Source organism: Carya illinoinensis, chromosome 7, assembly GCF_018687715.1.
Source record: "Carya illinoinensis cultivar Pawnee chromosome 7, C.illinoinensisPawnee_v1, whole genome shotgun sequence".
In the NCBI taxonomy this organism is placed as follows: domain Eukaryota; kingdom Viridiplantae; phylum Streptophyta; class Magnoliopsida; order Fagales; family Juglandaceae; genus Carya; species Carya illinoinensis.
This window is the reverse complement of record NC_056758.1, coordinates 11,294,178-11,366,266: the sequence shown is the minus strand read 5'-3', so window position 1 is coordinate 11,366,266 and position 72,089 is coordinate 11,294,178. Positions and strand designations below refer to the sequence as shown.

The following is a 72,089-nucleotide window of genomic DNA, read 5'->3' as shown; positions in this document are numbered from 1 at the left end:
AGAAGAAGATGAATATGGAGGAGGTAATGGCACAATTTATGGCCAAGGTGGATGCTAAATTTCAAGAACATGACATTGCTCTAAAGAACAATGAGAATACTATGCGGAGCATTGAAATGACACTCGGTCAATTGGCAACATTTAAGTCTGAAAGGCCTCAAGGATCACTTCCAAGCACCACAAAAAACAACCCGAAAGAGCAAGTGAAGGCCATTACTTTAAGAAGTGGAATGGAGCTTAATTTAGAAGGGAAAGTGAAAAATTCTGGAAAATAGGAGATGACTGTGAGAGCCGCATTGTCCACCCTGTTCCGAGCCCAACAGTGAAAAACTCAGGAAATCCTCCCAAGTCTTCTTCCCTTACTTCTCATTATGTTCCTCCTATACCTTTTCCTCAAACACTTCAGAAAAATAAGATACATAAATAATTTTCTAAATTCCTTGATGTTTTCAAAAAATTACATATTAACATTCCTTTCGCAGATGCCTTGAAACAAATGCCTAGTTGTGTGAAGTTCATGAAGGAGATTTTATCAAACAAGAGGAAATTAGGAGAGTATGAGACCGTGATGTTGACCGAAGAGTGCACCGCCATTTTTCAAAATAAGTTGCCACCAAAGTTAAAAGATCCAAGGAGTTTTACTATTCCTTGCACCATTAGAAACTCTTATTTCAAAAAAGTTTTGTGTGATTTAGGCACTAGCATAAATTTGACAAGTTTATTTTCCCTGCAGATTTTATTGTTTTAGATATGGAGAAAGATAGAGAAACCCCACTTATTTTTGGTCAACCGTTCTTAGCCATGGGAAGAACTCTCATAGATGTGCAACAACGAAAACTAATACTACGGGTGCAAGATGAACAAGTTACATTTAATGTGTTTGAGGCAATGAAATATCCGTCAACAACCGATACATGCTTCAACATAGATGTGATTGATGAACTTGTGGTAGAATTTTTGAAGAGAGTTATACAAGGGCACCACTTGAGGCATGTCTTGTTCAATCTGGTACTTCCGATTCTGAGAATTCCAAGATAAGCAATTGTGCACACTATTTAGAAGTATCTCCAACTTACTTGCCTAAAGGGAAGTCAGAAAACATAACATTGGGCGAAAGCACTACTCCACAAAAGCCATCCATTATTGAGGCCCCTTCTTTAGAACTCAAACATTTTCCTTCTCATCTTAAATATGCTTATTTACATGATTCTTCTTTACCCGTAATAATTTCTTCATCTTTCATAGGTCTTGAAGAAGAGAAGTTACTTCGAGTTTTGAGAGCTCACAAGCAAACTTTGGGATGGACTATAGCCGACATTAAGGGAATGAGCCCTTCACTTTACATGCACAAGATTTTAATGGAAGAAAATTATAAACCTACGGTGCAGCCACAAAGGAGATCTAATCCGAACTTGCAAGAAGTTGTAAAAAATGGAGTTCTCAAATTGTTGGATGTCAGAATTATTTACCCTGTTTCTGATAGCTCATTGGTAAGTCCGGTGCAACTAGTGCTCAATAAGGGAGGAGTCACAATGGTAGAGAATGAGAATAATGAACTCATCCCAACAAGAACAGTCATAGGTTGGACAGTGTGCATAGACTACCGCAAGCTCAATGGTGCCACATGAAAAGATTACTTTCCACTTCCTTTCATTGATCAAATGTTGGAACGGCTCACCAGTCATGCTTATTATTGTTTCCTAAATGGATACTCAGGATACAATCAAATCCACATTTCACTGGAAGATCAAGAAAATACCACTTTCACTTGCTCGTATGAAACATTTGCCTACCGGAGGATGCCCTTTGGTTTGTGCAATGCTCCAGCCACATTTTAACGATGCATGATGGCCATTTTTTCAAATATGGAAGGAATTGTACTTGGGCATAAAGTTTTTTCCAAGGGCATTGAGGTAGATCGAGCCAAAGTAAAGGTCATCGAAAAATTACTTCCACTTAGCACGATCAAGGGTGTGAGAAGTTTCTTGGGACATGTGAAGTTTTATCATAGTTTTATTCAAAAATTTTCTAAGATTGTTAAACCCCTTTGTTCTCTTTTGGTCAAAGATACTTCATTTAACTTTTCCAATGATTGTTTGTAGGCATTTGAACATTTGAAGAAGGAGTTAAGTTCAACCCCAATTATATGTGCACCAGATTGGGTACTTCCATTTGAATCGATGTGTGATGTAAGTGATTAAGCAATGGGAGTAGTGCTTGGACAAAGGAAGAACAAGGTTCTCCATGTTATCTACTATGCGAGTTATACCTTCACAGATGCCCAATTAAATTATGCTACTACAGAAAAAGAATTGTTAACCGTGGTCTTTACTTTTGATAAATTTAGATCATATTTAATTGGGTCAAAAGTAATTGTTTACACTGATCATTCTACTCTTAAATACTTGTTAGATAAAAAGGAAGCTAAACCAAGGTTACTTAGGTGGGTTTTACTCCTACAAGAATTTGGTTTTGAGATCAAAGACAAAAAGGGAACCTAGAATCAAGTAGCCGATCATCTATCTAGACTTGAGCACACAACCGAAGAGAGAGCCCCACTTTCTCCAATAAATGAAGTATTCCCAGATGAACAACTCTTTGTTGTATCTCTAACACAAGTTCCTTGGTATGCAGATTATGTAAAATACTTGGTAAGTAATGTGATCAATCCGGATTTTACATACCAACAAATGAATAAATTCTTTTCAGAGCTCAAGCACTACTATTGGGAGGAACCTTTCCTGTATAAGCATTATAGTGATCAAGTGATTAGGAGATGTGTACCTGAGGAAGAGATAGAGTTGATCCTAAGACATTATCATTCATTAGAGGTTGGTGGGCACCATGGAGTGAACAACACGGTAGCTAAAGTGCTCCAATCAGGTTTCTATTGGCCCACCATTTATAAAGATACTTATACTTTTGTTTCTTCTTGTGATAACTATCAAAGGAGCTATAATATTTCCTAGAAAAATAAAATGCCATTAAATAATATACTTCTTGTTGAGCTATTTGATATTTGGGGCATAGTTTCATGAGGCCATTCCCTCCTTCTTTCTCTAATCAATACATTTTAGTAACTGTGAATTATGTTTCCAAATGGGTAGGGGCTGTGGCCCTTTCTACAAATGATTCTAAAGTTGTGATGAATTTTTAAAGAAAGCACATATTTACTCAGTTTTGAAATCCAAAAGCAATAATAAGTGATGGGGAAAACATTTTTGCAATCGGCAATTTGAGGCACCCTTGAGCAAATATGGTGTTACACACAAAGTTGTCACTCCATACCATCCTCAAACTAGTGGATAAGTATAAATTTTCAACCGAGAGCTGAAACGAATATTGGACAAAACCGTGAGCACTTCAAGGAAATATTGGTCCAAAAAGTTAGATGATGCACTATGGGCATACTGGACAGCCTTCAAAACTCCAATTGGTATGTCCCCCTATCGTATAGTTTTTGGGATGGCATGTCACTTACTGGTGGAATTGGAACACAAAGCCTATTGGGCTATCAAGACTCTTAATTTTGACATGAAGATAGTAGGTGAGAAGAGGATATTACAACTTAATGAGATGAACGAGTTTCGACATGCATCCTATGGGAATGCTTGCATATAGAAGGAGAGAACCAAGAGATGGCACGATAGACACATTCTCAAGAGAAACTTTGAAGTTGGCCAAAGAGTTCTACTTTATAATTCCAGACTTTGCCTCTTCTGTGGATGTACTTACGATCCCGATGGTCCAGACCATTCATGGTAACAGGAGTTTTCCCGTATGGTGCCGTTGAGGTTTCTAACCACTCAAAACGCACATTTAAAGTTAATGGTCAAAGTCTAAAGCCCTACTTTGAAAAAGATTTCAACAAGCAAAAAGTCTCCATTGATTTGATTGATCGGTGATTCAAAGAAGGAAACGTCAAACTAAAGGCTATAAACAAGTACTTTTTGGGAGGCAACCCAAATTTCTTTCCATTATTTTATTTTGTTTTCATTTATTTTTCTGATTATTCCAATTTTATTTTGTTTTTCATGCTCTCACTTTTCAAATAGTGCAAATCCACGCCGTTGTGCTAGAAGAGCCTTCCATAGCATTCTTTTGAAACACACCCAGGCACACACACTTGAGAGTCAACACTGCAGCGCCCTAATGATTGCCTCAAATGTTCCCTAAACCTAGCATTGCACTCATGCAACATTTTCAAGGAAGTTTACTTTTATCCTTTCAATTTGTCATCTCTTTTAATTCTTCACATTGGGTATAATGTGTTCTTTAAGTTTGGGGGTAGGTGTCATTTATTTTAAGAGTATCTAGTTATTTTCACAAACAAAAACAGAAAAAAAAAATTATTGAAAAATTTTGAAAATCACAAAAATATTTTGTTTTCCTTTTGTTTTGTTTTTGGGTTGATGACCACAAGCCTATGATATTACCTAATTGAAATTGAGTTTGATTCTTGGAAAATGATAAATTTGTCTTGTTTGTGCTTAATTCTTGTGTTAGCTTGGGTTATTTCAATTTCTTTGAACACTTTTGCACAAGACCATGATCAATAAGCTGTTTTATTGGCTTAGAGTATATTTATGTGAATTAGATATTTTTTAAGATTTCACTGAACTCTAGAACCTATTTGATAATCTCTCGAGGCAAAATCCTAAGCAGCACACCACTAGAAAAATGATCTAGGCCATCTTTGGAACGTTTGAGCTTTTCTAGCCTACCCTAATTATCTATCTCCAGTCACCTCTTTGAACCTTAAACACATTGGTCATTTTTCTTTCATTAACATACATTTACAACACCTTTTAACCCTTAAACAATCATCCTACCTTTTCAAGAAAATTTGTTACTTGCTTAATCATTGGAGAAGAGAAAAAGTTTGTTAAAGAGTTAAAAGAGCAAGAGCAAGTTCTATTATTCTATCATAAAATAATAATAAAATAAAAAAATGAGAAAAAAATAATATAAATAATACATCCTGAATTACAAAAAAAAAAATAGGGGTTGTGGAAAAATAAACCTACAACTTTCGTGTTTCAGGTAGGGCCAAAAACGAACATCTTCAAGGACGAAACAATGCTTTAAGCAGGAGGTCAAACATCTGCAAAATTGGAATCATCAATGATAGAGATTCTTGATCTATATAGAGTTTCCTTCTTAACTCTTTAATCTTCGTTTTGTATAATTCTTATTATGAATTTCAGAATTATTATTGTTTGTTTTGATTAGATTATGAAGTAATTTCTATTACTAAGGCTACGATGTAGCCTCTTCATGAAAATCCCGAATCTTATTTCGTTGTGATCATAATTTTATCATTCCTTTTAAGTATACATCATTGAGTTTAATACCTTTAATTATTTGGCCAATAGTTGAATGATTTGTTGTGCATATTAATTCAAGAGATGATGCATATAGTTTAGCTTCGTATGATGTATGCCAATAAAAAATTAAAAAAAGAGAGAGAAAGAGAGAGAGAGAGAGAGAGAGAGAGAGAGATGAATAAATCGCTCATAAGTTGCTCTATGAAGTAAATGTAAAACTTTGTCTCTCTCTTCATTGGAGAAGTTTGTGTTGAATTTTCTTACTTTGAATTCCATACTAATTTTTTTCTTCTGCCATTACCTTAAGCCGAACATTACAAGCTTTTATTAAGACCTTTTAATCTTTGGTGGTGTGTTTGGACTACATAGTGGAGAGTTAATATGAAAAATAGGTAGATAAAATTCGAGAATCTCATTCTCGTAGAGATCAATCATAATTCAATCGAGTTTGCATAAATTGAGATTGGTTACTCACACACACACTTAAAGTGTTTCTTGTAACTTAAGCATGCTCTTGAATTACTCTAAAAACTTGTTAAATGTTTAGACTTTCCTTAAATCAGTTTCTTTATGCAATCCATGAGGCAATCATTGTGAGAAATCAACTTATTCTATTTGTTTAATTTTTCTTTTTTCTTTTTGCTCGAGGACTAGCAAATCTTAAGTTTGTGGGTGTTTGATGTGCTTAATTTCTATACAAGTTTTGTCATAGTTTTATTCTTCATTTTATACTCGTTTGTGTTTAATTGTCTTATTTATTGAAGTTTTATTTATTTTGGTTTAGAAATAAATAAATTGAATGAGTCATCAAGAGAATAGGAAACATTCAGTTTTAAAAATTCCTAAAGTACCCTTCAGTAATTGGAGGATAACTTTTAAAAACCTACAACTTTCATGTTTATAAAGGTAGGGCTGAAAACAAATATCTTCAAGGATGAAACAGGCTTCAAGTAGGAGGTCAAAAATATGCAAAATTGAAGTTCATCAACGATAGATATTCTTGATCTACGTAAAGTTTCCTTCTTAACTATTTAATCTTCTCTTTGTATAATTCTCATTATGAATTCCAGAATTATTATGGTTTGTTTTGATTAGATTATGAAGTAATTTCTATTGCTAAGGCTACGATGTAGCCTCTTCATGACAATTCCGAATCTTATTTCGTTGTGATCATAAATTTATCATTCCTTTTTAGTATACATCATTCAGTTTAATGCCTCCAATTATTTGGTTAATTGTTGAATGATTTGTTGTGCATGTTAATTCAAGAGATAATGCATGAAGTTTAGCTTCGTATGATGTATGCCATGAATTGAACGAAAGACAGGAATGTGCCAATGTGATTTGTGCAACTTTTATGTGAAATATTATTAATCTTAATGCACTCAAATGCTTTTAAATTTGCATAGACATATCGTGGGTTATCGTAGGTTGAGTAATTATAATTCTACTCGAGAGAGGGTCTTAGATAAGTTAGAATATTTCGCCGTCAAATAGGATGATAATTGATTGATTGTATGGTTAGGTTTTGGGATTTGATTGCTTAGGTGAGTCGGATGCCTTACTGTTTTCTTCTTGGGTAAAACCATCTTCTTTTCAAGTGTTTGGTCAATTCTTTAATTATTGATTTAATTTAATTTGTTGCTGTTTTTCTAATTCAAAATCCATCACTTTTCTTGATTTTCAAATAACTTAGAATTAGAACAATTTCAATAGTTAATAAGTAAATAGTTCTCGTGGGTTCGACATCTTTCTTATCATTATATTATTTGGTACGATTTCGTATAGTTGCGAAATTTCACAACAAGCCAGCTGACCAGTTACATCAACCTAGGGTTGGGCCTTGGGCTTTCTAAGGTACAGTTTGGATTGAGAGGAGCTCTCAACTCATCTCATTTTATTTCATCATTATAATTTTAACACAAATTAATACAATAAACAATTTAACTTTTTCAAATCTCAAAACAATATTCATATTAAAAAATAATATTCTAATAATATTTTGTTCAACTTTTATCTCAATTTATCTCATTTAACTCAGTATCTAGACCTAACCTAAGAGTTGGGCCTCACAAAAAACACTAAGGATAAGAAGAATGTACATCTTCAACATTACTATGACATTAAAAGAATCGTTTTTGACAAATTTAAAAATAAAAAATACCAGAAGGGCTAATAAGTTTTATTTCGCTTCAGTAGAAGCTCGCATTAATGGCATGTGATAAACTACAGCAAGCAACCTACAAGCCATTGGTTTCTTTTGGAAGATCCAGACAAATGAAAAACAGTAGAGAGATCACTTAGTGAGAATCGTTAACGTTTTGGGTACGTACGTGGAATCTTATTAAGTAACTTAATACGAGACTGATCTATAAATTAAGATTGTGGAATTTAGCTAAATGGAACTTCCAAACAAATAATCAAAGCTGGTTTGACAGCCTCCAACAACCATAAAAATTATAAAACATCAAACTTAATATGGTGCTCGATCTAATTCAATGCAGTCCCTCTCCCAAACCTTATCTAATGCGGTCCTACGTACCCACCACCCTCACACAGATTGTATATTAATAATTGGGAGAGAGAGAGAGAGAGAGAGAGAGAGAGAGAGAGAGAGAGAGAGAGAGAGAGAGAGAGAGTCAAAGTCTTTGAAGATGTAAACGTTAGGCAGTGACATTACATATCATATCAAGAAGGTAGAAGATCAAACAAGGCATATATAGTGGAATTGCATTAATAATCATGTGACCGTACGTAGAAAATTCATGACCGTGTTTTCTTGGGAATGTATACCCGCTCTTGTAAAAATCAACTAGAACATAGGAATTAATTAATCAATGACCTTTGTTTAGCTGATGTTTTTGCTGATGAGTATAACTTCACATGATATATGCATGCATGCCAAGTAATTAAACGGAATATTTTGGGTACATAGATAGCTTGCTAGCTATGACCACATAGGGGATTAATTAAGAGATCTAGAATTAATGAAAGGGAAAACCTTGCTATATATTTCCACTTCGGCATAGAAAAACTGAGATTTGCTCCAACCTTGTAATATTTTGGGTAATTTGATCGACCTGTACGAGATAGAAATCTAGCAATAATGATACAAAATTGCGTGTTTTCCCGGCTACAAAGTGTGAAAGGCCTGTGTGTAAAATATGTACTGAAATTCCAATCAATGTCCATTAGGAAAAATAAAAATAATGAGAGAACTTCATGACCCCAAGAAAGCTGAAAGCATGACCTCCCTTATGCTTTAAGTTCCTTAAAACTGTGATCGATGAAAATAAAAGAGAAAAAAAAAATCACTTTAATTATATATGTTCAATCACATCAATTGTTCCACTTGTATATATAATTTAAGTGGCCTTTTCAATTCGTGTATAAATAAAAACCGACTATAATTAATAAGAAGCATACGAGCTATTCTCGATCGGACGAATGATCTGATACCGATAATATTCAACCATTCTGAAAATAATTGACAGACTATATATCATATCACACAGATTTCATGCATGTCAGTGTTGCTTGAGCGAGAGAATTGAAAATACATGATGATTTGGCCCCAAGGGTTAACAAAGGAGGACAAAATCATATTCCACCTCGGAAACAGATACTGGTTTGAATTTCCTTCCCCTTTCCTTTGGGGTCAAACTCAATCGTCAGGCCAGAAAATCAAAAAACTGAAAGAACACATTTATATATATATATATATATATATATATATATTCATGCATAAATATATATGTATGTATATGCGAGTGAGGTTTTGATCTCATTTCTTGATCATGATGGAAATACTTACTGATCTAATGGATCAGAAACATAAGCAGCAAGGATTAATGCTTAAAACATCATAGATTGGACCAAAGATGTGTAGTTAGAAACGGAAAAGATGTTCCTCCAGATCCTAACGTATCCGATCTGTGACAGCCATCAGATCTCCCAAACAAAAGATTGACCCAAAATTCGTAATATCATTATAAAATACCAAGAAAAGAAACCTGCAAAAGTAAAATGAAATATAACTAATTTTGCCCAAACGATCGAATAAAATTCTGATGGAAGAAGATAATTAGATACCGAGTCTTGGGTTTTCTAAGCGAAAGAAACAAACCCTTGTGGTTGCTTGTAATTGAATCAGAACATGAAATTAGGGTTTCTAGAGATTAGGGTTTCCTCATGCTTTCCATCAACAGGTGAAACTGCCAGATGATCTATTCTTCCCAGGATAGATAAGGATCAGCTGAAGAAAGCACAGATCATGCTGGCAGCTTCAACTGTGAGTGGTGCACGATTGATCGCGCCCCATGATCAGTGTGCTGGAGGACGCGCATAGTCCCAGAGATCCCTCTTTTTATCTTCTTCTCCTCCATTTTCTGGATCTTCTTCCTCCGGATGTAGAGTTTGTAGACAAGAAAGAAAGAAAGGATATAAATAGAGAGAAATTATAAAGGAGTTCCATTGATCTACTATACATTTCAGGTGCACCCTTGCCTTCTTAACTCGTTATTTTTGTCTCTTGTGAAAATGATTCGACAAAATAGAAATTAGGTGACAAATCATCTTAGTGGTCAAGATTAATTGTTCATTGTCAATGATTCAATATTAATTATCAATAGTACAACTGAAAATAGGGATCATAATAATAATATTAATAGATTATAATGACAGTAATTTAAATATTAATATATATCAAAGACATCGATCTATGGTATATATCCTTAACCAGCTTAATTAAGGGATACATGGTAGTAAAATTGCTTGTGAAGTTCCACAGCTAATGATCATTTTTTTTTATTTGAATGGAAATTGTCATCATTCATTAATCAGATAAACTTAAATTCATTGATGAATATTACTTAAGACAAAAAAAAAAAAAAAGTTTTGCTACATACAAAGTCGTGTACTAATCTGTGTACCAATATTAATTCCTTCATATTCAAAATTTAAATTAGTACTATTTGTAATAAAATTTATTTTTTGACTAATCACTTAGATTGATGCACATATTAGTACGTAGTTGTGCTTGCAACTAGATTTTTTCATAAAAAAAAAAAATTAAAAAAATTGCAATATTAAGAGTATATATGATTATTTTTAAGACTCATTTGGAGAGTTTTATAATTTTTCATGTGGGGCTGAAATTTGAAATTGAAGCATTGGGGAATGATACATGATAAATTAAGGAAACAAATTAAAATGCATGCATGTGGTCCCTAGCTAAGAAAAGCAAATTGAATATTGTCACGCATGCACCAGTACCACATGGAGACAGGTTATTGAGAGTTTCTAAATCTCCTAATAATTAAGAGGCTTTTATAACTTTAGTTAGGTGATCCTTTCATGGCACCTCGCTCTCTACTTTTTGTGTGTTGTAAGGTAGGCATCACCCACGAGCCCCAAAAAGATGTAAAACAAAAGTATATACAGGGGACCATTTTGCATGGCTCCATTATATTAATACTGTTGCATTAGGTTCACACAAATGGAAGAATCTTAGCAAATATGTATATTAGATCATTGAAATATTAGAGCTTACCCCCCACAACTCTCTCTCTCTCTCTCTCTCTCTCTCTCTGTGTAAGTGTATAGCAGACACGCACGCAAAAGCAATCATGTGCATGGCCCGCCATGGCATTTACTTGAATTTTTTCAATATATATGTGTGTATTATATATATATCACCTTTATAAGTTTGTTAAGCGATGGTAGCATGCATGCTTCTTTGAAAAGTAGGAAGTCATTAGAAAATGCTAATTGCAACTTTAATGCATTTGATTGGGTACTAGGTATGCATAGAAAACAGTAATCATAGACTCTAGCTACTATGCGATTAGGTGAGTACCGTTGAGAGATTAGACATTAGTCTCTGTAAACCATCGGACTTTTCCAACAAGAGAGTATCATAGTTTTTGTGTGTGTGTGTGTGTGTGTATATACACTTTTTATTAAAGTTCTTGTGATTAATTTGTAAGATAGATCCCATGTGATATATATTCATTATTATTTTAATTTGCTTATTTAGGTTGTGTGGATGTACTTAGGTAGAAAATGTCATGTTTTCTTTTAAGAAAATTAATATTGGATATTCCCAAATACGGATGACATGATCATTATCCTATCCTATGAACACAATATGTCATTTAATTAAAATTGTTTATATAAATATTAATTTTAATTTGCACGAAATTTTATTAGAGGATAGAATTAATGTAGTAGTAGGGGGAATTGAACCCCAGTGGTAGTACTAGAGCCACGTTCTTCCAATTGGTGCAACCACTGGACCTTTTAAAGTTCCCAATTTATATGTGTGTGTATATATATATATATACACAATAGAATTATGAATATTAATTATTCTTGCATTTACTAGAAAATATGCAAGCAGTCAATTAAGAAACTTTTTTAGAATTTTAATTACTTACAAAACTTATATTCCCAAACAAAGAGTGCGTGAAAAGTAAATTTCTTAACTTAAACGTAGTCTTATATGTGAAAAAGGCATCACAACTCTTAAACCATCCTCATCAAAGATGAATTCGTTAACACCATTTAATTTAAAACTTTTATTTCTGAATATTAAATTGGAGTGAATACTTTTTAAGAAAAATATTTCAGCCGACCCCCACTATAACACAATTGGTCTTTTGTGACAGAGGAAAATGTCACAAAAAAAGACTAAAATGTCACTAAAGACATTTGGTGACGGTTTGAAACAGTCACGAGTACCGTCACCTAATGTGCGTCACATAAAATAATTAGTGACAGTTTACTATTCAACCGTCATAAAAAATATTTTTAGTGACAGTTGGAGGTCTTCCGTTTGATGTCACGTTCGAACGTGCAATTTTTTGTGACAGTTGAAATCTGTCACAAAATGTAACGTTCGAACGTCCAACAGAGCTTTCAAATGTCAACCCGACTGATTGACATTCGAATGAGAAAATTTGACGTTCGTTGGTTATAGTTCGAATGTATCATATTTATGTTGGAACGTCAAACAAAACATTCGAACGTAAATCCTTTAAACATTAGAACATTGTGTTCGTTTTGAGAGTGAATATATTTGAACGTTTGGTCATACATTCAAACGTTATTTCATAATTTTTTGTAATTACATTCGGACGTTAGTTCTAACGTGAACCAACATTCAAACGTTTGTTATATACATTCGAACGTATAGATCAAAAATACTATTTTCATAAAATTAAAAAATATACAAATTGTATCATCATATTACACCATCAAATTAACAACTAACAATATTTTATATAGTTGTAAAATTAGATATTAAAAGTTCTATATATATAATGAGAAAACTGAATTGATTTTATTTCTTCTTCTTTTCATGCCCACCGCGATTCTACTATAGTGACATAACACGTCCTATCTAGACTCTCATCTCCCTCTGCACTTGTTCTTAAATTTTACTGCACATTTTTTCCTCTTGGTCTATATGTTGCTCCTGCAAACGCATCTCTAAATCAGACTGTTGCTCTAAGAGAGATTTCAACTTTTGTTGTCTTGATCTCATATACTCATTTGATAAAAAAAAAAATGCTACAAAATAAGTAACATTTAAAAGAAATACAAATAAAAATTAAATTAATGACATGTTGCATAATTTAATAAATTATTCCCAACATATTCAATAAAAGTTTACAAATTTATTTAAAATGATATCATATATTTCCACAATATATAAACATATTCACAACTAAATTTACAATATTTTACATATTTCCAACAATTTTAATAAATAATGTAATACACAAATTCACAATATATAAACATATTTTTCATAGACTAAACTAATTCACAAATCAAATATACATATGCACAATAATAATTAATTCACAAATACCAAAACATAGTCACAAAAAAATAACCATAACATATGCTTCAAATTCACATATGCAATTGTAAAACATATTCATTTTAATCTATAAATATACACAAATATTTATATTTTCATTTTAAAAATAAGCATACACACAACACAATTTTTCAATTTAATTCATCATATTACATAATCCATATCACAAAGATTTGTTTTTAATTCATCAACATAAACAATTCAATTCCTTCTAATTCATCAATAATATCCAATTCAAAACATATTCACAATATATACAATCAAATTCACTACTCAACTCACAATATTATACCTATATCTAATCCTTCAAAATCTACAATCAACTCACATTATACACATCAAAATATTCATCATTATCTACAGCAAAAGCACAACAAAATATATAAACATCTTAATAAAGTTTAGAAATATACCTATCACTCACAATATCCTCTTACAAATCACAAGTTTTGAACAAGTCACAACAACCAATCCTTCAAAAAAATCACAATACTAGTTAGTTAAAGACAAATATATAAAAAAACATAAAATAAATATCATAAAATTGCAAAACATTTAAAGGAAAAAAGAGTATTTCCTTACCAAAATCAATGGAGAGAGCAAAAATATTAATCATCTCTCACTCTACTCTCTCTCTCTAACCATCTCTCACTCTAACACACACACTCTCTCTTTAACCCACAACCCTCTTTCACTCTCACTCTCTCTTTCACGCACGGGAGAAGCAGAAGAAATGATTCTGCTTTCTCCCGTGCGTTTATTCATTAAAATCACTCTGATTTGATATGACGTTCGAACATTTAAAAAGTAACGTTCAAACATTTAAAAAGTAACATTCGAATATTAAATTTTAACGTTCGAACATTACTTAAAAATGAGTGAAAAATTTCTCGCATTTTTTCAAGTTCGAACATACATGCATATACGTTCGAACGTTTAAAAAGTAACATTCGAACATACATGCATATACGTTCGAACGTTTAAAAAGTAACATTCGAATGTTAAATTTTAACGTTCGAACGTTATTTAAAAATGAGTGAGAAATTTCTCACATTTTTTCACGTTCAAACGTATATGCATATACGTTCGAACATTTAAAAAGTAACGTTCGTATGTTAAATTTTAATGTTCGAACATTATTTAAAAATGAGTGAAAAATTTCTCACATTTTTTTACGTTCAAACGTATATGCATATACTTTCGAATGTTATTTAAAAATGAGTGGAAAATTTTTTGCATTTTTTAATATTCGGACATATCTGCATATACGTTCAAATGTGAAAAAAGTAACTTTGAAACGTTAAAATTTAACGTTCGAACGTATGTGAAAGAAATATACTCTATTATTATAAATAATATATAATAATATATATAATATATTAACTATATAATATTAATATATTAACTATATAATATATTATATATTATATATTATATATTATATGTAATGACTATATATATAATATATATTATATACTTAACTAGTATATAATATAGTGTATTATATATTATATATATAGTATATAATATACTGCAGTTAGCTTATTCAATTTTAATATTAAATCATTGCCCTTCAAATTTCAATTTCTTTAAATTTGTAATAATTGTTCACAAATGATGTATTATATTATTTAAAAACTACATAAAATTTAAATTATAGTCATATTTACCAAATACTCTATCTAACGTTTAAACTTCACCCACTAACATTCGAACGTATGTGAAAGAAATGTACTCTATTATTATAAATAATATATAATAATATATATAGTATATTAACTATATATAATATTAACTATATACTATAATATATACTATATATATTAACTGTATAATATTAATATATTAACTATATAATATATTATATATTATATATTATATGTAATGACTATATATATAATATATAATGAGTATATATATACTATATATATTATATAATATATACTAGACTGTATATAGTATAGTATATAGCACTAGACTATATATATAATATATATTATATACTTAACTAGTATATAATATAGTGTATTATATATTATATATAGTATATAATATACTGCAGTTAGCTTATCGAATTTTAATATTAAATCATTGCGCTTCAAGTTTCAATCTCTTTAAATTTGTAATAATTGTTCACAAAGAATGCATTATTTTATTTAAAAACTATATAAAAGTTAAATTATAGTCATATTTACCAAATACTCTATCTAACATTCGAACGTATGTGAAAGAAATGTACTCTATTATTATAAATAATATATAATAATATATATAGTATATTAACTATATATAATATTAACTATATACTATAATATATACTATATATATTAACTATATAATATATTATATGTAATGACTATAGATATAATATATAATGAGTATATATATACTATATATATTATATAATTATTCACAAAGGATGCATTATTTTATTTAAAAACTACATAAAAGTTAAATTATAGTCATATTTACGAAATACTCTATCTAACGTTTGAACTTTATCCACTAACGTTCGAATGTCACTGATTAACGTTCGAACATCACTGATCAATGTTCGAACGTCACTGATCAACATTCGAACGTCACTGATTAACATTCGAATGTTGGCGCCAAAAAATATTACGTTTGCACGTAAAAATCTTTAATGTTCGAAGGTTCATATAACGTTCGAACGTAAATTTTCCTACATTCAAATGTTAGACGAATTCTCATCTAGATTTAGTGACGGTTTTTTTTGTGACGGTTTGGGGACTGTCAGTAGTTCTAAAGTGTTACTAAATCTCAATTTTGTTGTAGTGCCCCCTCCTAATTAACTTCTTGTGGATACTTAATTTGCATAAAAAAATATTTGGGAGGTTTTTTTTATAACGTTATATTGCAAAATTGATTGTATATTGAATGTTCTTATTTACATATATTGGAGGAAACATTTTTTATAGAATAAGTGATGAAATATTAATAGATAATATGAAAAATAGAAGATAAAAAGTACTATCATCAGAATTGTAAATGAACCAATCCATTCGATAATCTACTTGTTTAAACTCGAATCAAACTCGACTCATAAAAAAAACAAAACAAAACTCGCCCGTTAAAGCAGATACCTACTCAATTAGTAAATGACACATATCCGATTAGATTCTACCTTATGCAGCTAAGGCATGTTAAGGTTTGCTCATTTATGCCCGACTCAACTCTTTAGCTCAAGTCGATTATAACTTGTTTATAAATCCATATAAGCATAACAGCTTTTGTAATTATATATATATATATATATATAGCTTATAACATAACTACTTATACCTAGTCACTTTTGCCTATGTATTGAATATACTCTATAGTTATATGCCATTTTCTTAAATACTTGAGTTAATAAATTATATATAATAACTCTTTCATAATTTGTATAACAGTTAGTCCGTATAAGTAAATAATTTTACAAGCTAGTATTTAGAAACCATATATGACATGTTGACATGTACTATTATATTATGTGTGTCCTTAATGACATGTAATATTATATTATGTGCATCCTTATTAATTTATGTAGATATATAATATGTAGTTATTAGGGATAAATATCAACTAGTTACATATTAATTATTTATAGTTTTTGCCTATTTCCTAATGCAATAAAGGGTCTCTTTGTTAGTTGTAAAAACTCCATTAAATTTAGAATTTTTTTACAGTTTCACCAATTTCTTTATTCTTAAATTTTATTCAAAAAATAATAAAAAATAATAATCAATTTGAGCAGAGTTGGCTCAGCTCGAACTCGAGCTAGCCTCAAGTCCAAATAAAAAGAAGATAAAAATCTCAAGCTCAGCTTAATTAGATTTTATACTAGTCAAGCTAATCTTGGCAACTATAAGTTGGCTCAAGGATATAATCCGGAATACCCAAAGTGTAAGCAGATATTTGGATTTTTAAGGAGAAGATTTTGCTAGTAATATATGTGTGTGGAAGTTGAACCAAGAATGTTAGAATAGTTTTCACAAATAATAATATCAGTATGTGCTCAAGATTTCAAAGTTATTGTTTGGTAATGGAATATTATCTTTTGTAAGACTTGTTATAGCCATATATAGTAGACATCGCACAATAAACTACATATATATATATATATATACATATTACATATTACAATGTTGTTTTCATTACAATACAAAGCATCACGATTAATAGAGTGTGCATTAAAAGCAGCCAAAAAGAAATTTCCTCTAGTCCAGCAAGTTACACATTGGCGCGTAGCAAATCTTCACGTAACTTAGTATTGGTGCTTCTTGACTTCCCACATGCTAAAGAATGCCTGCTCTCTCCACCATAACACTTCCCTAGTTTAGAATGCAAGCATGATCGATCCACAAGCATAAATCCACCATATATCTAAATGGAAAATTTATAAAAGGCAAAACCAGAGATTTTCTTCCGGCAGGTACCAGAACAAGACAATTTAAGACCATTTTCGGGTTTACTAGGTGCAAAGTAACACGTGATAATTTAAGATCAGTGACCTCGGCCCAACTAAAACAGGAAGCGTTTACAAGCATTTTCACATACAACATGAAAAGTCTAAAACGTATTAATTATATTTCTATTATTTTCTTTAACAGAGGCATGTTTCTTCAGTTGATTCAAAACTCACCACCCCGGCCACTGTCTTTGTGCATCTTTTCTTTCTTTGCTTTTCCCAACGAAACGGCATAAAATCTGCTCATCCAATCAAACTTCACCCATTTAAGAGTATTTAGTGCTGTTTGGGATTGAATTTGGAAGTTTAAAAAGTGCTTTCATGTAACAACCCCTTCCTGAGATGGATTATAATGAGCTACTGCATTTCGTCGTACTTTTCCCTTGATACAAAAATAATATAAAACCTAGCATTTAATAACAGAGACTTTCTCATTTTCTCATAAGTTCAAAATTCAAAATAATATGTTTGTCAGAACATACAAAAAAAATTTCCTATTAGTTACACATTGAAACCACAACCATTTACACAGTATAAAGATCCATTATGAATAGCAATAAAATAGTTTATGAATAGTAGGAAATTAGTGAAATTAACTTCAAACAATTTAGTTCCCAAAGAGGCCCTTAACTCCATCAACAAGACCCAACACACTGCTACTAAACATCCATATATCTCTCCTTCCTAAATAGCGTCTTGCTCTATAGCTTCGTTTTCATCATTACCTAGATGTTTAAAATCTTAAACTAAGTCTAATACTCATTAAGTAGATACACCATACAATTAAAATATTATACATCAATTATTCCATTTATCTTAAAAATCCATACAAATCTAAAACGTTTCAATTAAACATTTCAATCAATTTTTACCTTCCAATGGTTGGTACACACTAATGCGCCCTGTGTGTTACAGTGATTGTGCCCATGATCACTGGTTGTTGATCCATCTTTTAGGATGGCAGTATTGTGTGCGCTACCAATGGACCCAATTCAACATTGCAATTCAATCTGCCCTTCATTTTGGTAGCGTCATCATTTAGTCATTGGCCATTGCGTACTTCCATACATAAAACTTTCATTTCCTTTTCCTTTCATAACATGTTCACCATCTTTCTTAGTCCAATGCATTTTATTTGATGGAAATTTACATTAGGAATTAATGTCACTAATTCTTAAGAAAATTTGTACATGATAAATTGTATGATCTCAACCATGAATTTGAATGCTTTACATCATACTTATATGTGGCGCCCCGTTCCTTGGTAAAAGTCCTAGTGAGGATCTGTGGTACCAAAGGTGCAATCGGTTAGCAACACCTCTGATTTAGGTCAAGAATAGGCGTGCAATGTTCACAAGGAAGTGCACATATAAGTAAATAGACATTTAAAGCACAACAGATTAAGTAAATGTTAAGCACAATTTGTACAAGAGTTTAAACCATATATAGGTTCATTCAGTAATCTTCTAACTATCTATATGCCTCTTCATTCCCAAATAATATACAGAACCATCTCTTTGTTCCATATATCCAAATACGGCGAACCGAACATGATGGGTCACTACCCTAGATAATTATATATCAAAGAAATAATACAGTTACTAATTATGTAGACAAGCCTCCATATCTATTTCTGCCAGTACCTATCCTAAATCTACCTCTACATCAAAGTCTACATTCCGATAAACAAAACCATAAGTAGGTTAAATATCTATGACAAAATTGCTAATGAAAGACAATGTTTCATATCTGGAATCAATACCTCAAAAGCACGATGTGAAGATATTCATAAATATAATGAAGAAAATATTTATTATATCATGAACAGAAAGAGAATGGTTACAAAATATGGAACGCAAATCCCAAGACATACCCACACTATTTGCCCCATATTACCCATCAATATCTTAGAAGCTAAGCTACCTAAAAATAAAACAACAGTGTTAGCACTGCTCTTCCTCTTCTCTCAGGCGCATCCTTGAAGTTACTTTCTTTCTTTGAAGGTTCTGACTCCAAAGAAGACTCAACAATCGATGATATCAAAAGTGAGATTTTAGCTTTTACCTTAAGCCATGTATAGGGCAGGTGTGAGGACCGCACCAAGGAAAGAAGACAGACCAACATCCAGGAGCAAAGGAAAGGCAAGTAAGAGAGCCTTTCCTCTGCAAGTGGAAGGCAGAGATGATCTTCCCTCATTAGTTTGGTAAAAAATAAGGAGAAGTGGTCTTCAAAGTATAGCTAGTGCAAAGGAAGGGTGAGCATCATAATCTAGAAAGTTTAGCAAACACATCTCAACATAGGGTGTAACAAGGACTTTCACTCTATGCTGGGTGAGCAAGTACCCAGGAGAAGAACAAGGAGATGAAGAGGCAAGGAACAAGCCTAAGGCAGGCAACGATCAAGAACATGACTTGTGCATACGTACGATCTTTCCAGGATAACACGGAAATGTTCAAAGGGCAACATTGTTATATCCAGAAACCCACATTCCTTCTAAATCACCATGTCTAGAGTGGGTCTGCATGAAAAAGGCTATGACACTGCATAGCATACTGCCTAAACCCAGAGATATGGTCTAGCACCATGTTGGAGACCCTTAGTTAGAAGGAGACTATGAATTCCACCCAAGGCATGCCATAATGACCTGACAGTCTACCTTAGAGTTAGAAGAACACCTCACAATCCCTTTCTAAAACTGGGTTAAGGTATAAGCCAAAATCTCACTTTTGAGATACTAAGGGTTCGAGTCTTTTTGTAGTCGAAGTCTTTGTAGGGAGCTAGTAACTACAGACAGAGAACAGCAAATGGAGCAGCGCAATGCCACCATAGTATTTTTACTATTTCAAGATAGATTACTTTCTAAGATAGTATTGAGAAATGTGGAGTAAATGTCGTAGGTATATCAATGGATTTGCATTGCATATTATGTAACATTTCCCTTTTCTAACCAAGAATGAATAAATATTTTACTTCATTATGTTTACAAATATTTTTACATTGTGTTTGACTATCTTTACTTCGTGATTTTATGATCTTGACGTTTTAATGGCTCTGATTTGAGATGTGATGATCTTGGGTGTCAATGTTTGTGTGAGTCTTACTATGTGTCGATCATAATGGACGAGTAGACTTTCTCCAAGCCAATTCTACAACACGTTTCCACTAATATCATACAAGAGAAGGCCTCATGTCGATCATCATGAATAGGTGGAATATTTTCATTTTGGACTCAATTGATAGAGGCGAAGAAGAATACCCCAGGCGTACATGTGTGGTATCTTCGAATTAGTAGGCCGGGCTTATGTGTTCCCCAGTGCAACATATATATATCTCTATGTGAGATCTGGTGATTTAAAGTATCTATGTGTGAGATTTGATTATTTGAAACATCTCTATGTGAGATTGGGTGATTTGATGCATCTCTATATGAGATTTTATGTGATAAGATTTTATATGGTGAAATTAGATATGTTTTACATGCTTAGGAAGAAGGTGATTCCTTGCCTTGGTGATATATATATATATATATATATATACCACATGACACCCATGCACAAGAAACCTTTTAGTTTTCACATAAGAAATAATAACATGAGAGAGAATGAGTGGGATTTGAAGGTTGTTATAAAAGGGGAAAATTATTGGTCGGTGCCCTTACTACCACCGAAGGCACACCAAGAGTCACTTCCACTCACTTCTGATTTTTCCTCTATAGGAAATCCTCGGTCCACTTTAGAGTGCTTAAATTGGAGTGGTCCCTGGGTTGATGAAGCATAGTCAACGGACTTCTAATGGATTCTTTTAAAGGATTCTGAAGAAAAGTACCACGTAATGCTAGTGGATGCAATACATTGGAAATGCAATGAAGGCAAATTGTGAATTGCCATGTCAGAAGGACTCGGACGTAAAGAGGGTCGGTAATGTGATATAGTAACTAGTAGGGAACCCACGGTTTTTAGGAGAGCCGTGAGATTTCCACCCACATTGTACTACGACTTAAAGATTACAATTGATTAATATGAATTGAAAATGATGCTTTACATGGTCATTTTGTTACTCTATTACATGATTACAAGGTCGATGTTTTAAAACGAACACATGCAAGAAAGAAATGAGTTTTCAGTCAAGTTCATATCCATGCTCATGTATTCATATTCATGGTTTGCATTTACATGCTTATGTTATCTTCTTATATGTTATTGGTTTAACTTGCTGAGTTTTTTTGAAATCTCACCATGGTAGTTTATACTACCATTTTCTCAAAATAGTAGAAGTTGCGATAGGAATAGATTATAGCAATGGAGAAACACAAATGTGAGAATCCCTTAAAGCTTAAGGAAGCCCTGAAGAGCCCTGAGCTCTCTACAGAACTAACGTTAGTAGAATGACTTGAGTCAGCTAAACTGTTTATAAGTAAAGTGCTGCAGCTTTTTAAGGACTTGCAAAAGATGCTGGATAAGGATAAGGGCATATAGAACCCTTTCCATTTTATATGAAGAAACAATGTGGTTTTCCTTTTGATACTGGGGATCACCTAGGGTAAAGAAACACTAATATGTACTTAGGGGTTTAAAGAACCAAACCTTCTATTATAAAAGGAAAGTTTATTAGAGAAAGTACCCATAATGACATCAACTTCTTCAACTTTTGGTGTATATAGATCCAAATTGTAACAACATACCAAAAATTTAAGGGAAGAATTTTTTTAGACTTTAGGAATTTCGTGAAAATCCTAAAAGTTTTCATGAATCGACCAATCATATAGGTTATAGTCTGTCAGTACAATCAGTATTACCATTCACTATAGTGCCAGAGCACGATTTTATTTATTTGAGGTACTTAGAAGTGTCATAATAGGATATAGCTTGAGCCATTAGTTTCATTTAAATATTAAGGATTTTCTGGAGCAACAAATCCATTTTCAGTTTTTGGAAGAAACGCTTATTCAAAAATGCATTTTGATTCTTTCGAGACACTTCGGAGTCGAAATTTGATAAATGATTTTTACTATTAGGTTAGTATGATTATTTAGGATTTTATAATGCACAGTTACACCAACTTTAGTGTTCTCAAAATTATAGTGTGGAATGTCCAAACTAGGCCAAAGAAGTTTTATTAGGATACATGGAAATATCTTAGCCACACTCGATGAATAGTATTAGACACTTGGCACCAAGAGGAACTATAAGATAAAAATATGAAGGAAATCAAGCATTGAGATCATGCAACCTAAGTAAAACCCTATCCCATCCAACCATCCAATTTGTGCCAATCTAGAGAAATCCTAAATACTTAGAATCCAATTGAAACCCCAAAAGCTCGGTTGAAACCAAAACCCCAAACGGTTTTCCCAAACTCCAAACTTGTTTGCAAACCCTAAATGGACCTAGTTTCTAGCTAAGTGTTTAATCACTTGATTAAATCACTTCCATATGCTATTAACCAATTAGATTCATGTTATGACATCATTATTAAAACCTTTAAACTTGGTAATTTTATCGAATAAGAAAAATTAGATTTGGGCTTGATAACAACCTAAACCCTAGCCAAACCCTCTTTAAACAACAAATTGAAGCCCATTCTGTTAAGGCCCATTACACCTTGGAAAGACTTGTAGAGGGGATTTTCCCCCTTCCATGGCTAACCAAACACTGCTCAAAGCAGTCCCAAGTTGGACTTGATGTGAAGTCAAAAGGCCATCTCACCACCACCCTTCACAAGGAAGATTCCTTGGCTAAAAACCACTCACCAATGCCCACAATTTTGTCCCTTGTCATTCATAGCCCTCCCTTCACCCCTCAATTATGTAAGAAGGCATCTAGTCCATTTCCCTTTCCAACACTTTTCTTGGAGAGAAAGCTAAAGGTTCTCTCGAACAAATTTCCTAAGTCACTTTGCTCACTCTTTTTGAAGATTGTTTTAGTATTTTCTCACACATTTTCCTCACAAGAGTCTCTTTGAGTCTAGTTTCTGTAGATATCTTTTTGTTGAATTTAATGGTCATTTTGTTGGTAAAAAGTTGGTGTAAGCTTGGAAAGGTCATTCTGAGCGGTAAACTTGACAGTGCTAGATATTTTAGTGTTTTTGACCAACCTACTAGAAAGATCTTGGTTTGATTTAGTTAACATGTTTATAGGAAATTTGGATGAGGATTCGTTGCACATTATAGGCTTTGATTAAAATTTTTTCTTAGATCTAGAAAGTTAGAAACTAGAAGAAGTAAAACAGTTGTTTTGTAAAATCTTGGATCTTTTGTGGTAAAATCATACTCCAATGACTTTGAAAGTTTTTTATGATGATACTAAGTATTTTATATACATGTTAGGATGTTAGTTTGAAGATTTTTAGTATTGATTTTAAAGATATAATTTTTTATACATGAAGAGATTTGGTTAGGTCACAGATTTGAGGTTTATGGGTATATGGATGTTTTGATGCAAATATGGCCATGTGATATTGAGTTTAATGTTGCTTGGATCTAATCTAGGACATGATTTTTAACCATGTGATCTTATTGGTTTGTGATTTTTTTCATGGTATGTTTCGGATCAAAGGCTTTGATCAAAGCCCAGACCTTAAGGCAATTGGTTTTGAGTATAAGTATTGAAGCTAAGTACGTTTAGATGAATTTTGTGACTTTTGGTATTTTTACTTGATGACTAAAAGCATGTTAGTTCTTAGGAGTGTGTTATGAACATATTGAAAGAAATGTTTTGAACTTTTGGAGTTCTTGGAGATTTTTTAATAAGAGACAAAACGTTGAGAACAAATGTTATGTTTTTAGTTAAAGTTTGGGACTTTTTGATGAAAAACATTTGTGATTTTGTGAAGTGGATTTTTGTTTTTTTTTTTTAGTATGCTTTTTGAACATAGGATGTGCTAATCTATGCTGCAATATTTCAGTTTTTAAGCATGTGAAATGAGGTTATAGGATTGCAACAAAATTCAAGTGTTTTTGCCTTTGAAGGTTAAGCCTTAGTGTACTTGTGATAGTTGTATTATGTTTTAAATATTTCTAATTAGATATTTGGATTTAAGACAATTTATATGTGAAATGTAAATTTTAGTGAATTTGCAATTGGGAAGTAAAATCCTTAACATTTAAAAATCTCAACTTACAGTTTCTCGTGTTTCTTGCATTTTCTCTATAACGCGATGATCACTATAAGCTAGCTTCTAACTTACTATTAGATTATTATGTATATTTGATGGATAAAGGAACTACTATTTATGTACTTCTATCATCCCATTTCCCATGCTACACCATGTCACTACGTGTATGCCTATTACACATACTATATTCTGTCACGATATATTTATTTGTCACATAATATATTCTATCACAAAATATTTATCTATCACACAATATATTTTTCATGTAATGTTATCTGTTAAATGTCATACCATGTCATGTAATGTCATCTGTTACATGTTATGCCATGTTATGTATTGTTTGTCGGTTTCATGTTACTTCAAGTTATGCATCTCATGTACATGTCACGTTACGTTATGTTAGGTCATTTGTCCTTTCATTTCATGCATCGAGTATAGTTTGTATATACCAAAAATATTATTTTCATGATAGCTTAGTTTATTTGTATTTATCATGACCCTAAGCACTAGGATGGGGTAATATCCTAGTAGAACTCCTTTAAACATGCTTAAGTATCTAAAATAGTGTGAAATTCCTTGGGTTGAAAGGTAAAAATCAACAGGCTTCAAATGGAGCCTAATTAACTGGTTACTGGAGCAAAGTCAAGCACTAATGTTGATGGTGTCACCCATATTTTAATTTCATGTTATATGTACTCATGCCAGTGCAAATATCTAACACAGGATACGTACATTATGTGTTCCACAGCAAGTACAGATATCTGTAAACTAACACATATGTTAATGTACTCATAACTTGTATAGAAACCTATGTTGTGATGTGGTAATTAGTAGGGGCATACAGGTCAAGGGGCAATGTGTAGCACCTATATTGTCACTTTTATTAATCATGCTTAGATATTGAATAAGATTTTATGTTATATTTCATGTCCATGTTCATGTTATTTGACGTTCAATTCAGCTCATGTTCAATTTTAGTTAGTTAATGTTTTTGTTCAGCTTATGGTCAGTCTCAGTTCAGTTCACATTTAGTTCAAGTTTAGTCTTAGTTCAGTTCATGTTCAATTCAAGTTCAGTTCATGTTTAGTCTTATGTTCAGCTTCACGTTCAACTTTATGTCATGTTTATTTCATGCCAGTTATGTTCTTGTTAGAGATTTCAAGAAGCTTGAAATGAATGAACACATCGGGTCACTTACCATGCATAAATACACATTGAAAATAAGAGAAGAAGAAGAAAAACCAAAGAAGAGCTTGGCACTTAAAGCTATTCCTCATGAAAGTGAAAGTGATGAAGATGAGGAAAATAACGACAAAGATTAGGAAAATAATAACAAAGATTAAGAAATTGCGAAGAGAACAAGACAAATTAAGAGGCTTTTAAAGAAAAATAAAGCCACTCCAAGGAAATCTTTCAAAAAGTTTTTCGAAAAAGATTCAGGTAAAAATGACTCTTTAATTTATTATAAATGTAATAATTTTGGACATATCATGGCAGATTGTCCTTTGCTAAAGAAAGATTGAAATAAGGGCATTAAAGTAATGAAAGCTACATGGGATATGATTCAAGTAGCTTAGACAGTGAAGCAAACAATGAAAAATCAGTAAATCTTTATCTTATGACTAAAGATAACCTTGAGGTAACAAATCTTGATAATATTAAAGATTCTTCGAATGCAGAGTTGCAAAATATTTTGGAAGATGTATATGAGGAATTTGAAAAATTGGGTATCAAGTATTCTACTTTGAAAAAGAAAAATACTTTTTTAACAAACAAAATTAATGTTTTAAGAAAAGAAAATATCGTTTCAAAATATGAAAATCTTGAACTGAAGAAGAAAATAATTGATTTAGAAAATATTAGTGAAAACTTTACGAATGGAAAAAAAAATTTTTTTGAAAAACTTCTTGGTAGTCAAATATGTGTTTTTGATAAGATAGGCTTAGGATACATGTCAAAACAAAAATAAAAATATTATAAAAATGTCTTTGATAATCCTTCTAAATCAAAGTCCAGTATTCAAAATTCTTTTCATAAAAATAATTTTGTCAAAGAAAGATACTATTACAATCACTCAAGTTCTTCATATATGTCACATGCTATTTACAATTTTTGTAACAGAAATGGTTATAATTATCGTGCTTATCCTATTAGAAGAAAGCATACAATAACTATTAAGGCCATATGGGTACCTACAAATCTTGTTTCTTCTAATACTAATAAATGAAAGACCCAAAGAACTTGGATACCAAGAAAAATTATTTTAATTCTTTTTATAGGTATGCATGGAGTCCTCTACAAGTAAAAACAAATGGTTTTTAGATAGTAGATATTCAAGATACATGACGGGAGACAAGACTAAGTTATTTGATCTTAGATCTAAAGAAGAAGGACACGTGACATTTGAAGACAACTCAAAAGGGAAGATTGTGGGAATAAGTAAACTTGGTAATGAATCTTTTCTCATAATTGAATATGTTCTACTTGTTGGAGGTTTAAAATATAATCTTTTGAGCATAAGTCAATTATGTGATAAAAGATTTACAGTTACTTCAAAATGGATAAATGTATTATTTTGAATGATCATGATTACAATATTTATTTTATTACTTTTAGAAGCAACAACACTTATACAATCAAATTTGAAGAAATTGCATAACAAGATGCCATTTGTTTTTCAGCTCAAAATGAAATAGTTGGTTGTGACATAGAAGACTAGATCATGCCAACATGGAACTTATTTCTAAATTTTCAAAAAATGATATTGTGGGAAGTTTACTAGAGGCAAATTTTCTTAAAGATAAAATTTGTGATACATGCCAATTTGGTAAACAAACAAAAGCTTTTTTCAAAACCAAGAAACATATTTTCACTATTAGACCATTGCAACTGATACACATGGATCTTTTTGGACCAAATAGAGTTGCAAGTTTAGGAGGAAAATATTATACATTTGTTATTGTTGATGATTTTTCTAGATATATTTGGGTCATCTTTCTTGCTCATAAAGATGAGGCACATAATGCATTTACTTAGTTATGCAAGAGAATTCAGAATGAAAATGGCTAAACTATTTTAAGTATCTGAAATGATAAGGGAAAAGAGTTTGTTAATCCTTGTATTGCATGTTCTAACACTTCAAAATTTGTCCAATCCCAAGTGAAAATTTGGGGGCATCACACACATCATCTAGGGTAAGGGCATACATCCTGGCTTAAATGGGTGGCTTTGGCTTTGGTTTGTGGCAATGGCAACTCCTTCATTTATCACCCTCTTTGTTCAGTCACAGATCATATGACCCGGTTGACCATATCTAAAACAAGTTCCTAACCTGAACCTACATTCTCCACCGTGTGCCCTTTCGCATTTCTGACATGTTGCTAGTGGTGTTGACACAATGCTTTTTCCTTTATTGACTCTTGTGATTACCTTCCTTGTATCCCCACTTCTTCTTATAGTAATTGGGGTAGCTCTTTTTCTTTCCAGGTTAATTTGATCTGAGGCGTTTCATTGCTTTGCCATGGCTATGGAAGCCACATTTACTAAATCTTGGAAATGCTCAATACGAAAACAAGCCACATGACTCCTAATTCGAGGTTGCAAGCCTCCTTGACACTTTTGCACTTGCATCCTTTTGATGGCTATTAGGTGAGGGGCAAATCTTCCAAGTTCCATAAATTTTATAGGATATTGTTTGACCCTAGCATTACCTTGGACTAGCAATGCAAACTCTTGTGCCTTTCGCTACTTAATCATTTCAGGAAAGAACAATTATCAAATTCTTCCTTAAACCTTTCCCATGTTAAGGTAGTTATGTTTCCCAATTCTCTGATTAGGAGTTGTTGTTTGGTGTCCCATCAGATACCAGCTTCTCCTTTACAATATGTCTAGGTTATTGCACCTTTTGTTCCTCTATGCATTCGTTGATCTCAAAAGTCATTTCAAGATCTGATAACCATTTATTTGCTTTCATGGGTCCTCTTGCTCCCATGAAATTGGATATCTATAAATCAGAAATTGCTCAAAAGAGCAACCTCTGTTTCTAGCTCTTTCTTGTCTTTCCACCAAATGCTGCTGCTACTGATTTTGTCTAAGAATTAACTCCTGTTATTGTGTTAGAGTATCAATTATCTGGCAAATTGTGTCGGTCGAGAGATGTCCTCCATCTAATGGATGATTTGCTAAGATGTATATCAAATCGATCTTTTAGCCATAAAATTCAAGCCTATCCAAGCTAAAGATTCAAGCCTATATTCTGGTACAACATTATTAGGACATGTGGTTTCTCTATAGACATGATTGCTCTTATACCATCCTATGACACCCCCAACCTTCACTTATGATTTGATGGAAACTTAGAGCGTCAAGACATGCAACATCTGGTCACATATACTTGTTCATGACAAATAATATGCAATGCACCATATGAATAATCTAGTAGTATGCAATAATCACAGCAAAAATTCAGTCTTGTAAAATTATTGTACCAAAATGCTAAAGAAAATATTACTTCATTAAGATAAACCATATTTATGCCTCTTTAAATTGGCCAAAGAAGACGCATTTATAGAACATATATAAACATTAATGGATAATCCATATCCTTATTCTAGTTGTGGTTAAAATGGTGCTTCAACAGGACATAATTCAGATCATCTCTTTGATGAGCTAAATGGCTCGCAGGACCATCTCAAGGAACATCACTATCAGTTGTAGTTGTCAGTCAAGGTCTACTTCATCCTTAATTATCCATATCCATTAGTTGGCATTCATTACCATGGTGAGGTCCTGCTACAACTTCTATCATCTCAGTTGGAATGGTAGCTTGGGAATAATAGGGTGAGATTCTTTGAAATCTTAGTAAGTTAGAAACCAACATTCAAAGAGATCATAACATAAACATGACAAATAATAAACACGAGATGCAAGGTATGCAAAAAAATATTAGCTTTTCCACCTAGATTGGTCAACATCTTTTAGTAAACACATTTTCTTACAGAGAATACTTCCTTTTTTTTTTCTTACTTTTCACTGCTTTTCATCTTTTTCATTTATTTTCTTTAAAAAAAAAAAAAAAACAACTTTCCTAACATATGGTAACATCATGGCTCTCCATTTTGCACCGTGAGCACCTGCTGGTTACTATAGCCTAATCTTTAGGGACAACGTCATCAAAGCTACACAAATAAATTCAATTCATTGATCATACTTAAATACTCAAGTTGGAGTATTAATTCACAGAGGTACCCACTAGCGTTAGTCACTATATTCATACGAAAATGCCTTGGAATCCTTTAAAGGGGACATATTCGATGTTTATTGACTATTATTTGTCAACCCATGGGTTACCACTCTATTTTTAATCACTTTAGAGTACAAAAGTTCTACTAAGATATTCACCCATTTTTGGGTCATGACAAATATAACTTCATGCTATACTCGTGACAAAACCATATTAGATGAAATGTTCTTTTTCTTTGAACAAGTAATCAAATTTCATGTACAACATCATGCCTTCTATGTATCATGCTTAAAGAGTACTTGTTATGCATAGGATTACAAAATCATCACATGCCATATAGAAACTGATTGCTCATGAGCTAGTGTAAGGCAATTCATGATAAAAATAACATTTACGCATGAATGAAGCATTTATACAAAGTCATATAAATATTATCTAAGAGTAGGTTAAAGGCTCACTTACAAATTTTCTGGGTATGTGAAGCTGGCAACTTAAACAAAAGATGAGTTACGAGTTAGCATCTTTATTTAGAACTAGCCATGTTTTCAATCAAGTGGTTTTACTAAACTTAGTGACATTTCTAAGCTAAGGTTGTGGCCTATTCCAAGGCAATACACTTTATACAACAGTATTTCTTAGGCTTAGCCATGGCATGTGCTTCATATCAACCTTAAAGAAATCGATGACATTGCTTATGCTAAGTGATCATGTTTACTTCTCAGGTTAAGATTGACTGTGTACCAACTCTTTGCATGAAATTTATAAATGATAAATCAAAACTTAATTGATACCAACCTCTTTATGCCATTTAACTCTGTGTATTAAAACTACTAATAACCTCAAGATATAATGATGATAAACGAAAGTTTTAACTTTATAACCTTGGCATATGAAACATTTATGATACTCTTATCAAGACCTAATTTGAACATGCATCTTCATACCCAAATTAACATGCTTTGCCCATAAATCCATCAAAACACAATGGTAGTTTACATAAAAACTTGAAGGTTCTCCTACAAGCACTCAACTTGGGCTCTTTCCTCACTCTTTTTGAAACTTTTTCTTTCTAACTCACTCAATAGCTCTTGTAAGTGGTGTGAGGTGAAAGATGGTAGGAAGGATTGTATTTATAGGCCTCTTAAAGGGTGAATGATCACTCAAAGCATGTCTCTTACTATGGTTTACCCGATTACTATCTAGTGCTTCTACTAAGGTGATTTCGGCTAGGTTAACTAGCAGCTTCCTCCTAAGTTTTCTTGTGTGCATCTAGTGAATCTTAGGAGCTATGATTCTGATCTAGTGGGGCATGGGATGCAAGAAAAAGTTTCAAAAAATAGTTCATAGTTTGGTTGGGTGTAGTCAGTTAGCACCTTGTTTCCTCATAATCGTGGCTTCTCATGGTGGGTTTCTTCTAACCAGCTTAGTTTATTAAGTCTAATGGGTGAAGAAATAATCTTCTATATTGAATAAGAGAGAGGAGAGGTAAGGAATACTTGTCTAGGAGATGGAAGAAGTTGGAAGAAGGGGTGAGGTGGTGCTTGCTGAGATTCACCACTTGGCTTCATCAATGAATTCGTCACTCTCAATTCCATTCCATGGTTTCAAACTAAGGTGTAGGTGGTGTGGATAGGAGAATACCATGGATTCACAACCATGCTTCAAGGTTACAAAGGTGGGAGTGGAATAGTGGAAGGTTTGGAAGAAATATCATCAACGAGATTTGGCTAGGGGACTAGGCTATAGTTCCTTCTTTTGTTGGATCTTAGGGACACTTTCTTTGCTTCCTTTTTTGTAGATCTGGTCTCTCCCTCAAGGTTCTCTACTAGGGTTGTGATTCTTCACAAAATCTTCTCCAAATTTGACTCAAGTTGTTGGTTTCATTCAAGGGGTATCTAATTGCCTTGTTTCATTCTAGGGTAATGTGTTTAGAGTTTGTTTTGAGGAGATGATGTGTTGGCAAAATGAAGGAGGTAGACAAATTCAGATTTGATTCCAAAAGGTGCAAATATGCTTGAATGGGCTAACTTGGTGGGTTTCGGTCTTTTGCTTCTTGATTCATTGACTTCATGGGGCCAAAAGACATCTAGACATTAGGAAGTTTCCCATCACTTGCTTGGGGACAAAGTCTATAGCTAGGGAAAGTGTTTTCATCATTACTAGTTACAAGTTCCCAAGTGATCAGGTGTGGTAGGCCATGTTAGGGGTACATATTCTTAAGCTAATTTGGACAAATAACAAACATAGAGGTAGGAATTGGACACATTTGAAAATGTGGGTCACAGTGTGTCTCAGCATGGCATCTCATGTGATCATGATTTGGTTTATTTAATCTAACTTATGAAATCTAATGGTAACAAATGTTTAATCTTGAAGAATTTCCTTGGAATGTCCTTTATGATCGATTGTCATGTGTAAGGGCCTCACATGTTTGACTTCCCTTGTAATCTAAGTGAAGCATGGTTGTTAAAAGGAACTTTCCTTGGCCAAAAACTTGTTGCGCTTAAAGTTTGATTCAACTAGTGAACGAAAAATTTAGAACAGTTTCACCCATATGTATACAAGTGTTGTAGTACCTAACAAGGTCAAATCCACAGGGATTGACTTAAATGATAAGAAAACTAAACTCAAACAATGAAAAGAAATTACTAAGACATTTTAAAAGTAGCAGAATAAAACTAAAATAGTAAAATAAATCGATATGAAGAACGACTAAGGTTTCGATGATCCATATAATAATTTAGAATATTGTTTCTGATCAATTTACTTCAATTAAACTAGAATAATGATTCCGTTTAATTAGAAGATTTAGCATTTAAGATCAAGAAAAATAGTTGCTAATGATTAAGAATGAACGATTGATAATTATAATATTCACAAAATCATTTGAATATCACAGAGATTTTTTTAAGCATTCAATGTATTCGGAAATCACAATGAATCAAGATAAATATATAGATAATCAAAATATCCAACAATAAAACTATTCAATTGATCAAACTCACAATATAAACTCTAATGTTGATTCAAAAATAATGTCTGAATCATTAGACTTCACCTCTAACCTTAGTACGAAAATTTAGTCAATCATATTTATCACAAGAACCATGAAAATTAAATAAATATTCTCTATGATAAAACTAAAATAAAATACAAAAAAAAAGCCACAAGAGAGCAAAGATGGAGAGAAAATCGAGCAAAAAATAACTCCCTCCAAATAAAGCTCTCGTTCACTGCGTCTTCAAGTCCGTACGCCCCCAGACTTTAAAAATACATTTTTTTTTCAAAAAAGCTCCGTGCGTCCCTTTTTTTTCTCCAGCCTTTTCCTCTCTCTCTACCTCTCATTTTTCCTATAGGGTCTATGTTTGTTCCATCTATCTGCTCAAACGAAAAAAGTCCCCAACATGTAAGGCTTCGTCCAGGTCAAGTCCACATTTGCCCCTACTCTCTCTCTCAAAACCAGCTGCTGTAAGTCCCTCAAGAACCATAACTCTCCTGCATGACACCCTCCTTCTGTTTAGCTTCTCTCCCTGTTTTCTTGTTTCAACTCTCACTCCCCAAAAACCAGGCCTCAAGTCTCTTCTCCTCTCCACAAAAACCATACCTCTCAGCCAAGAAAATCTCCCCTTGCACTGAGAGCTTCAATTGTAGAAATTGTCATGGGAAGAAATCCTCCCAACGTCCATGCAAGTCCTCTCCTGGAGCTCTCTCACCCCTCTGTTCTCTCTCCAGTCTATCTCTCTATCAAAACCTTCTGCGTGACCCCCAAAGTAAAAAACTAAAAAACTCTCCTTTCTCATTTTTGTCCCACCAAGGAAGAAAACCATTTTCCCTTAATCACTCCACATCCCTAAAACCAAAAAGAAGCCTCCCTCTCTTTTTCGTAAATCCCTCCTGCCCAGCTACGTGTCTTAGCGTCTTCTCCTCTTCTTTCTTTTGTTTTTTTTTTTCCCCTCTGCCCCATAAACCCAAAAGAGCAAAACTACTCTTTGCCTTTCATGCTTCTGCCTCTCCAGCTTGTGCAGATAGCCCAACAAGAGCCCCTACTTGCATGTCTAGCTGCTTTGTTTTTCCTGCTTTGGAAAGCACATGTAGAACTCTCCATTTTTGTAGAGCAACTCCCAAGAAATAAGGCCTAAAAAAAGAAATAGAAACCATAAAACTAATAGAACAAAAATTAAACAAGATTAGAATATTAAAAATGTGTTATGCATGTAAAGAATTATTATCCAATTAAATCATAAGTTATAAAATTAAACATAAATCATGATATTAATCAACTTAAATTACAATTTGAATTTATGCATCATAATTCAGTTATTGAAATTGTGCCACATCACCTATTTTTTAATCAATTGCAATGGTCAAAACACAAAACCTTTTTTTTTTTTTTTATTGCAAAAGATATTGATTGTATTACTCAAAAGAATTACTTCATTTCCTCACAAACAATATGATAAATGCACTCAGAGACGTATTCTAAGTTATACAAATCCTCAATACATCTAAGGACAGCCTTAGCCAAACCATGTGCAGCTTTGTTATTCTCTCTCTTGGTGTGAGCAACGGACCAATCTTCAACAGATTGTAGTAAATTTTTGGTATCTGCAATCAACATGCCACTATAACTCCAATCAAATCTCGAGTCCTTAAGCAAATTCACCACCTTCAACAAATCCCCCTTAATCATGATACTATGAACACCAATCTCCTTCCAAAGAAAGACTCCCATCGTCAAGGTATAAGCCTTCCCATTAAACGGGCACAAATTCAAAGATTTTTGAGCTTTGAGGGTCTCAATTGGTCTACATTCACTGTCTCTGATAATAACCCCTATGCCAATTTGTCCCACCCCTCCTTGGACAACCACATCCCAATTGAGTTTATAATACCCTTTAGGTGGTTTCAGCCAACGCTGCTACTATAAAGTGGATGAGTTATTGGAAACCAATGATTGAGCTGTCTGTAGACTACTCAAAGGTCCACTTCTTTCTTGACACCTTTGATAAGTAAAGTATGGTGTTGAAAACCTTTCTCATGCACAAAGTTGTTCCTCCCGGTCCAAATATGTCGAAATATCATGGTTGCCTCCTGGATCTCGTCTTTATCTAACTTTTCTTTTATGTACGAAATAGACTTCATTTCATTCAAATGAAACTGAAGTAAACTCTCACATGATATGACCTCCTTAGTTGCAAGACTTTGTAATAATAGAGGTGTCCATCCTAGTCTGTCTAAGAATACACCACTTTGTATAAACAGAGATATCCATCCCCCATCCTCTAGAGGAGGAGTGGGAACACCAATCCCCATCCTCATAGGGAGGAGCGGGAAAACCATCCCCCATCCTCCAAAGGAAGATGGAGTTTTCCTACTATGGACCACAAGTTTAATAATCTATTTCTTATTATTTTAACCTAAACTCAAACAACAACAAACAACAAAATGGAAATACATAGAAAATACCGAAAAAAAATGAAATACAACAAAATAGAAACTAGAAATACACATAAAACCAAAAAAACATTGTGCAAGGAGACTGTAGTGACGCGTAAAGAACATGCGCCATGCTGGGAGTGTGCCGAACTGCCAATCTTGAAGCTTCCAGACTTAATGACCCCAAAAATGCCGCTCGTGGTGGCAGCAGAGCCCTTTATGTGGTGGCGCATGGAGACCAAGCGCTCACTTTGAGCTGCATGTATGACTTGCTTGCTGCTTCTTTTGACGAAACTTTTGGCATTCTGAAAGATCAATGGCTTAGGAACCCCGCAGTGGAGCACATGGTGTTGCTGACCACCGGAAAACATCAAACGTCACTTCCCCATGCTTAGATTAAAACAATAAAAACAAAACCCAAACGCATTGATTGGAAGGAGGGAGGGAGGAGAGAGGAGGAAGGGAGGAGGAAGGGAGGGAGGAGGTGAGGCTTCCACCCCCTCCCCCCCCCCTAAGGTGGTTTACAGCTTGGACTTCTAGAGAGAAGGGAGAGCTTCTCTCTCTAAGATGTTAGGGCCGACACCTCTCTAGTTGTTTCATGTAACTACCATCTTTATCTAACTTGTCAAAACACAAAACTTACACATTAATGTACCTTTCATTAAAACTTGCCTCTTAAGTTTGTGCCACATTACCTATTTTAATGTATCTTAATGGCCATATATAATTGGACAAGGTGTAAAGTTTAAGTTTTTAGTAATTGGAGAATGTAGAGTACTGCTAGGTTGTTTGATAGTTTGGTATACAACTTGTGAAATATATCTTTATTGATTTGAGGATAAGTATATTTATATATATTTTTATGTTCTTTCTATATTATGTCCCAGTTTCTTGATCAATAACCCTACAGTTTTTAATAATTGATCACATATTGCCATGTACCCATCTAGGGAATTGAATCCCTCTTTCAAGAACATAACCATTCAAAACAAAATTATCCAAATGGTCACTTTCGAATGTGTTCAAGAAAAACACACACACACACACACACACACACACACACACACACACACACATATATATATATCAAAGATGAAAATATCATTAATATGTAAACTGATCCGTGCACTTGAATTGGTTGTGTTGGAGTATAAGAGATTTTAATTTTTTTTTTGAAAATTCACACTTCTCACTAGGTCTGTGAAAATAACCCATCAAACTGAGTGACCCGTGGGATTCAATCAGACCCGAACCGGCAAATGCCGAGTTACTAAACAATCTATTTACCATCCCAATAAATGACGGGTTTGGATTTCTCATCTTACACCGACTGACATATAAATTGCTCTTACCCAGGTACCTTTTAGTTCTCTCAAACCCTAGAATCCAGGCTCCAAGACTCCAAGCCTTTTCTCCCGAGATCTTTACCCTTTTCTTCTTTAAGGAACTTCTTCTTCAAATATTGAAGACCATTCTTCTGGTTTCTCACCACCAATGAAAGCAACACAAACGTAAGAAAGTCCAAATATGCTCAGTTATATGCATATTCGATCACTCTCTATTTCAGTTTTTGCTTGGTAGATAAGAAACGGTTAGAAAATAAAAGAAGAGCAAGACCCTTTACAGTTTAGCTTGGTAGAGATGGTTGGCTTTATTTTTTGTTCAGTTTTTTTTTTTTTTTTCTCTTTCTGATGCGCAAGGCGATAATAGCTCCAACATCTCCCTCTCCCTCTCTCTCTCTCTCTGTGGAATCAAACGGTCCCAAATCTTGGTCTTACAGCATCCCCTGCGATCATTTAAGGGTAGAGATAGTACCACTCCTACAGCTACATTCGGAAGACTCGGTAGACAAGGGGGCCAAGGTAGGGTTATGGGTCTTGGTGAAGGTGTGGGAAGGGCTATGGATTTCTCAGACTTGAGGGACATAGAGGTCAGCAAAGTGAAAAATTGAGGTGAATGATCAGAGTTAGCAAAGTGAGAGGAATATACAAATCAAAGGTCAATGATCAGGACTTATTTTGTTCGCTCTCTCCATCACTCCTAAACCAAAATCGATTTCTTACAATGAGACAACAAAGTGAATAATTAATTGAAGGGAGGGAGAGAGACAGAGTCAGATGCAAAGAAATTGAGAGGAAAGTTGATGGGATTTTCTAGGAAAAAATGTGAAGGATGCGTCAATGAGAGGGTCTTAGGTGGAAGACCAAGATTTGAGACGGAGTTTGATTTTAAATTTTGTGCAAAAGTTATTGTTGTCTAATGAAGAGTGGGAGCCAATCTCCACGGGGGTGCTCAATGGGAAGAAGGAAGACGGTGCCTGTGTTCTTTCTTCATTTGGTTTTTATGTCGGGTTATACGGGTCTGACCCGATTTCATTTTGATCAGATCGGATTGCCAACTTAACTGTTCATGATTTGGGTTGGATCAGATCAAAACCCAACTATTCCAAGCCAGGTTGCAGGCATACTTCTCATGTTTATAAGCGAAACAACGCTCCTTAGCCCTCCTAAATATACTCTTCAAAGTTACCCCTACACATGATATATTAATATATACATATATTTAAATACATTAACGGTAACTTTGGATATATAGTATGATTTATGGGACGATGTAGCATTTTCCTAAGCAAAAATTGAGAAGTAATTGAGCTTAAAGCCTTAAACCGTACATGTTTGCCGAGTGGGCAGTAGCGCAAGGCATGCATAGTATTATCTTCTATATCTTCTACACAATACTCGTAGACATCATTAAATTGTTAATTTATTTGAAAGGATATAGTTCATGAAGTTGATTGAATAATAATAGAGAAATATTATCTACATATTTGTGCGTACACATAAAAAATTTAAAAAAAAAAATAGAAAAAGAAAGTTCCAACCCTTGAGTTATTCAATGTGTGTATTTTGTCAGTTTTGTGCATATCGTTTCAGCTCCTTCGAACATTCTCGTTTCAACTCTTTCAAGGATTCTCATTGACTTGATTAAATTTATTTTTAAAATTTAATCAATATCATATCTTTTTATATTTACATATTTTATTTAAATTTAATTTCTATATTAAATTAGTTATTTATTCTCTATAATAAGAAAATATTATTAAATTAATATTTTGTTTAAATTTATAATTCTACCAATTTAATATTATTAATAATTATATTATAATTAAATTAATATTAAAAAATCTTATTTTTAAAAGTCATTTAATTTTTAAAATCATATAAAAATTATATTTTATATTATAATAAAATTAATAAATTATATTATAATGATGAGAAAATAATATTTTAATCTTTAGTGAATGAATATAGTCTTCCATATTTAGCTAACTATTATAACAAAAATATAAAATATTTTAGATTTGCCCAATTCAATATGGATCTTTTTTATATAAATAATTCAAATTTTAGCCAACTTCTTCATTTGGCTAAACCAACGAGGATACTCTTCTACGAAGGGTTGCACCAATGCACACTTTTGTTGTTTTCTTAATATTTTTAAAAATAAGAAAATAACATAAATATAGTATTGATGTATTTCATCAGTACAACCACCTATATTTTTGGATACATTTTAAATAGTGAGATCAGATCAGATAATTTTATATTAAATTTAAATAAAATATTATTAGAATATTATTTTTTAATATTATTAATATTTTAAAATTTAAAAAAATTAAATTATTTATTATATATTATATAAATATTTTAAAAAATTATAATAATAAAATAAAATAATATGAAACACGGACGTATTTTCCTATCTTTAATAAAGAAGGAAAACAAGTGACTGGGTGGATAATTTGATCTAACAATGGTGGGTGTATATATGGAGCACTGCACTCCCAACGGGTTATGTAAAATTCTTGCTTTTGTATAATTTAAAAGACTTAAGTCTAAAAGTGACATTTAAAAGATGATCTATTTTATTTGTAATTTTTAATTAGCTACAGTATTATTGTTATATCTAACAGTCACTGTTCATAATTATATAACAGTAACTGTTTTTACAGTAGCAGAAAACGGTTACATTTTCTTATATGTGTACTGTATAAAGATTAAATTATTTACCTCTTATATGGAAATAAAAGAAATTAAAAAATATAATATATGAAAATAAAAAATAAATAAAAACCCATATACAGTATATTATATAAATTAGTATGTAGTGTGGTTCAACCAATTAAGAAACAAGACAAATTCAGTCTCTCTCTCTAACCGTTTTCTCTGAAAACGAGGGAGGGGAGTTTGTTAGTCCGTTTCAACTCTACGGTGGTTGCTGCTGTTGTAGACGAAGGCGGGAGTGTCTCTGTGTGCTGAGGCAGGCAGAGGTTTGATTATGGAGGAAATGGCAAGGATTTGGGAGCGACTGAAGTTGAGTGACGAGGAGAACACGCCGGTGGGAGTGCAGTGTATTTCTATGGAGAAAGCTTGAGATAAGGGAGAGAGGAGTGTAGTGGGGAAGATATGCTCAGAAAGGAAGATAGGGAGGGAGGTGGTTAGATCTACAATGGAGAAAATATGGAAGGTGGAGAAACAAATGGAATTTCAGGAAATTGGGAATAACAGTTTCATTATTACCTTTGTATCGAAGAAGGATAAGGTGAAAGTTATGGGAGGCTGTCCCTGGTTGTTTGACAACTACTTGTTTGTGCTAAAGGACTACGATGGTGATACACAACCACATCTAATAAGCTTCGATAAGGTTAGCTTCTGGATTCATATGCTTAATTTACCATTGAGTTGCATGACAATTGAGATGGGGAAGCAGATAGGTGATTCTGTAGGGTTGGTTAGAGAGATTGATGTTCAGGAGGATGGTGTAGCTTGGGGTAGAGTGCTGAGGGTAAGAATTGAATGTGATTTGAAGCAGCCTTTGGCCAGGGGTCGAACTATTGATGTGGATGGGAAGAGAATGTGGATTCCTTTCCAGTATGAAAAATTACCAAAATTCTGTTATTATTGTGGTAGAATTGCACATGGTAAGGGGGGCTGTGGGGAAGAACAGAAGGGAAGGCAAGGGTCGAAGGGAGGGGATTTGCAATATGGTGTTTGGATGAGAGCTATCCCAGGGAATCGTAGATGGATGGATAGGAAGAGAGAATCTGTATCTACTGAGTCTGGTAGTGATGATACTCAAGGATCTTTCACAGGCTCAAAAGATGTGGGGGTTTCTATAGATGGACAGGAGGGGGAGAAGGAGGATGAAGGGAGCAATGTGGAAGGAAAAGGGGTGGAAGGGAGTGTGGGAGGAAGGGGGAAAAATAACATAATGATTCATGAGGTAGTTAAAGAGGTTGAGAGAGAGGTGGGGAAGTCTAGTCAGAATGAGGAGCAGGACAATCAACTGATCCTAGTCAACTTAGCTGTGCAAGGTGAAGAAGAAGAAAGAAGGGAGGAGATGGTGGTGGAGGCAGTTCAAGGGAGTAAGGAGACTATGCATGAAGGGAAGAAGGCTAGTTGGAAGAGAAGGGCAAGAGGTAGACCACCCTCAGGTAAGATGAAATTCTCAAATGCTTTAAAGAAAAGAGGGTCAGATTGGGTAGAAAGGGAGGAGAGTTCAGAAGATGTCAAGAAACTTAGGTTGGATGGGATGCAGGTTCCTGAAAAGGAAAGGTTGGGGGCGGTGGCTGCTGAGCAGCCCCGCCTAGCATTATGAATATTATCAGCTGGAACTGCCGAGGGATTGGCAACCCTCGGACAGTTCAAGACCTTTGTCTGTTGACAAGGGAGAATAAGGCCAACATGGTGTTTTTGGTTGAAACCATGAGTAAAGCAAGTAAACTAGAAAGATTGAAAAGAAGACTTGGTATGGAAGGATGTTTTGTTGTAAATTCAGTGGGGAAGAAAGGGGGATTGGCTTTGTATTGGAGAAATAGTGAGGAAGTGGAAATTAAGAGCTATTCTACTTGGCATATTAATGCTGAGGTTAAAGAGGAGGGACAAGACACAAAGTGGTTATTCACTGGGTTCTATGGTCATCCTGAGACAGGGAAGAGGATGTTTTCTTGGGATCTACTGAGGAGGTTAAAACCTAGAGAACAGGAACCATGGTGTGTGGTAGGAGATTTTAATGAGATTATTGTTCAAACTGAAAAGGTAGGGGGTCGACAAAGAGCTGAACTTCAAATGAATCAATTTAGAAAAGCTTTGGAGGATACTATGCTGTATGACCTGGGATGCAGAAATGGTTTTTATACATGGAGTAACAGGCATAATGACCACTCTTTTACAAAGGAGAGGTTAGATAGATGTGTTGCAAACAATAAATGGAGGGACATGTTCAGGAATGCTAGTGTACAGGGCTTGCCAGCTAGGAGCTCAGACCATCTACCTCTATTGGTTTTGACAAAAGGAAATGAGGTTAGACAGAGAAGGGGGCATTTTCCTTTCAGATTTGAGGCAAGCTGGGTGAAAGAAGAAGATTGTGAAGAGAAAATAAAACAAGAATGGGTCAGGGGACAGCAGCCAATTGATTTTGTCAAGAAGGTGCAGACAAGGTTGAAATTCTGCAGTGGAATGTTAATTAGAAGTTTCAGAAGAAAAGAAAAAGAGAGAACAAGGGAAATAGACCAGATTACAAGCAAAATAAAAGAAGTTCAAGAAGATCTGGAGCATCATAACATAGAAGAGTTGAAGAGCCTACAGAAGCAAGTAGGAGGTTTGTTGGAGCAGGAGGATATCAAATGGAGGCAGAGAGCAAAAAGAAACTGGTATAGCCTTGGTGATAAGAATACAAGGTTTTTTCATGAGTGTGCAAACCAGAGAAGAAGAAGGAACAGGATCTGTACAGTGGTTGATAGTAGAGGCTTCTTGAAAGAAGGGGAAGAAGAGATTGAGAAAGCTTTTCATGAACATTTTACAGCTGTGTATAAGAGTGTTAAGCCAAAGGAAGATATGATCAGTAAATGCACAATTACAGTTGAGGAAAATGTTACTTGTGAGATGAATGATTTTCTAGAAAAAACTTTCAAAAGAGAGGAGGTGGAAGATGCTTTGAAAATGATGGGACCTCTTAAATCCCCAGGACCAGATGGGTTTGGAGCCTGTTTCTTTCAATCCTTTTGGCACATTGTTGGTGATGATGTATGTAATGCTGTGCTTCAGTTTCTTAATGGAGGAGAGATGAATCTTGCTCTTAACTATACTTATATAGCCCTTGTACCCAAAGTAAGTGAGCCAAAAACTGTCCATGATTTTCGACCAATAAGCTTGTGCAATGTATTGTATAAGCTTATAGCAAAGACCCTTGCCAACAGATTAAAGAAAGTTATGGATGCTATTATCTCAAGGAGCCAAAGTGCCTTCATACCAGGGAGGTTAATCTCAGATAATGTGATTGCAGCCTATGAGGTGCTTCATTCTATGAATTCAAGGCAAAGATGTAAGGGTGGGAGTATGGCTTTAAAACTGGATATTTCTAAGGCCTATGACAGGGTAGAATGGGGCTATCTTGAGGCAATAATGAGGAAAATGGGTTTCGGTGAAAGGTGGATTGGGTGGATAATGAAGTGCATATCATCTGTCACATATGCTATTTTAGTTAATGGCAAGCCAGGGGAGACTATTGTGCCTTCAAGAGGATTAAGACAAGGAGATCCATTATCTCCTTACTTGTTCCTTTTGTGTGCTGAAGGTCTAAGTGCTTTGCTTAACAAGGCTGAAAATGGTTCAGAACTAAAAGGTGTGGCAGTGGCTAGAGGAGGCTTAAGGGTTACCCATCTGTTATTTGCAGATGATTGCATCATTTTTGGTAAGGCTAGTTGGGTGGAATGGAGGAAGATAATGGACATTCTTGGGACTTATGAAGCAGCTTCAGGTCAGAGCCTCAACAAACAGAAAACCATTGTGTTTTTTAGTCCCAAAGTCAAAGCTTCTGTGAAGGAAGGTATTATAAGAGAGATGGGGGCTAGACAGCAGAGTTGTTGTGAAAAATATTTGGGTCTGCCAATCACAGTTGGTAGATCGAAGTATAACTCTTTTAGAGTCATCAAGGACAAAGTGTGGAAGAAGCTTCAAAACTGGAAAAATCAATTTTTGTCTCCCTCAGGGAAGGAAGTATTGCTAAAGGCAGTTATACAATCCATTCCCACTTATTACATGAGTGTGTTTAAACTTCCAAAGAAGTTATGTAAGGAGATAGCAGTACAGATGGCAAAGTTTTGGTGGGGCTATAAGAAAGAGGATAATAAAATACAATGGAGAAGCTGGTCTAAGATGGGGGTCTGGAAACATGGTGGTGGTTTGGGATTCCGAGAGCTTGAGAGTTTCAATAAGGCTCTCTTGGCCAAACAATGCTGGAGAGTGCTAGTGAATCCACAATCTTTGGCTGCAAGGATACTGAGAGAGAAGTATTTCAGGCATGGGAAACTACTAGATGCAAGTTTGGGTTACAGGCCTTCAACTTTGTGGAGAAGCTTATGGGGTTCCTTGGATTTATTAAAGGAAGGATTGGTGTGGAGAGTTGGTGATGGGGAAAATATCAATATATGGGGTGATAGGTGGATACCTAAGCTGTCTACTTTCAAAATTCAATCTCCCAGAAACTCTTTACCAGCTGATGCAAAGGTTAAAGTTCTAATTGATGGGGTTACTAAGACATGGAGAGAGGAGATGATAAAGGAAATTCTTGATGAAGATGAGGCAAAATTAGTCTGCAGTCTACCAATTAGTCCCTCTGGTAAACCAGATAAGTTAATATGGGCCCCCACAAAAAATGGACAGTTTAATGTAAAAAGTGCATACCACTTAGAGATGAGTAGAAAGCATAGAGGAAAGGGGGAAGCATCGAATGGTGTAACAGTCATCTGGAAGAATGTATGGAAATTGAACATTCCTGGAGTAGTGAAGATGTTTGTTTGGAAAGCACTGAATAATTGCTTACCAACAAAGTGGAATCTGGCTTGCAGGAAGGTGGTTAGGGATTCTTTCTGTCCAATATGCAAATTACAAAAGGAAACAGTTACACATGCTCTATGGAGCTGTGGTGGGGCTATGGATGTATGGGCAGACAAAGCAAGCCCAATGCAGAAGTGGGCATCTACTGAAAGAGATATGTAAGAGTTATGGGCAGACTGGTGTGAAAAGTTGCAGGAAGAGGAATTGGAGCTTATGGCTGTAGTGTTGAGGAGGATTTGGTTAAGGCGAAATTTCTTTGTTTTTGAGAATAAATTTGAAGGGCCTGATGTGATATTCAGCCAAGCTATAGCCAGCCTATCTGAGTTTCAACAAGCTCAGAAACAAAATGAAAGGTGCCAAATGGGTGGAACAAGGCAGAGAGGTCTGTGTCGATGGACAGCTCCTGCAACTGGCAAAATAAAAGCAAATTGGGATGCAGCATTAAAACTAGAAGAAAGGAGAATGGGAGCAGGTGTAGTGATAAGAAATGAAAATGGGGATCTAATGGTATCTGTGTGCTCTCAAAAGCAGAATGTATGCAGCCCTTTGGTAGCTGAGCTTCAAGCACTATGGTGTGCCTTGCGGATTTGTGCAGATTTAAACTTGACAGAGGTAGTTTTTGAAGGAGATGCATTGAACATAGTTAAGGCTGTTAATAATCCTGAGACTAATTGGGAATGGCATGGTCAGCTGGTTGAAGATGTTAAGGATATACTGAGGAACAGGCCAATGTGGAAGGTTATACACACATATAGAGAATGTAACAGAGTAGCTCATTTTCTTGCAAAATTTTTCTTAACTGTAAATGGGGAACAAATATGGATAGAGGAGGGTCCTGCAGGTATTCAATACTTTGTAATGAAGGACAAAATTATAATGAATACAGATGAATGAATATAAGATACAGAGGTATGTTCTTTCAAAAAAAAAAAAAAAAATATAAATTAGTATGTAAAATAAAATAAAAAATAGCATTACGGATGAAGATTCAATGAGAGTGCTCTCGAACAATTTTGGTCGCTGTTTAGTTAGGTCAGCTGCGATTTGATCGGTCAGTCAAAGACAAAACAGTTTTGGAGGGTAGGAGTATGATGGACGATCTTCACAATGGTGGTAGATAGCTGAGCTGTGAAGCAAAGTTTAGCTGTTTGGTGAAATCATTCATCCTGAGTGGAAGATATAATTCCATTGGAAATATGAACAACAGTAAACTCTTTCAAACTGTTTATAAAACCTGAACCACGCATACAACCTTTTTCACTCTTTTCTGAAGAACCCTACTGCACCTTTTCTATAAGAAAATTTTCCTCCTGGTACCCGAGTTTAGAGAGTAAGTGTAAAACAAAAAAAGGATGGCTGAAGAGCAGAGTGCTCAGATTCCGAGAGTGAAGCTTGGGAGTCAGGGATTTGAGGTAAAAACTCTTTCAATTTGTTGATTTTACTCTTCATTTCCAATTTGGGAAATCGAAATATAAGCGCAGCATTTTGTTTTTCGTAGTCTTTTGTTAAGCCTTTTCATCGAAAATAATAAATGGCTCAAAGTAAGTGATAGTTGTCCAAACTCATGGAGTACAACTGAGAAAACATGAAATTCAGGTAAAACCTAGCTCCGCTTGACTACCCCCAGTAATGGCATCAAGAAATTTCAAGTCTTCTAGATTATATGTATTTTGTTCATGTTCTCTTCCATGTAGTTTCAAGTGCAGGATCTTTCGTGTCTACCTATTTTCTTATGTAGAGCTTGAAAGGAAAAAAGATAAGCAATTTATCTCCTTTTTATGCATATCTATGGTTTATATGTAAGTGGGCCACATCCTTTGAATTGATAGATAAAAAAGTTCAATTCTTTTTCGTCCGCCTTTAGGGATTCAGAAGCTTTTTTTCCTTTATTTTTTAACAAGTGGGGTGGGGGAATTCAGAAGTGTTTTAACTACACAACTAATCAAAGGATGAAAGTATATATGCATTAAGATGAAAGCATATATATGCTTTCATCTATATGCATTAAGATGATAGGGTGAACATTATTCTGCATATATGCTTTCATCTATATGCATTAAGATGATAGGGTGAACATTATTCTGCTGCATCTTCGGTGATGATCTATTCTAAAACCTGTGGTAATGTTAAATGCTTCATTTCGTATTGTGTGATTCTGTAATTACTTATTTTTGCCTTAAATGAAAATGATATCAATTTTATTTAGAAATCCTCTAGGAAAAATAAAAAAATAAAAATTATCAGAGGCCTGTCATAATATATATATATATATATATATATATATATATATAAATTTATCAGGGGCCTTGATTATGTCCCACAATTTCAGTCTTTTTTCCTTTTCGCATTTTCCCCTTTGGGATGTGGAGAAAGAATTTAGAAATGGTTGTGGGATTCGCTTCCCAAAAGAGAGATGTTTTTGTTATTAATATACTTTTTAAGTTACATTCTAATTTGCCATCCAGGTTTCAAAACTGGGGTTTGGCTGTATGGGGCTTTCAGGAATCTACAATGATCCTGTCCCCGAAGAGGTTGTCATATCAATAATCAAGTATGCATTCACTAAAGGAATCACATTCTTTGATACGGCTGACGTGTATGGAGCAAATGCTAATGAAGTTTTGGTGGGAAAGGTAAATGCACTTGCAAATGATATTTTACAAGGTTATTCATATTCAATCTTGCTAGCTCCAACAAAGATTCATTTTCTCATTTATTTATGCAACTCTTTGTAGAAATGATAACCAATCGAGAAAGCAGGATAATGTATAAGCTTTGTCCCTTTTTGACAAATAAAATGGAAAAAGAAATGAATGAATATGAAGTGTCTCATAGTTGGGGATTTAAAATCTTGTTTCTCTAGTATCAAGGAATCCGAAGTTTGCTCATTTGTAGGAAATCAGTCTACCAAACTGTAAGAAGGATGCTATTTTCTTACCCTTTGGAAGAATCTCTAAGTTGTTATCTGAATAGATCAGTCTCCTGTGCATGAAAAATATGGAACAATGATGATGGAGTTCTGAAGAACTATTTTCTATGCATAATTCTCCATATTAATTGACACCTTAAGTATATATTTTGGAAATTTGGAAAAATCATCTCTTCCTACTGAAGCTTTTGCCAGACATTTTCATTATGCTAGGTTTCTTATAAATATAAAATCCAAGGAACATAGATTGAGATTTATCCATCTGGGCTTGATTTCATATATGGTAAATCAAGTTTATCTAAGTATCTTCTGCTCAGAAATAAAACTTACTACCATGATGGTGACAGCAAAACATGAGAGTTCTTGCAGTTGTGCCCCTTCTAATTGTTCTAGCATATGGGGCTTTTAAGTTGTGTTTTTGTGGTGCAACAGAATATAAGAAAGCCAAACTTTTAACCCCTAGGGGTTGGCTCAAGTGGTAAAGGCCTTGTTCTTGGCGGTATGCTCCCTCCAGGTTTAAGGTTCGAATCCTCTTAGATGCAAACAATTTTTAAGGGCCATTGGATTAGGGAACTCCCCCTTGAATTACCTGAAGTGCACTTGCGGAAAATCGTTGTCGAGGGCCTGTGCACCCTTGGGATTTGTCGGGACTTTTTTCTCACCCTCGGAAACCCGGTGCCAAAAAAAAAAAAAAAAAAGAAAAAAAAAAGCCAAACTTTTACTTTTGAAAATTAGGAAAGAAAAGTATAATGTATAAGATGATCAATTCAACCTATATTCTCATGTAAAATCTGTTTTTTCTCTATTTATAATGAAAACATAAACTATGTGACTAGACACTTTACCATAACATGCAGTGATTGTTGCTGACTTATGTAGTTGCTCAACAGCTGAGCGTTTCACAAAATTACATTTTTAATAAGTGTGAAATTACATCTTTTCAGGCATTGAAGCAGTTGCCTCGAGAAAAGATTCAGTTGGCCACAAAATTTGGTATTGTCGGAATGAAATCTAGTGATGTTATAGTAAATGGTACCCCTGAGTATGTCCGCTCCTGTTGTGAGGGTAGTCTGAAGCGCCTTGGTGTGGAATACATTGATCTCTACTATCAGCACCGGATTGACACATCAGTACCTATTGAGGACACTGTAAGAGTTAGAAAACTTCTTTCCCCTTTTTGAAAATGCACTCTGCATTTGCCATCAATTTTAGTCATGAGAAGTGCTACTATCCCCCCTAATTTAAACCACTCACTTTGCCCCTTTATGTGGCACCACAATGTGGTGCCACGTGGCTTAATTAAAAAAATTAAAAACACAAACATTAAAGGGTAGAGGGAATCTAAGGTTTTAGTCTTCCTCTTTTTGTGTTTCCTTGTTTTGAATATATATTTTTTTAAATTTTTTTAATAAGCCACGTGGCACCATATCCATTTCAAGGGGGCAAAGTGAGTGGTAAAATTAGAGGGCATAATAGTATTACTCTTTAGTCATATATCTGCTTCAACTCTTATTATAGTAGTAGGGGTGGGCAGCGGGGCCCCGTTACCCGCTGCCCCGCCCCGTTCGCCCCGCCCCCGCATAGGGCGGAGAGGGGCATCCGCACCGTCAGGGCCGGGGCGGGGCCCCCCGGCCCGTATGGTTTTTCCCCAGCGGAGGCGGGGGACAGGGACGGACCCCCCCCGGTCCGTTTTTCCCCCGCCCCGCCCCTCTCTCCTACCTTCCCTGAGTTCCCTCTGCTTCGTACTCCGATCCCCATGACTCACCCTGACGCTGATGCCACGGACTCGTCCAGCGATGAGGACGATGATTTCTTGGGCCGGCAACGTGTGAAGTGGTACGTCGAGGAGATCAACATCGAGTCCGGCAACGTGTGAAGCGGTACCTGGGATTCCACCAAGACCGACTTTAAACTCCTGGGCTTCTGTTCCGTTCCAAGTTCCAACCATTTCTGCTTTTTAATTTGTCATTTTTAACCCTAAAAAAAGGGCTATTTATTGTGGGTCTTCTGTATGCCGATTGCTCTCTCAGTGGGCATCAACCAGAGGGAAACAGCCGCAGCGGCAGCAGTCGAGGAGATCAACATCGAGTCCGGCCAGCCGGAGGCCACTGAAGGTGGCTCTGTCGAATTGCAAGAAGTTCCGAGGAGTGGGCCGCAGAGATTCGAGATCCCACAAGACGTGTACAGGGGGCCGGACGGATTGCCCCCCCACCCCGTACCTCGTCATGCGGGACGGGGTACCCCGCCCCCGCACACCGGGGGCGGGGGACGGAGGGGATTTTCCCCATCCGCCCCATGCGGGGGCAGGGGGCGGGGGGGGGGGGGGGGGGGGGTTACCCCGCACCGTATGGTGCGGGTAGCACCCCATATAGTAGTGCTGCTAGGTTCTTTGGATATTTAAAGTTATACCGTCATAACTAAAGTGATGCTAATTTATTTTTGATGGGTAGATGGGGGAACTTAAAAAGTTGGTGGAAGAGGGAAAGATAAAGTATATTGGACTCTCTGAAGCTAGCACAGACACAATAAAGAGGGCACATGCAGTTTACCCCATCACTGCTGTTCAAATGGAGTGGTCTCTTTGGACTCGTGAAATTGAGGATGAAATAATTCCGCTTTGCAGGTAACATCATTTTGTATTAATAGTTTTTATGAAACCTTTGTTTACAATGTTTGTAAAAATTGTGGTCATGATAATACCCCTAAAACAAAAAATTGTCAATTTAGCTGCTTCCATCACGTTCTTATACCAGTAAACTTTTCAGCCACTTGAGACAAAAATTGTGATCTTATAAATATATATATATATATATACATTCAATGCTATCTTATAAATATATATATGAAACATTCAATGCTGTAACATGGTTCTTGCATCAATGAAATGTACATGGATGTATGATAGTGTATACATCAGTATACACTCTGATGTCTTAGCCCTGGCTGTGCTGCCCACTTTTCCAGTTCACCAAAACAAATAGAAAGGCAAGGGAACTACAACATTTCAGTCTGGTTGTGAGTTATCTTCTAGGCTGAAATGATATACTCCCCTTGCCTTTTCATTTGCATTTTTTTTTTTTTTTTAATTTGCTTGAGCTCCATATTATGGCTAGAAAAGTGTCCTTTTGGTATTTCCAAAATCTACAGGGAGCTTGGAATTGGGATAGTACCATACGGTCCTCTTGGTCGTGGATTTTTTGGCGGCAAGGCGGTCATTGAAAGTGTGCCTGCAAACAGTTTTCTTGTACGTAGCTGATGCTTGTCTTGCCTTTTCCATGTACATATAATATATAAGCAAATTTATTTGAATCTCTCAGATCATAACTTTTCCCTAGCTGATTATGAGATTAAACGTGGAATGATGGCTAACTTTGCATTTTATCAGAACTCAAACCCTAGATTTCAAGGAGAGAACTTACACCAAAACAAGAACTTATATTCTAGAGTAGAAAAGTTGGCTGAAAAGCATGGATGCACACCTGCACAACTTGCACTTGCATGGATTAATCATCAAGGAGATGATGTGGTTCCTATCCCTGGTGAGTGACTCTTTTCCAACCACAATTTCATGTATTGAACATTTTTAGCCCCTTTATGGGAACAAGAAAAATAATTTGATGAAAACAAAGCAATGGAAGGTTTCACCACTTACTACTTGTCTATCAAGAGTCCACTATCACAATGAAGTCATTATTAAATGCTGTACCTGCTGCTACTCTATCTCCATCACCATCTTGGACAACAAAAAAAAAATTCTACTCTGCATACTTGTGATGTTTGCTGGCAGATATGGTGACTTGCATATTAAAAATTAGTATGAGATGACCATGACATTGGACATATTTTTGTTCATCCTCTGGTTTAGAAAAGTAAATGAAAACTTGAACGTATCAATTTTCAGACTTGCAACTTCTTGATAAAATGGACTCCAGTTTTTCTTTCCCATCTCATCAGAATGGTACAAAGTTATGTGCAAATATCGTAAGGTACAATCAACTTATGCATTACTCGTGCTCCTTTTTCTATAGATTAAAAAGTCTGGTGAGAGTACCTCAAGTTATTGATGACAAAACTCAAGTAAGCTGATTTCTGACATGTATATTTTTTCCTCCATTTATCCCTGTTGAAAGGGCAGTTCGATGGCTGTAATTATGGCTCATGACAAATTAATAAGGACTTGGGGACAAAGAATGGAGGGAAGGATATTTATAGATCTAAAACAAGAAAAAGGAAAGCAAGAGGCTTGACTTTTGTTAGATCAGGTGCATGAATGAAGAGCATCAAAAGGTTTTAGTATAGGAAAAAGAGATTAAAGATAGATGGAAGATTCCAATAAAGCTTTTTAATCGAACTCATGCAAGGAATTTGGGAGAACTTAGTTTCTCTTTTGAGGATGTGGAGTTTCATGATTCATGTTTGCACAAAGAATTAGTATTGTCAATGTAAAACATGATTTGAGGATGAAAATTGGAAAAGCTTCAGGTCAGATGGAATTCCTACTGAAGTTTGGAAGCTCTTTGATGATGTAGGTGTAGATCTTTCTGACATATGCTTGATTAATAATTTCAGTAAGATCCAAACATGCCTGATGAGAGCTAAAGCACTTTAATACCATTACCAAGAACGAAGAAGATATCCAAAACCATACATATTAAGTCAGATTAAACTTATTAATTCACACCATGAAACTTTGAGCTAAAGAGATTTTAGGTTAAAATATGAAAGCTGGAACATCAGAAAGTCAGTTTGCCAAAGTGTTCTACCATTGTAAGCTAATTTCTGACATAGGTGTATAATGGAGAAAATATAGAAAATTGAGTAAAGATCTAAATATGCTTTTATGGACTTAGAGAAAGCATATGATAAATTTCTAGAGGGGTAATTGTGGAAAATAAAAGGTCCTTTAAAGTATTTTAATTTCTATTTAAGACAGAGCTATAGCTGGTGTTAAAATAAAAGGAGGATCATAGGTGAATTTCCTACTACGTAAGTTTAGATCGAGGACCAGCATCAACTCTGTATCTCCTCGCATTGGTTATGGGTGAGGTTACTAGATCAATTGAAGATGTCCCTTGGTGTGCACTTTTACCGATGATCTTATGGTAGTCGATACGACTATAGTGGGACTTAATATCAAAATTTGGGAAGGAGTGTTTCTAATCTAGGGTTCAGGGGCAACTAGGATGACCACAGAGTATATACATTGCTAGTTCTATAAAAGCAGATACATGAATGGAATAATAGTAAAATTTGATGGTCAAGTGATACCAAAGAGTGAGTATTTTCAACATCATAAATCCATACTTGATAAGGATGGAGAGATTGAAAAGGATACCTGTTTCATAGAATAGAATCGAGGTTGGATGAAATAGAGAAGTACATCATGTGACCATAGATAAACTATCTTGTTAAAAGTGGAGATTCTGTTGGACTACGGTAAGACTATGTATATCAATAGTAGAAATAGTGAGGCTGTTAATAACCAATATGTTAAAGAACTGAGTGAATGCACTGGTGGAAAAGAGTGATTCGATTCAAATTGTGGGGGCAAAAAGTGGTAGGGATGGGCTGAATAACATTGGTAAAAATAATGAAAAGGAAAATTTTAACTAGGTAGGAGCAGAAATTATGATTTTAGATAGGATATAGCGTTAGATAAAAATTAATGTGGCCAATCTCAATTTGTTGATGAGGATCTATAGTCTACCCTATTTTAATTGAGATTAACACTGACTTGAGTTGAGTTGAGTTGAGCTGAGGTAGTCTCGTCAAACATCACATTCTGGGGTTTTAAATTACAAACTAGAGTATGGTTGTTATTCTATCATAAATCATGCCTTTATAGTCTTTTCATGGTTCTTATATTATTCCAAAGTCATTGAATATACTTGAATTTACAATTTCAGAGTTTTTTACTGGTGTCTGTGCTTTTATTTCTCTTTCTTTGGTCTTAAGATAACAGCAACTGTCCCAAGTAAATAGAGTGTGTAATATAACCAGCACTAATTAGTTTGATCTTATCTTCAACTTATAATATGAATTCATTATAGCTGAAATACTTTTCTAACCTCTCTCCTATGTTTTCCTTAGGAACAACGAAGATTAAAAATCTTAATGATAATATTGGTTGCTTGAGAGTGGAGCTCAAGGGAGAAGATCTGAAGGAGATTGCAGATGCAGTTCCCATAAACGAGGTGGCTGGTGACAGAATAACTGATAATTTCATTCGCTGCTCATGGAAATTTGCAAATACACCACCTAAACGCAGCAGTGTAGCTTAAGAACAATTTTAAGTGATATAAGGTGTGAGTTTTTTGTGAAATTCATGCTGGAAGATTTGTGTTGCCCAGCTACTAAAGAGCACTCCAGCCTGGGGTTTTGTTAAGATGACCAAAGAGAAGTATTGGATTTGCAAAATGGTGATGCATTTGGACTTTGAACTCTGAAATATTCTCAACATTTCAGCCACTAATATTGAATAATATTTTGGTCAATTTCATAGAAACACTCGTGAATCTGGTTGACCTTTCTGCTAAATGGCGCCAAATTAAAAGGTCAGAGGTATTTGTTCTTACAATATTTTCCCAGCTTAATGCCAATGCTGCCAACTTTTAGGTTGGGTTTGGATTTTGAGGTGTTTAGTGAATAATAATGTTTTGTGAGTCCCATTGAGATGTGTTTGATATATGAAATAGGTTGATATTTGTGTTTTAATATATGAAATAAGTTGGAGATGAGTTTAACTTTTTATGAGAAGTTGAGAAGGTAGTGAATCCCTATCAATGATTAGTTTAAGATGTGTTGAGAGGTGATCTTGACATCCAAACATAGTTAATTCTAGTCAGGGATATATAAAGGCCGTATAACATGAGTCCATGTATTTTTGCTGGTTGGTCTTTGGGATTATTTAAGTTTGAACCTATCAACTTTCAGTTTGATCAAATCACTCATATTTCACTCTTTCCGTCAATGTCATTGGCAGAACCTCTCTTTATCTCTCTTATTACACGCCAGTGCCAACAGGTTTTTAACTTGAATTAAAAAAAAAAAAAATAGTCAAGAACTCATTTATTTATTCTTAATTTGGTGTGTGGAATATATCATCTATATTATTTAAATATTAAGATTTTATTCGTAAGATTTAAAATTAAAAATTTATTTTTCAAATTAAATTATGACAAAAATAAAGTAGGGGAAGAGTCTCCGCTCCCCGGTAGCTCCCAACGGTAGGGGATGATAGGGCAGCTATCCCTTTAAAACACAACGGTCCTCCCTTGTCTTTTATTTTACTTCTTGTAGTTTTTTTTTTTAATATTTTTTTGTTTATTAATTATAAAATACTTTTTCTTTTTTTTAATTCTGTCTTAGATACTGAGTTGTACGTAGCATAATTCAAAATGATAGCACCATACCATATTACTAGCACGAATTACTTTTGCAACTCATACAAAACTTATTTCGGTTCCAGTCTACTACAAATTTCTTGCGATTCCTCTTAAAGCGACTAAACCCACCTTTTATAGTTATAATAATAACATTAATGATGATGATGATGATGATACTTGTTGGGAGGAAAATGAGTGGGCATATTAAGGCTGCCGAAGTCTTATGAAAGAGTAATGCCAGTGCCACCGAAAATTTATACTGAAACCTCCGCACCGAATTATGTGGCAAAGCCACCTGTAAGCCTGAAAGTAACAAGACAAATACCTGACAGCCAAAAAGTAAAAAGTAAAGATTTAAAAAAATAAAAAATAAATATTAATACACCATTTCCTGTAACCTAAATCTCCGTTCCTTTTCCTTTCCTTCTTGTCTGTCCTGCATCATTTTCAATGGAGTTTTATTACATACGAGTATAACTGTACATTAATTTATATATTAATACTATTTTATTCATACTCAAAATTTAAATTAATACTATTTTCAATCAAATCTATATTTTGACCAATCACATTACATTGATGCATAAATTAATGCATAACTATACTTGTAACTATATTTTTCCTTCTCAGCGTATAGGATTCATCTCTAAAGCGAAATAAATTCACCTAGCTCCATTTTTGGCTCATTCGACAACAGTAATTAGCTGACTCTATTAATGTTTCGGATTATTTTTTTATATTATTTTTTACATTTCGAGGGAAATAAATTTTTATAATGATACATTTTTTTAAATGTGCCTTTCCAGATATGCATTCCATTTTCTATGAATACCAAAAAATGGTATACATATTTATATAAATAATGTGAAGAACTTTCAGCTTTGAAGAATAACTTGTGTTTATGTTATAGTTTGGGGATTTTTGAGATGGAAGTAGAAGTAGACGAATTGGTTTTTGCAGCATGCAGAACTTCTTTGCAGCATTCTGAACGTCTTTACAGCCAAATGCCACATACTGCCAATTAAAATGGGCTAATTTGTATATATTGAACTCATTTGTGTTGCTTTTCTTTTACTGCAATGTCTCTGTGTGTGTGTATATATATATATATATATATATTTTATAAGTTATATGAAATGAAAACAGCTCCAGGGCAGCAACAATCACTTTTTTCCCCTAAGGCTTATATTTACATACCCAATCTCATCTAATACTTGAATAAATTGGAGCCTTATATTTATATACCCAATCTAATTTAATTTCAAATTTTAAAGTAATGATTTAAAAGTAATAGAAAGAATTTATAGCTCACCGTCCATCCACTATTTCATTATTTGCTTGTCGTTTGAAAGTGTATAAAGTTTGTGATAGTTCAAATAAAGTTATGCATTTTTTGTGTAAAAATGTGGCGCTAACTTTGTTTTGAATCTGGTTAGATCTTTTATATAATTCAAAGGTTAGGAGTGCAATGGATTCTGATATGGATGATGAGTATGTTGAGGTAGAAGTTGCTAATGAGGAAGGATGTGATGAAATCATTTGAAGAACCTACAAAAGAAGTTCAGTTTTATTATATGAAGTATGGTAAACAAAATGGGTTTGTGGTGTGTAGAAGGAATTCAAAACAAGATGATGATGGGAATATCATATGATTTACCTTGGTATGTGCACGAGAAAGCACATCAAAGAGTAAAGCTACCAATATTCTCAAGCCAAGACAAATAGAGAAGACATGGTGTATGACTAGGATTAATGCGAGGATGGATGATGAAGGCGGATATACCATGTCTAATATAAACTTGGAGCACTCACACGTTTGTAGTCTAGGAAAGGCAAGGCATTTCAAGTTTTTTTAAGAAAGTTGATGTTTGCGTGGCTAAGAGGCTTGAAATAAATGATAAAGTAGGAATATGAATGTCAAAAAATTTCAAGACCATAGTTGTTAAGGCAAGGGGTTATGAGAATGTGCCATTCGGGGAGAAAGTGCTTCAAAACTACATTGATAAAGCATGACAACTTCATCTGGGGGTTAGAGGTGTTGGAGGCGTATGAATCATTCGGAGATGTCATTACATTTGACACTATATACTTGACTAATATGTATAAAATGCTTTTTGCACTGTTTGTGGGTGTTAACCATCATGGTCAGTCAATTTTATTGGGTGTAGATTGATATACAATGAAGATGCACATACCTTTGCATGGTTGTTTGAGTCATGATTGAAGTGTATGAACGATAAACAACTAAATGCAATTATCATAGATCAAAACAAGGCAATGCAAATTACAATTTCGAAGATGTTTCCAATGTCTAGGCATTGCTTGTGCTCGTGACACATGATGAAAAAACTTTCTGAGAAGTTTGGATCACATTTTACATATGAGGAAATCAAGTGTACACTATACAGGTGCGTGAATGACTTTTTCAGTGAGCATGAATATTAAAAAAAAATCAAAATCAATAATAAAGTCAACTAGTTATTGTTGCCAAAGAGCGAGGAAGTCTGGAGGTGAGCTAAAACTGGTGCTGGTGAATTTGCTTCACTTAAAAAATGAATCCTAAATATTAATAATGGTACATGGACGGGGAGGGTGGGAGATTTGGGTTACGGGGAATGGTGCATCAATGTTTGTTTTTTTAATTTTTACTTTTTACTTTTAAGTTGTCAGGTGTTTGTCTTTTCAATTTTGCCTTTTTACTTTTAGGCTCCTAGGTGGCTTTGCCATGTAATTCAGTGTGGTGGTTTTGGTATAAATTTTCTGTAGCTCTAGCATTACTCTTGATTGTATATAAGATTAGGACAAGACACAAAGCAACAGGAGAGGGGAGAGACAGGAATAGAGAAGGGGTTCTAGATGGCTTCCATAAGGAGGGAGGATCGACTTCTAGAGGGAAAAAAGAATCAAAGAGTTCCAAGACTATATTGACTTGAGAGAACTTTATGCGAGTAATTGTAGTGAGCTTACTCAAAACAAAGAGCTTGTATCAATCTCTATTTACAGTTGATTTAAATTTACACCCAAGATCAATGGACATATGACACAGTACTGAACCACATAAATATTTGTTTCATTTACTTTCAGTCATTTACTATTAAGCAAGTCATTGATTAGCGTTTCAAGCACACCACCACCAAGAACTATCATTTAGGGAATGTTTGGAAGTATATCTCGTCCCATGCCATATTATTTCTTCACATCTTATTTCCTTCATAAATATCTTTCAAATATAAACACTTTTAAACTAATTATTATAACTTTTTCAAATTAATCATTAGAACTTTTTCAAAATTTAAAACAAAAAATAATTCAATTTTTTCAAATCACAAAATAAAAATTATATTAAAAAATTATATTCTAACAATATTTTAACTTTATAATATTTTTTATTCAAAGTTTTCTCTCTCCTTTCCCAAAACCTGATAAATAATTAACTCAAACTACCTTACTAATATTTACAAAATTCTCATCTCATCTGATCATCCTCCAAATATCCACTTTTGCAACTCATACAAGCCTTTTACGACGACAAGACAAGAGACCGAGAAAAAGGGTGAGACAAAGAGTTAGAGATGAGAGACGGTGATAGAGAGCCAAGAGAGTTCCAGGAGAACGTGGGGGGGGGGTCGTTCTGGAACGGCATCATTTTGTTTAATTTTTAAAAATATATGTAATATAATATATTTTTAAAAAATTATGTATATATATATATAAGTGGGCAAGCAAGTGAAATTCGGGCAGGGATAGTAACCCATCCAACACCTACCCCTACTTTTTTATCAAGGGTAAAGTAGGGGTTGGTGCTCGTGAGTCCCCCTACCAGCCCCAAGCAAGGTCCGGGCGGGCTAGGTGTGGAAACCAGTCATCGCCCTACACAGGAGGAAAAGAAAAAAGAAAAATAAAAAGATTGCATAAGATATAGAATAGTGGATTTACATAGCTCTAATCCGAAACTTCCATCCATAGGAGCCAATAAAATAATCTGAAGTGTAGATGTACAAAACTGCAAATACAAGTTCTTGATCTCTATTTTTCTTTCTATTACAAAGTGAAGAAGAGATAAGCAGGTGAAACCCTACCTCTTTTAGCTAGGGGTGGGTTCCGACTCTGATAAAGTCGAGATGCCCACCTTCGACCTCTGACTCTGACTGGGGTCGGAGGTCAAAATACCCTCCGACTCCAATTGGAATTGGAGTTAAACTCTGATCAGAGTTCGGAACTCCGATCAAAGTTGTAGTGGGCTTGCCCTACTCAAATTGAGCCTAGGCCCACATCCCAATATCCAAGGCCCAATCTAAAATTTAGGTTGGCCCAGTACTGTTAAAAATATTAAAAAAATCAAAATAATATAAAACAATAATTAAAAAATATAAAATATTGTAAAAAGTAAGTTATAAAGCTAAAATAGGCGATTTAAATACAATGACTAAATCATGTACAATACAAAAATAGGTGATTTAATGTATGTAAATGACAAATTTAAATTTAAAACTAAAAATTCACGATAAATTTAAATTTATAGCATCAAAATATAAATAATGTCATAGATTTGATTCAAATAGCCATAGTTTCTCGCACCAGTCTTGACGATCCATGCATTTGAGTCGATGATTAGATAGTAATTTCCTGCATTAAGTTTTACAGATCAGATGCACTATCTTTTCTTTAATCATTTAATTATAGACTTCTAAACCATCAACCAAGTGATACATGACCTAAAATAGGACACATTATGAACTCACGTCCACCTCTAACTCTAATGAGTTTTGCATGATAGTAATCATGGTATTGAGTTTCTAGCCAATAAAGAGACCAGGGGGTTCTCCATTCCACGGTACATCCGTCTTAATCCACAATTAGTCTAGGGTTCACAACTAAGTCTATAAAGTCATATAAATTATAAATTAAATAATGAAAATATGAAAATTATGTAAATACTCATTTAAACTATAAAGTTACTTGATTCAAGCCTATAGCTCTTGGTATCAACAATATCTACTCCAATGGGAGTTGAACTTAACTAGTTCTGTGTGCAAACAAGGGTCTTGACGGTGGTCAGAAACAATGAATTCTGATAAATATCTAAGACACGACCTCCGGTATTAAACGTTGACTTAAAGGCAACATAGTGATAAGAGTTGCTAGTACATCTTTGGCCATTTGGGAAAGGACTGGAAACTTGTCAGAATTCACCTTCCACCAAGTTAATATCTGAAATGTTTAACTAGGTACCTCGATATCTTCCATAAATAACGATCAACTTCACACTTACATTGTATAATATTCCTCAATGCACGATTTTGATGATACTGTTGTATCATCAAAATGTTTGAACTATGTGCATGCATTCTGAACTATCTGCATGTGTGTCATTTAAGGAAGATGTCAAACCGGTCAGAAGTGAGGAGCTACCACCTTCAGTTGAAGACTAACCACTGCTCTTGTAATGGCTATATAACTCATCAATATCACATTTGAACTCTCTTAAATTGATCAGTGACCTCATCACCGAGAACATCTCTAATCCAAAATTCTACAATCGCTAGCTTATATTGAGGGTCAAGGATCGCAACCACAAATAATAATCTATTTATCTTCTCAACATCCCCCAATATTAATTAAATGTATATTTCATCTTCATAGCTATAGCATTCAACAAATCCACACTGTCAACACAACTTTATTGCAAGCGGTCATAAAGCTCCAAGAGCTCCTTGAAGTACATGTTCCTAGTAGGATATTTTGTCCCAAATATCGGCATAGTTATGTTATAAAATAACTTCAAAAGTTCTACAAAATATCTGACATTGGCCCAATCAACTGTGTTCGTCACACTGACCCCTTTCTTCCCCCAACTAACTCCAACAAAGCATACCTCATGCTCCCATCCTTGAGCTCCATCCACTTGAACGCTCTTTGCTACTTCTGCAGAACATACAACATAATGTATGTAGAGTTTAATCGAGTTGGAACATCCAGTTACGACATACTGGAAGATGAGATCTCAAACTATTCAACTGTTGCCTTAAACTAGCGGAGCCTTTGGGGCAAGCCCTCACATAACAAGGTTTCAGACTTTAGTAATGGAATCATCAACTTCCTTCAATCTCTCAAAAACTATAAGGTTGATGATATAAGTACAACATCGAAGATGGATAAATTGATGCTGACGAATGATATCTCCTTTACCTTTGTATTCTACCTAAACCAATCAATGCCAGTGTCATTTGCACTGGCGTTGTCAATCGTGATACAAAGCACTTTTCTAATCTCCCTATTATTTATACAATCATCCATCTCCTTACCAATGGATAAACCCTTGTGATCAACAATTTCTTTGAAGTTAATAATATGCTTCTGCAATGTCCATTCACTGTCAATAAAGTGAGATGTGAAACACATTGTGCATCACTATATACCGTGAAAGCATGGAAAATCATGGCTCTAAAGTGTAAACAATGATGATCATCTCTGCAAGAACATCCCTCAACATCTTCTCACTGTATTGAGAGATTAACAACTTCTTAATATGTGACATCAATGGTCGTATAAGTCTCGTAACTCAGCTTTGTTTGATCAGTTGGCATGAACTTTTTATGTATCTTATACCGCTAGTTGCCCATAAAATGTACTATTAATACTGATGTGTCTTGCTTCTTCAAATGACAACTACATAATTGCTCACAGTAGTGGCATTGAGCTTGCAGGTTCTCACAATCACTAGAAATTTTGATGAAATGTTTCCATGTCCCTCACTTTTTTTTACTATGTCACGTCGGTTGATCGGCCTTAGCATATCAACATCTTCCAAATCTATTAATGGGACTCAACTACATGCATAGGAGGTAGTTATCGGTGATGCCAATGGCTGTATGTCATCCTCTTGTCGAGAATCATGGTGGGATGGTGTAGCATCCATAGTTTGCTTTACTCAGCCCTGATATAAAACTATTTGAAACAATTAACAAACAACAGTTATTAACATCTTATGAAAATTATCTACACATTGGAAACATATTTAAAAGGAAAGAAATGTGTCAAGTCATGTTTGTGGTTTTAAAAATAAATAAAAGATAAAAATGGAATGTCTGCTCAAGCCTTCGCTTGCTCAAGCCACACTCAAGCGAAGGCTCAAGTAAATAATCCATGTGAAGTTCACCTGAGCTAAACTCGAGCGAAGGGTTGAGTGAACAACCTGTGTGAAGTACGCTCGAGCTATACTTCAACGAAGGCTCGAGCAAATAATTTGTATGAAGTTCGCTCGAGCCACACTCGAGCGAATAATCTGTATGAATTTTGCTTGAACTACATTCAAGCGGGCATTGAGAAAACATTGTCTAGAACGAAAATTCTCGATTTTTCATAAACTTAAATTCCCACAATTCTTAAACTTAATGGCCTAAAAATTGAAATGATTGAAATGCAAATAAAAAATCACACACATTTCACAACTTTCAAACCACAATGTGACAATTAAAGGATTTTGAAACCCTAAAATTCTTTTAAAAAAAAAGAGTGGGCTTAAAAATAATTTTTGGTTTGATGAACTCTGGAAGTTGGCTCGTGGTGGCCTCAGGCAATGGCAGACAATGGGTAGGTGAAGCACATGTTGAGGATGAGAGAGATAAAGGGTGCAAGGTGTGGTGGAGTGTGGCGTGTGAAATGGGAATTGGGAAAGTGAGTGGAGAAAAAGGGGGGTCCTGCGTTTTGGACCCCCTTCAAGGGAAACAACGTTGTTAGTTACTTCAGTAAGGGATCCGACATTTTGGACCCCCTTCTGAAAGAAACGAAGTAGTTCATTTTAAAGTGAAATCCGTTATTTTAATTATGTAAGATGTTTTTTAAAAAAATATCGGCATTCTGAGACAACATGGACCTCAGACTCTGACTCCAATTAGGGAACTCTGACTTCGACTTCAATTTTTAAAAATTCTGACTTCATTGAAGTCGGACTGCTATCGGAGCTCAGACAGAGTTAGAGTGGGCGGAGCTTTTGCCCACCCTACTTTTAGCTCTTCAAAGATATCTTTTTATACTATGACCTCTTTTGAGTTTGACATTTACTTTTTCCTTGGCAAATGGATTGGATCTCATTTTTTTTTTGTTTTTTTGAAAAGGGGAATATCCTTAAGCCATTTCATTATAATAGTGAATAAATCCAAGAGGGAGAGTCCTCCATGGTTACAATGAGTTCAAAAATGGTCAAAGAATTTTTTGCAAGTAAGTGGGCCATTTTGTTGCCATTTCTCCTAACATGAGAAACATTCCACTTAGCAAAATATTTAAGACAAGATCTAGTTTCAGACATGATCATACTAGAGCAACTCCAAGCTTCCTTCTCTTCTTGTAAGGTCTTGGTCACTTGCAATGAGTCCCCCTCGAGTATAATTCTTTGTAGTCCTAGGTCCAATGCTAGTTGAGAAGCTGCGAGTGCTCCATATGATTCTGCTAATAGGGGGTCAAGAAACATCTGTTTCTTATCACACATGGTGGCAATTATTTGGCCATTGCAGTCCCTGATGAAAACACCTATACCAATTTGGCCCTTAGCCTTATCCACTGCCCCATCCCAATTAGCTTTGAACCATGTCGATGGGGGAGCCTTCCATGCATCTTCTGAGGCACATAATTGAGTGTCTCTCCTGCTGCTCTGGTGCATCTCCTCCCCTTCAGCCATCATTTCCATCATGATCTTGGTGTCTCTAACAAGTACAGTAGGGTGGGAGAAGCCCTTAGTGAAGATGAAAGAGTTCCTTCTCCACCATAGCTTCCTGGCTATTAGGACAAATTCTTGCAATTCTATTTCAGATAGGGCAATAGAGGGCTTCAAAGAACAGCATCATGGGTGCTTGGGAGAAGTTTCACTTCTGGAGTTTCTTTGAGCACTAGCCCCATACATCCATAGCTGCCTCACAGCTCCACAATGCATGGATTAGAGTTTCTTCCTCTTTGTAGCATATAGGGCATAAGGGGTCCCTCACGGCTTTCCTTTTGAAGAGATTGGATTGAGTAGGGAGAGTTTCATGGCAGGCTCTTCATAGGAATACTTTGTCTCCAAGGGTGATATGGATCTGCCAAATTTTATTCCAAACCTCTTGGAATCTATTGCTTGTAGAGACTTGGCCTTCAACTTGCAATACCCTCGTTTTCTCCAAATGCTAAGCATTCCCTAATGAGAAATGAGCCTTCCTTAGTCCCCTGCCATATGATTTTATCCACTGAATCTTTAGAGCTGATAGGGGTTTGCAAGATCAAGTTGGCTTCTTCTTCCTCAAATATTTCTTAAACTAGGTCTGTCTTCCATCTTTTTGTTTATGAATCAATTAATTATGCAATTGTAGCCTTAAACTCTAGGATCTTAACTAGACTTTTGATCTTGTTTTGCTTAGGATGGCCTAACCATTTATCTTCCCAAACTTTTATGTTGGTTCCTGTCCCCACTCTTCACCCAGATCCTGCCTCTACAACATTCCTGGTAGGCAAGAGACTTCTCCACACAAATGATGGCTTGGAGCCAACCTTGGCTGTATGGAAGCTTGATGTTGGGAAGTACTTGGCCTTTTGAACTCTTGAGGCCAGGGAGTTAGGGTCTTGAATTAGGTGCCAGCATTGCTTAGAGAGCATTGATTTGTTAAAGTCTTCAAGGTCCCTAAACCCCATGCCCCCTGCTGACTTAGCTTGGCCCATTTTTTCCCAAGAGATCCAGTGTATTTTACATTCCTTGTCTTACCAGCCCCACCAAAACCTCTGTATGGCATTATTAATGGACTGTAAAGAGTGATGGGAAGCTTGAAGACAATCATTGTGTAGGTTGGGAGTGCTTGTATCACAACTTTTAGGTAGATTTCCTTCTCAGCCTGAGATAGTGTCTTAACTTTCTAGTTACTCAATGTTGTTCTTACGTTGTCTAGGATGCTATTGAAGGATTTAAGCTTGCTACGACCCACCATAGAAGGCAGGCCAAGATCCCTCTCATATATCATGCTGTCCTCATCCCTGCAATGGAGAGAATGTAGTCTTGGGTTGGTCTAGCAGTATTCTTACTGAAGATGATTGAGGTTTTGTCCAAGTTTTGTTTTTTGACCTGATGCCATTTCATAAACCCTTAGAAGACCAATCAGCCTACTCCACTCATCTGCATTTGCCTTACAGAACAGTAGACTGTCGTTTGCAAAAAACAAGTGTGAGATCCTCATCTGGCTTCTTGCAATTGGAACCCCATGTATGAGCCTTCCTTCCTCAGCTTTTTGGATTAAATTACTCAAGGCTTCTGCACACAGTATGAATAAGTATGGTGAAAAGGGGTCTCCTTGTCTAATGCCTCTAGAGGGTAGAAAAGAAACTTGAGGTTCTCCATTTACTAGGATGGTATATGATACTGTTTCAATGCACTTCATCACTAGCTCTACCCATGTGTTCATGAAGCCCACCTTGTAGAGGATAGCTCTTAGGAAGCACCATTCCACCCTATCATAGGCTTTGCTCATATCTAATTTTAGAGCCATGTACCCCTCTTTGCCTGCCAGTTTACACTTCATTGTATACAAAGTCTCAAAAGCCACAATAATGTTGTTAGAAATTAGTCTATTAGGAGCAAATGCAGATTGAGAATGAGAAATTATACTAGGGAGCATTTTTTTCAGCCTATTTGCAATCACTTTAGAGATAAGCTTGTAAATAACATTACAAAGAAATATTGGTATGAATTCTATCACCTTTGTAGGTACCTTCTTCTTTGGAATGAGTGCTATGTAAGTGCTGTTAATTGCTTCCATACTACCCCTTGAGTTCAGAACATCCAGAACAACTTTACACACTTGAGGCCCCACAATTGACCAGTGTTTTTGGTAGAATATTGCAGGGAAGCCATCTAGTCCTGGAGAGCTGAGGCCATTCATGTGGAATAGGGTTTTTTCAACCTCTTGCTTTCAAAATGGTTTGGTAAGCATCTCATTGTGGGAGGCAGTCACTCAAGTCTACAGGGAAGAGAGGCATTCTGTGGGGTTGCTGGGGTTTGATGAAGAAAAAAGTTCAGAAAAATAAGCATTAAGTAGGTCACTAATTCCCCCCTTCAAAGTTATAACTTGTCCATTGCTATCAACCAGTTTCTTTATGGTATTGGTTTTCCTCCTGTTAGAGGCAGTTTGGTGGAAAAATTTTGTGTTCCTATCACCCTTCATCAACCATTTTTGTTTGGCCCTTTGCTTTCATTTGAGGTTTTCTGCATTTAGAATCCCATCCACCCTTCTTTGTACCTGTTTAATCTCCCCATTTAGATGACCTGTGTTCCTCTCCTACAAAGTAGAAAGGAGTGTCATATATTCTTTAAGAATTCTCTTTGGGTTACCAAAGATCTGCCTACTCCACACTTGTAGCCTTTGTTTTCATTGCTTCATGCCCTCTGACATGTGTTGCATTTTGTTTCCTTCTAATCTTGGTGCTTGCCAAGCTTCCTCTACTATCTTAGAACACTCTTCATGCAGTAACCATGTAGCTTCAAACCTGAAAGGCTTGAGTTTTCTATTGTCATTGGTCTGTAGCTGATCAAAGGTAACCTAGATGAGATTATGGTCTGAGTTCATGGCAGGGAGGGTGATGACCCTTGAGTCATTAAATAGATCTAACCATGTTGCATTACAGAAGGCTCTATCAAGCCTTTCCTTGGTAAAGGTCCCTCCTGTTCTGCCATTTGACCATGTAAATTTGTTACCTAAGAATCCCATAGCACTGAGGCCATTTCTATACATAGCTTCTTGAAAGAGTTCCATTTGTCTATAAGGTCTCAGAGACCCCCCCCCCCTCTCCATAATTCAGAATCTTATTAAAGTCACCCACACACAGCCAACCAATTGCTGTAATAGGTGTCAAAGCTTGTAGGAGTTGCCAACTTTCATGTCTTTGTGTTGTGCTTGGGTTTCCATAGAAACCAGCTATGTGCCATGTCACATTCTCCTTCAACCCTTTAACTAGGAGTGAGATATGGGACTGAGTGTAGGATATGATCTCAGCCTCTATTTCCTCTTTCTAGAAAAAAGCAATGCCTCCACTGACCCTTATTGAGTTGACTACAAAACTATGTTCATATCTCAAAAGTTTCTTGATTGATTCCAATTTTGGTCTTGTGCATTTTGTTTCCATTAAGAAAACAAAAGATGGGGACTTATTTTGCACCATAAGGCACAAATTATTCACTGCCCGAAGGTTCCCAAGCTCTCGACAGTTCCAGCTTAAGCAATTCATTTCATTGGGTGGGACTGAAAGTCAGCCTCCACCCCAATTATGCTATAAGCTAGTGAGACACATACCTGCTCAGTCTTTGGCTTCTTGAAAACTTTGCATTCTATTTCTATCATCAAAGGAGGCCCCTCTCTTTAAATCCCTTTAAGCCTGTTTTTTTTGTCCTCCTCTAGGCCAGCTAGTTGACTCTCCATGTTTTTATCTCTTGCCTTCCTTTTCCAGGTAGCCCTTTTCTGTATAGTCTCCAAGGCCTGAATCTGTTTTGAAACAAATTGGGCCAGGGATGAGGCCTGTGACCCCAGGTCATCATTTCTCTCGAGGCCCTTAATGGCCTCTTGGTCCCTTGAGTGCCTTGCTGCGTTTGCTATGAGGATTGAGTCCATAGTCCTTTCAGAGGATTGCATCAGACCATCCCTTGCAACATTAAAGTTGTTATCTGAAATGTCCATAAGTGGAACCCTCCCAGTTTCCTTAAAAGGAAGTTGAATAGTCTCTGCAGGTTGATAGTTAGAAAGCATGTCTGCATTTGCTGTTTTGGTTTCTGTTTTGTCAATATCAGGTAGGCTGGTGTCCAGGCTTTCCATTGTTGGTTCATCTTGACAGTTTTGCCCTTCATCCCTGACCTTCCCCTCCTCCCTCTATGGCTGCTCTTCTGCATGTTGGTGGCAAGGTTCATTACCATACTTCTTCCTTGTGACCTCATGATCATTAAAAGATGGTGAATGCATCCGAGAGCCATACTGCAACTTAGCCTTGCTTGTGGATGCAGCATGGCACCCCTTCTGGTCATGTTTTATTACCCCACACTTAAAACAGAAATTGGGCAAGCGTTCATACTTGAAGGATACCCAAGTTTTTTTCCCTTCAAAAGTCAGGAAAATTCCCCTTTTGAGTGCCTTGGAGATGTCAACTTCCACCCTCATCCTCATGCATTTCCCCCAGCCTATGCCCCTCTCATCTGCTTGGACAGTTAATACTCTCCCACTGTTTTCTGTAATCTGAGTTTCTTCCTCATGTGTCATGCTAGCAAATGTCATGTTAAAGGCCTGCACCCAGAACACCTCTATGTGAAAGAGGACCTTGTTAATCAACCTGTGGCCTTCAAATGGCTGTAGACATATTAACCATCTGTCGAAAGACCATGGTATGCCACTTATAACCTGTTGCAAGTCTTGCTCATGGTTAAATTCTATAAAAAACTTGTTGGTTCCTACTTCTGAGAATTGAATCCAACTCTTGCATTTCCATACTTTGGACATGGTTGTTTTGAAAGCTTCTCGGTTGACTAATCTTTCTGCTATTATCATAGCCAATAGACAAAACTTGCCTTGTTGCATGAGCTTCTGTGTTACTTTGAATGGTAGGATTACCACACCTGTCTCCTTCTCAGTAAGGCTGAATTCCTCCCATTGTCTTGCTAAATCTGCATCCATGGCTCCACTACAAACCAGCCAAGCTAGCTTAAGGGACACTACTCTTCCTAGAGAGACTAAACCTCACCCTAAAAGGAGAGGACCAAAAACCGGTCGCTGAGGATTGGATCTCATATTAAGATGATTACCTTGATGGCATGGCAGCATAGACACCACCAAGAAGCCTTACCCATCCATGATACCCTTACACTTCCTTTCATACTGCTTTACTAATAAGCTATTTGAATTTGGATTAAAAATCCTAGAATATGGCAGTCTTTCATAATTTAGAAGAAAATAAATTTAATCAACTAACTTAATCATTTAATTTAATTAAAAATAAATTTAATTTTATAAAATAAAAAAGATGAAATATATTTTTATAAATTACATGATTGCATTAGTTGATTGAATTTTTTTATTCTAAATTATGCAAGAAAGTCATATTACAAGATTTTCAATCCAGATTCAAAGAGTAAAAGGAAAAAACAGCTAAATAGTAAAGTAATAAATGAAGTATAAGAGTATCATTTTTCTTTATATATATGGACACAATTTATGAATAATAATAATAACAATAACAATAATAATAACAACGACGACGATGACACTGACAACCAAAGCCTTTTGAAACAAATTTATTTAACTGACAGAAAATAATAGCAAAATTAAATTACTTCTTTCTTGGTTATTGTAACACCTGAGTCTAGGAATAAGTTGTTTTCAAAAATCTTTTTTTTTTATATGCGAAAAATCTACTTGAGTTTTCAAATTTATTTATTTATTTAATTTTTTAGTAGACTATGGACCTAAAACATCTCTTTTGGTGAAATAGGATTTTCTTTGAATTTAATATTTAGATTAAAAATTTTTTATGAGCCGAAATATTTTTTTGAACAAGTTAGATTTTCTTTAAAGTTTGAGTCGAAATTCAAAATTCAACAAAGAGCTCGAGCTCATTTATTTATTTATTATTTTCATCACTTCATTTTCACGTGTTATTAAATATCACGCACAGCCCCTTTGACTCAACTTTATGCACGCTTCGATCACGTCTGTTTTCCTCTTCATACACGTCTCTTTCCCTAGATTTATTTCTTTTGGTTCCCTATTTATACTACAGGTAGTTTTTCCTGCATGAAGAAACCTCAAGCCGCGACCTCTCTCCACGTACAGAACACCCACCCCCTCATTCTGCCCCATCGTAAGCATTGCAAACCCACCACCTTGAGGTAGCCTTTGACCAACCTTGTGAAACCGAAGCCAGGCCATCTATGTCGCGGCTCCTCCATCGGATCACCGCAGTGTGAAAGCCACTGCCCAGGCTTAACCACCGATGAGAGCTACTTTGCTCCTTCACAAAAGCCAACCACCGTGAGCCTCTGTTTTAGCCACCCTCTGTCCAGCCTGAGCCATTATTTTCCAGCGTGAACAACCTAAAACCGGCCCCTGTTTTCCCTCAACAAAACAGAGTATATTTCCTCTTAGTTTCCACCCTCATAGCCGCCTCCAGTCTCAGCTTGGTGAAGCCCAGCGACGCCAAACAGTTCCACCGCATCTCTGCTCGTCAACGCCGTAAATTCCTCTCGGTTCCTCTCATTCTGTCTCTCTCCGTTTGCACCCAACCATCCCAGATCTCTCTTCACTTCCAACTAGCCCCTGTTTTTTATGGAAACCATAACAGAGCAACCTCCATCTACCAGTTTCACAGCCGCGCTCCATCTCAGCCTCACCAACCCGCTAGGTGCCACCCAGTTGCTCAACCTCAAAACCACGACGGAACAGACGTGAAACACCAAGAAAAAGACTAAAAAATCGTCGTCTGTGCCTCCTCCAGTCACCCCGTGCTGATTCGATAAGCCCACGCCGAGTTCCTTCCACTTTCTCACTCTTTGTCTCCCTCTCTTTCATCACTCGCCTTTTCTCTCTCTCATCTCTATCTCTCTCTGTGTGCTCAGCCCTCAACTCGACGGCGTCTATGCCGCGTCTTCCTCTCTCCTGGTAAGTTTCTGATGTGCAGCCCCTGTTTCATGCAAGAAGCCTTCTTTTGGTTTCGAAGAAAATAGAATGTGATCGTGCCCCTCGTAAAGCTGGTTAAGGAGGAATGATTTTACGTTTATATACCCTTTGATTTTTTTATTTTTTTTTAATTTTTTAAAAAACCTAAGCATGAGGATTTTTAAGGTTATTTTTCAGTCACTCACTGGATTAGTTTTTACGTCGAGCTTTTAAGCCTTTTGTAGTAAATTATTGAATGTATTTCAGTGGGCTGGTTTCTGCTTAATTTCTTTTTATATTTGTTTTTACTACGTTGTGTTAAGTTATTTCAAAGTAAAATATTTTTGAGTTGAGTTTAGGTTTGAAATTATTTTGGGTCCAGTAATATTTTATTTCAGTGACTTTTCATTTTTTTAAATGGCTTGAGTTTTGTTGTCTTTTAAATAGACTTGTGAAATAAGTGGGAAATAGGTTAGTAAAAATTAAGTGGATAATTGATGGTTTCAGAAAAGGATGGTATTTTAGGAATTATGAGGATTTAGAACATGTTAATTTGGCATTTCAGGTTTAAATATCGAAATATGTGTTGGCCCAGAAATTTACGAGAATTACGTGATTATTATTATACGTGGCAAATAATTTTTATTCCACATTATTGAGAAAAATTTCTGAAAAAGTCAAGAAGTTTAGATAAGTTGGGTTTCTATGCTAGGTTTTACATGAATTATTAAGACTGAAGTTAACTTTATGAAAACTTTACATGATTTGTTATGAAATGAGAACTTGGAAAAAACAACATCGATCATTTCTTTGCATTACTCATGAAATCGGTATGAAAAAGGAAAAATATTTTTTAACATGCATTGTATAGACATAAGCTATATTTTGTCATGCAATCTCTGAAATGTGAAAAATAACGATATGAAAAATCTAAAAATTTGTGCATTTATTTAGAAAAATGCTCTAACTTTTGTTTTCAGAATGTGAAAATGATCTGAATATGTTTTGGTACTCTATTTTCTTTTGATATGGCATCTAAAAAACCTTGGCATAGTATATTGATTTTGTATCTGACTCTGTCTCTGCTATGCTCTATTCTGTTTGGGTTGATACCAACTCCTCTGTCTCTGAGTGCACCAACTTTGGAAGTAAAGTGATTTATTTGTGGTTTTTCGTATATGCACACTCGAGATTTCGAGAATAATAAGGGAAAGATTCACCTCTGTCTCTGCCCGGTTTGGCCACCGAGGATGGCTCAACCCTACCACGAAGGTTAAACATAGTCTCTGCTTTGTGAGATACTCTATTTTGATGTGATAATGCTTAGGTTATGTTATGCCAAAGTACTCTAATTTTTATGAGTCTTAAATCCATTGCTCTATTACGTTTGAAAATATGTTTTATTCAGCATGATAACTTTGGAAAATTTTTTGTTCTGCATATTGTACTTTGTAAATGCTCATGTTTGCATGCTAGTATATATCTTCTACTTACTGAGTTGTTAATAACTTACTCCTTATCTCCATAACATTTTTCAAATATTTTGATGGTTCAGCTGGAGAACACGAGTAGGAAGTTTTGGAAAGGTTCGATGAACATATATGGATAAGGTTAAGGGTACAAGTATTTTTAGAGAATCATATTTTGTAGGTTTGTCTACCTTTGGCAGTTGTTTTGGTACATCGAATTGTGGAAAATTTGAGTCTTTGTGGGGTTGTTATTCTATTTTATTGAGGATTTTGGTTAGTATTTCT

The 72,089-nt window shown here is 35.1% G+C and overlaps 2 protein-coding genes and 1 long non-coding RNA gene across 5 annotated transcripts; 1 reads left to right on the top strand and 2 right to left on the bottom strand.

Moving 5' to 3' along the window:
* Positions 1-8,823: 8,823 nt before the first annotated feature.
* LOC122315287 lies at positions 8,824-9,867 on the bottom strand. The gene is made up of 2 exons (XR_006243990.1): positions 9,454-9,867; positions 8,824-9,340 (listed from the first exon to the last, which is right to left on the bottom strand). It is a non-coding gene; the product is annotated as an uncharacterized LOC122315287 (long non-coding RNA).
* A 35,483-nt stretch (positions 9,868-45,350) lies between these two features.
* On the top strand, positions 45,351-53,808 carry LOC122316521 (probable aldo-keto reductase 1). 3 transcript variants are annotated; one of them, XM_043133115.1, is made up of 8 exons: positions 45,351-45,786; positions 46,840-47,007; positions 48,248-48,451; positions 49,754-49,926; positions 50,451-50,547; positions 50,689-50,842; positions 51,205-51,289; positions 53,394-53,625. In XM_043133115.1, the coding sequence occupies exons 1-8, from the start codon at positions 45,727-45,729 to the stop codon at positions 53,407-53,409; spliced, it is 957 nt and encodes a 318-aa protein (XP_042989049.1). In that variant the 5' UTR covers positions 45,351-45,726; the 3' UTR covers positions 53,410-53,625. The 3 variants fall into 3 exon arrangements, with proteins under 3 accessions (XP_042989049.1, XP_042989050.1, XP_042989048.1); XM_043133116.1 differs by lacking the exon at positions 51,205-51,289 and adding an exon at positions 51,332-51,380 and having other exon boundaries at positions 45,353-45,786; positions 53,394-53,504; XM_043133114.1 differs by lacking the exon at positions 51,205-51,289 and having other exon boundaries at positions 45,354-45,786; positions 53,394-53,808.
* Positions 53,809-67,563: 13,755 nt separating this feature from the next.
* On the bottom strand, positions 67,564-68,358 carry LOC122316163. The gene has a single exon (XM_043132699.1). The coding sequence runs from the start codon at positions 68,356-68,358 to the stop codon at positions 67,564-67,566; it is 795 nt and encodes a 264-aa protein (XP_042988633.1).
* Positions 68,359-72,089: the final 3,731 nt, after the last annotated feature.

Bases quoted from the DNA above. Each gene is read 5' to 3' on its own strand.
- LOC122316521 (XM_043133114.1), top strand. From the start codon at position 45,727: ATGGCTGAAGAGCAGAGTGCTCAGATTCCGAGAGTGAAGCTTGGGAGT. The intron at 48,452-49,753 runs GTAAGAGTTAGA...TTTGATGGGTAG, and splicing joins CAGTACCTATTGAGGACACT to ATGGGGGAACTTAAAAAGTT. The intron at 49,927-50,450 runs GTAACATCATTT...CAAAATCTACAG, and splicing joins GAAATAATTCCGCTTTGCAG to GGAGCTTGGAATTGGGATAG.
- LOC122316163 (XM_043132699.1), bottom strand. From the start codon at position 68,358: ATGGATGCAGATTTAGCAAGACAATGGGAGGAATTCAGCCTTACTGAG.